This window comes from Oryza glaberrima, chromosome 7 (assembly GCF_000147395.1).
Source record: "Oryza glaberrima chromosome 7, OglaRS2, whole genome shotgun sequence".
Lineage (NCBI taxonomy): Eukaryota > Viridiplantae > Streptophyta > Magnoliopsida > Poales > Poaceae > Oryza > Oryza glaberrima.
Genome location: NC_068332.1, coordinates 12,381,180 through 12,452,093, shown reverse-complemented (window position 1 = coordinate 12,452,093; position 70,914 = coordinate 12,381,180). Strand labels below are relative to the sequence as shown.

Below are 70,914 nucleotides of genomic sequence, written 5' to 3'. Positions count from 1 at the left end.
CTGTGATTGTAGAGTGAGGAGACACGTACTGATTTCACGCTCGTCCTGCGACATTTCACGTTCTCCTAACACTCAGCATTTCAGCGTTCTGGGGGCTCTTAAAAGGCTAAAATTGGGTTTCTCAACAGCACTAGCCATGTAGTTGCGCTCTGCGCGACTTTTGATCCCGTCTAAGAACTTTTGCATGTGGTATATTAGTTTATAGATGGTTTTAGTCTGAGTTAATTAATTTAAAAAGTATCAATTGGTCTAGTTAACTACAGATTTAGCTAAGTTGTACTAGTCCATCCGTTTCACAATGTAAGTCATTGTAGTATTTTTCACATTTACATTGATGTTAATGAATCTAGACAGTCTAGATTTATTAACATCAATATAAATGCGGGAAATACTAGAATGACTTACATTGTGAAACGGAGGAAGTATTTGAGAAATCGCTAGAAGCCTCCTGGTTTTTTATTTCTTTATTATCTTTGTCCCTTCTCTTGGCACTAGAAGCATCCGGAAATTACTATTCATTTATCCTTGTTTTTTTATTGTGTGTATACCTTTGATTCAACAAGGAAGGAAGCTCGCGCTGATGCGTGGGTATTTTATGTTTTGATGATTAAAAAAACACTAAAAAAGAAGTATTATCTCACCATATTCATCTTAGATATTCACTGTAGGAGATGGTAAATTATCATATAATGATAACTAAAAAAGAAGAAAAAAATACTTATACCGTGAAAGTGAAATAGATGATAGACTTTGATACACTAAATGATAATAATGTGTTTCAAATTTCAAACAATAATCACTTAGTACTGCTTACATATAAACTCACCTATCACACCTATCACCACTACAGATTATTATTGTCTTAAAAGTTGGGTCTCTTTTAATAAATGGAATTGTTTTAGTACCATAAAAAGAGCCTAACACATTAGTAATACAATAAAAAAATCACGAATACTTATGACATATATAGTTCTCCATGTCTTATGTCCAAATCTATCATAGATAACCATCAGTACCAATTAATAGGGTAATACGATTAGAATTAAATGTAAATGTCTCCCTAACATGTGAAGTCGGCTGACACTACCGAGTACCATGTGGAAAAATATTTGCTCGAGTAACAATCTCTCACTAACATAGGAGTTAGTGGGTTTTGATATATCTTTTTTTATTATAGATCCGAACTTTTGTTTATTTTTCTTTATTTTTTCCCCGTGCAATAGTACATTCCTAGGTAGCATCCATATATGTTTTTTTCAGCGAATAGCTTGTACTAAGTATGTAAGCTTAGGCGGACAGATCATAAGCATACAAACATAACAACTTTTAATCTGAGCATCGAGAGGGGATCATTATTTTTTTTCCTGATCTTGCATAGGTAGGTATTATGTATGTTTTTTTTTTTGGCTTTTATCTAGCAAACATTTTGTACGTATTTTTCTTGTCATCGCACAGATACTACTTCAATCTGCTAATGACATTGACAATGGGCACAGCACTACAATTCTGTACTGTGATTATGGATGGATACTTTTCGATAGGTGTACAAATTAATGCACAGATTATGCGTCGTGCTAAGTTGTTATATGTATAAGATATTCATAAGGCAGATTTGTTCATCTTGCCGAGACCAAATTCTACAAAACTTCTTGTGCATAAGACTTGTTCAAAACGAAAAATTCACACACAAATAATTGTGTCATACGTGCACGTGCAGTAGATTAGTAGGGAGGTTCTTTTTCTACACCCTATTACGTACACGGAAGAAGATTAGGAGTGGTGGAATTTAAAAAGATCTAATCTAACGGTCTAAATAACGGGTCCATTGACTTAAATGAAAATAGAGGGTTTGGATTTTTCCTGCCACGTGACGATCTAGGAGCCTTTATAGGATGTCCATGTGGCGGTTTGAGAGCGTTTGTAGAAAGATTAATAGACTTTTAGTATATAATAGATAGATGGTCATTATTTATCTAAACTCTTTATCCGACGGTTAATATGGTTTTGATGATGTGGCGCATCCTCGTATAAAAAAGCTTGCTGCTTTCACTGTGTAAGATATCTACTCCTATTCTGTGCAAAAGATGGGTGATTCCTATTCTGAGCGCTTGCGCTGGAACGGTAAGGAGCGGCAGGCGTCGGCTCTCTGCTAAGCGCTAGCGCTAATTCTGTAGCGCTTAGTGTTAATCCCATCATTTAGTGTTTTATAATAAAAATTGTAAAAGTGTTTTATAATAAAAATTGTAAAAAAAAAAGTCGCTTAGTGCAAATCCCATCATTTAGTGTTTTATAATAAAAATTGTAAAAGTGTTTTATAATAAAAATTGTAAAAAAAAAAGTTGAGTTGAAAGTTATAAAATTTGAGTTGGAAATTTTGAATTTCGGCTTGAAGGTTTTAAGTTGAAATATTTAAATTTGTATTGAAAGTTTCAAAAAAATGAGTTGAAAGTTTCAGAATTTAAGTTGAAAAGTTTCAAATGTCAAGTTGAAAGTTTTTGAAGTTTGAGTTGAAGGTTTCAAAAATTGATTTGAAAGTTTTAGAATTTGAGTTGAAAGTTTTGGATTTCAAGTTGAAAGTTTTTGAAATTTTAGACGAAAGTTTTGAAATTAGAGTTGAAGGTTTCAAAAATTGATTTGAAAGTTTTAGAATTTGAGATGAAAGCTTCAGAATTTGAAGTTTCAATTTTTTAGCAAAAGCCGTCAACACCAGTTTAACAAAAAAAATGACATGAAAGGTTACCTTTTAATGCAAATCAGATCAGGTAATTATTGCTAATCAAGATTTTTATTGCTGATGTTTTTCAACGATGGTCAACCAGGCCCAACCCCAACCCACATTGCAGATGACGATCGCACCCCCAAAGCCCGCATGCAGATGTCCTGGCAGCGACGCGCGTGACTGCTAAGTTATTCTCACTGCTATAAAAATAAATTTTATAAATAAGATAATCTTATTTACTCTCACTGCTATAAGTTGCACTTGCCAGATTGCTTCTAATTTTTATCCGTATAGTTGCACTACCAGACTTCGATCAAGAAAAAAACATTTTACCATAAAAATAATTATTTACGTGGGTGGGCCGATAAAAAAAGACCATAGAAAAGTTTAGTTTTTTTAGGGTTTCCTCATAGAAAAATAATTTCTATCGGCTATTTATATTGGTGGTGCACAACAAGACTCCACAATGTGGTTGCTAGTAACCTGCACATTTCTCGGAATTCGCATATATTGAACTAGTATAGGTGCCACTAGCTGCCTCCAGTGCCACGTCTCGTGCTTCTCAATCGATTGGCCGTGTCAATCACCATAGTGATCCTCTTGGCCTCTATATATTGAATCATCTTAGGGTGTGTTTAGTTCACGTCAAAATTGGATGTTTGGTTGAAATTGGAATGATATGACGGAAAAGTTAGAAGTTTGTGAGTGTAGGAAAGTTTTGATGTGATGAAAAAGTTAGAAGTTTGAAGAAAAATTTTGGAACTAAACTCGGCCTTGGCAGTAAAGTCATATAGACGTTGTGCTGGACAACTCGGCGTCGCTCTAGGAGCAGTGGGGAGTTCAACGGTTTGCGAAAAAAGGTGGTGGCGCAGCAGAGCAGCTTTGGAGCGTAATATAGGCGTGCAATTCAACTGCAGCATAAGGAGTTTTGGATGGTACGGCGGATAGCAAACAAAGTAGTTGGTAGAAAATGGTGGTTGTGATCCACGCATGAGACTGAGATGGTGTTACGATGGGTAGCAGAGGGTAGTTCCGATTCTTCCCTTCCACCCTCTCTGCTGCGACGGAAAGAATCTGTTGTCAATAAAGGTTGAAGCTAAGCCTTCTAGTTTTTTTTCGTGTATTCCTCCACATGAGGTGTGGAGTCTAAGTACTCGTATATGTTTTGGCGCTGTATATATTCTCCGTGGATATAGAAGCCGGATTAATGAAAAATCCATTATCTAAAAAAAAATACTCCTATGCTCACTGCTTCTTCTTTTGCTACCGTATGCTTCTTATTTATCGCAATTTTTTTAGATAATGGAAGCTTTATTAACACTCAGTTAAATACATCAAGATGATACATTTTGACTGAGTCCACCCCAGCCTTTGCATAGAATGCACACAGTAAAAAAAACTGGACCTAATAAAACTTCCCCATCACAAAACACAGAAACTAGTGACTATCAATCCGTAGACCAGATCGCCACCCATGCTCCTGGGTAAAAAACTCCTGTGTCACCTGGTCCAAACATTGCGACATTATCGCCATAATGTCTGTCTATTGCATAAAGGATATTATGAACTTCTCTCATCTCTTTTACGCCATGGACTTTCCATATCTTCTAGAGTACATATCATATAAACCTTATAGTTTTTTGGTACAAGTTTTGCCCCTGGTACTGTTTTACTATACTACTATTCAGCCAACAACTAGCCAGCGTGGTCTACGTCGTCTGATCTGCCACGCGTCAACGATCCATCCCCTCTTCCGCTTCTGCCCTCCCATGAGGTCGCAATTGGTTTCTCCTCCGGTTTTCCCATCGATCCCCTTCCGCGCTACCTATTCCTCTTTGCCGCCGCCTGCTAGGGTTCCTGCTTCGTCGCGACCAACGCCGCTGCCGTCCACCGCCATGCTTGACCGCCGCCGCTGGTCGGGTGAGCTTCTTCCACGCCCGCTGGCGACCATCTCGCGTCGCTCCTCCGGCCATCTCTTCACCTCCTCCACTCCCCTCGACCTCGCGGGGCTGGATCCGGAGTCGCCGCCTTCTTCTCAGGCTTTCAGGGCCAGCCGTCGTTGTCTCCGTGCAGGGCCAGTGATCACCATCGTTGCTTCCCATCATGCCAAGTGCGGATGCCGCTGCCTTCTTGTGGGTCACAGTGTTAACTGTAGCCGCTATTTTATCTCCTCCCCGCATCCCTCGCAGGCTTGGTTCTGCAAGATTTATGGTGCATCGACCGCCCATAAGAACGTGATAACCAAAAGGTGAAGATTCACGTGGGTGGCAGCTGCTAGATCTCCTGCTGATTGGAGTCCTCAAATTGATTGGTCAGTTCTCCTTGCAATCCTTTTTCTCACTTCTCTTTTTCATATCAACTTTGCATGACTAGCGGCAGCCTGTACTTTATTTTTCTATAGTGTTGGTAAATAAAGTCTAAAGATATGATGTTACAGATGTTTTACCTACAATATGCTTATGAACTTTCAATGTTAGAAGAGCATATTCTGTTGATAGAGCTTTTTTTTAAAAATGTACAGGCCTGCAGTTATTTTTTTTAAGCACAAACGCTAAGATCACATATGTATGTTATGTTTGTTGATTACCTTTTCCTCAGATACACATGCACCAGTTGGAATGTGCATAGCCATCATGTCTTTCTTTACATGTTAATTAATTAACTGATTTAGTGAATGTTTAATGCAGTGATTGGTCCGTATCGCAAAGTACAATGGACAAGTGTGACTGAAGGTAATTCACTAGACTTTTATGTATATGTATAGTTGTAAAAATGTCTGCAGTGCGCATCAAAGCAAAGAGTATATATGGGCGGCGATGGCACATTCCTAGTGAAGGGATTTATGAGTCCAATGTCAAAATCCTCTCTATCAGTCCATATAATAGCAATTGCCTACCATTTATATGTATGTCACCCCATCAGATTTATATTCACGTCTTCCTATATTCTAAATCCATATGTTGTTGAGATGTGTTCTTCAATCGATCTCCATGCAGAGTGTCCTATCATAACATTAACAATGTTAGACCATATTTTGGCCCTTTTCATAGAAACCTACCAAAATAGCACTTAGACTGACTTGGCAACAAAGAAGTTACTTGGTCAGATATATTTTTATGTTTGAGCTTACATCCATAGTTTCCATCTATGCAGCGCTCAAATTTATTCACCTGTGTTGCCATTCGCTTAATAAACCCGATTGTTTTGTCCTACAAACTTTCCCCACATTAGATGTCTACCTTGGCTGCCACGCCGTTGCCTGATTTCGCATCGTCGTAGTTGCTCCTAGGGTTTAGGTTGAGTTTGTACCATCCTTTATGCCTTTATTTTTCACAGTGATTTAATTTGTGTTTATTTTCTATCACTTAATCTCTGCTAAATGTGATCTGCAAGTATTGATTGGCTGGTGAGTTTGCAGTGCAAGACTCGTGGCTTTGTTTTGGTTGACGATGGTAGTTTGATCTAACTATAACTTTTAGCTTTACTTTATTTTGCTTCTATCCATACAGTCTCGTAGCCTCATGCTTTCAACTTTCTGATGCTATAGTACAGGTGCTACATTCAGCTGTGCTCTTATGAATTGATAAATAGGTTTATTCCGCTGAAGAAACACTTCTTGTAGATATGTTGTGCTGCTGGCCCTTTTAATAGGAACATGCCAAAACAGCACTTAGATTGGATTGACAGGAAAAAATGCTTGCTCAGATGTCCTTATATTTTGTGCTTACTTTTATGGTTCCCATCTATGCGGTCTTAAAATTTATTCAGCTATGTTGCCAGTGCTTTCTACCTATAGGATTGAAATTCTTTGGTTTACTACAATTTTTTGGTTTACCTCCAAGGTAAGTACTATCTACATATAAAAGTAAAAAAAATAGTTATAGATTCAGTATGTAGACATTTTTGTTCTCCACAACATTCTTATGCACAGAAAGCAAGTCCATCTGTTTGCATGGGTCTAGCAAATGGTGTGGGATTGCTATTTCAGTTTCTTTTTGATTAATAGGGGCAACAACATCAAATTAAGAAAACATGTGCATCTTCCTCCTTTATGCAGCTGAAGTGATGCTTCTTATACCCGGGTTATGTTCAGAACACAGCCATATGTGCAGTTTAGTCGACTTGCTTTCCACCTCTCTATATGGAAACATGCATATCTATGTGTTAGGATTAATTCCACTGCTTGTGCAATCCAGTTCAAACACTGAAGGTTTATTTTACTTATCTTTTGCACCTTAGATGATTCATTTCACTCATGAGCAAACTGTCTTGGTCTCTGCAGCTGCATGGGAGGTGAAACGCAGGAATTCGGCAAGAATGACATGCTGCAATTTCGTGGTCTCTTCTAGCACGTGTACTAATTATCCTTATATTCTGTTGCTAAACTACTGATATCTTCATACTAGAAATATGAAATTATTTTGTTTGTCACATCAAGGCTTCGTAGCAGCCAACTGCATGTATTTGAACTAAAATAGAGTGATAGAAGCCCAATCAGGTACTACTTAACTGCTAGCAGCATCTATCTTATTCTCCTTATAGCTCAAAATGTATTGCATAGTTATCAGTTCAATGAAACATGACTCCACTATCTAACTTATTATTCTATTTCTACCAGATTATGTAGTTCTGCAACATTCAGCGACTGTAATGGCATATATTTTTGTTGTATGGCATCTCAGATTTATGTCCCGGGTTTTTCTGTGCATAATATTTTTCCCTTTTTGGTAATTTACATAACTATAATCTTTAGGTGTAAATTAGAACATATCATAGATACTAATATAATTTAGGTGTGAATTACTGATATTATAACATATATACTAATCTATAGGTATAAAGAGAAAAACTAAAATAGATACTAATCTTTACATATGAATTAACACTTGAACTGCTTTCAGAGGACCCAGCAAAGTGGCATGACATGGCTTGCATGTAACATAGCTGTACCTTGCAATATTCTTAGGTATTTTCTTTGGCTCTGTGTTGACTGGAAGTGAAACTGTAATGTTTGACACCATCAAGCACTGCTTTGAGGAACTATAGGAGAGATCAATACTTTCTTTGCTCCAATACCCACCATTATGAGTTTATTTTTGTTTCTTTCTTAAACTGCAGCGGTTCAGAAAGGAAATTTTAATGGTTAGGGCACCAACAATTGAAGCTGTAATTCCCTGTTCCAAGTTAATTCATGATTCTGGAGACCTTAAGTATCATGGAATGTTAGAGTTTTATCTTTGATTCTTTTCCATGTTACCTCTGTACTTGATATTAGGCACTTTGATGCCCATTAAAAAATTATATCCTTTCATATATATCTTGCCTTTTTGTCATGTAAAATGAGTTCCCTTCATATCATCTATGGGACTTGTGAAGTCAGTTATACATATAAAATAAATTAATCAAGTTTAACATGTTTGCCCATCTATGTGATGTTTGCACATTTGATTGGATAAGTGGTTGCAAATAAAATTGAATATAACATCTATGTCCATATATGGCTATGTCCGCACCCGCGGCAACGCGCGGGGTACCGTCTAGTTTTATATGCTCTTTGAGACTAAACCACACAAATGTAAAAGTGTGTATTCCCCAATTTCTTCTCTAACATTTGTCACAGAAATGTCAGGCTTCTGCTCCGCTCATTACCAAGAGTTATCAGAGTGAACATGACAGCAACTTTAGAGACAAGAGTGTTACATGGGTAATCTGGGGGATGCCATGAATGCTTGAGGTTTAGGAGTGATCAGAACTCAGATTTCGGAGACCGTCTTCAAGGATTGATGAAAGGAATCCGAAGAATTCAAAGATTGAAATGTTCTATGTAGGTTCTTCAATCTGTCATGTTATTTATCTCAGGTATCTTCTAATAAATTGTAAATGACATACGAAGGTCAAGTTGGTCAACTATAAAATTATACGACAAAATTCTATGCATACATGAAATTTTCTCTAGAACTTGTCATAAACTTGCAGAAAAGCTATTTCTAATAACAGTGTCACAACAGCAGCCAGTACATGAAGATTGCAATCACATCATGGCCATATTCATTCACAATGACAATAACTAAAATAGTGATACACCTTTACTGTGGCATTACTCGGTTCAGTTTACATTTATTGGGTAAAATAGTTCAGGAAACAAGTCCCTTGATAGTCATCCTCCAATATGCACATAGCTTTATTTCTGCTCCATGTGCATTCAGGATTTAGTTTATTTTTCTCACCTCATAATGGTGGCAAATTCTTAACGGTTTGTCCTTAGAAACTGATCTTTGCTCCGACCACAGTTCCATGTTCAAATGATCAGTTCCCCAATGCAACTTACATATACTAACCTGACTGAGATTGAAGCAATTTACCAGGCTCAGATTCGTACGTTTGTCAACTAGCATCCATTCCCCTGGGAAATTTCAAAATAATTATAAACAACAGAAGTTACAACAATTCGACAAATGATGGTTAAGGTCAATTTCCTACTAAATACTGAAGAATATTGCATACCATTGGGACGGAGATCTCCCTCAAATGTCAATTCTCTAGAATCTGGGAGTATTTCTCGCTTTATACCGTTGCTTGCTGTAAACACAACGGAAACCTCTGTAGGGTACTGAAGAATGAAACTAGGACGAACCCTCAAACATGCCAACCTTCAAAGGAAATGCACATTTCCTGGTGTCAGTACAATGCCGTGACCTAAAAACCATTTGTGTTTACCAGATTTCTTCTGGGATCCCATTACAGTCAAGCAGACATGGTTAACAAATAGTAAGACCGCAAAAAAAACAAATAGTAAGACCGCATATTCGCACATGTTATCTCCATGCATCATGATTCATATGCTAGAGATTTTTAAAAAACAATGGAAAAGGTGCATTATTGTTTCTGGTTACCAGTTTACTATGGATAAATTAAATGATGCTTAGACGCTCACCCTGAAAACCCACCAGAATGATCAGCTCCCTGTTTTGCTCGAATACTGGAGTCGATCTTAACAATCTTTGGGTTTTCCTTACAAATGGATATTTGGCGCTGAAGAACCAAACCACCCCCAATATCTCCTTCCAAACAAATAGATTCCTCTTTTCCTGATTGCTCGCGATACCTCCTATGCATTTTTAGAAAATAGGTCAAAACATGAATTAAGAAATAACACTCGTACACTACCATTTGATGGATAAGTCTTTGTGGTCCTTGTTTGTGATTCTTTCTTTTGCTTTTGGGTAGTTTCACCTTTTCAGGACAGCATCTACTCCTTTAGCATATTTTCAGTTGCTAGGACAGCTGCGGTTAGCATCTCCTTTATGCCCCCCCCCCCCCTTTATGCTTTATTCAGTTGGGATGCCCTCTAGGACAGCATCCCTTTCAAATTTCGAATTTTTAGACTAGAAGAGTGCAGCAATAGGCTTGCAGCCAGCTATGGCTATATATATGTATCCAACCTTCCTCGGGAAGGTATGGCTTTGTGTTTGTGAATGAGAGAAAACCAGAAAATTGCCCCATCTCTTGTGCCATCCTCTTCTCAATGAGAGTAACCATTGAGGTTCTAACATTTGGTATCAGAGCCACACTTTCCTGTAGGCTAAACATCTCCTGTTCCACCCCTTCCCAAGCCCGGTTGAGCTCTCAGCCAACAGCAGCAGCAGCAGCACCGGCTGCTCCTTCCCCTCTCCCTTCCCCCTCTCCACGCAGCAGCCTCCCGGAGGCACGCCATGTCCGACGTTCGGTCTCGGCGTTCGGTCGCCTCGAGCACTCGGCGTCAGCAGGACGCCGAGCTCGCCGCAGCAGAAGAGCGCAGGCGAGCAACGGCTCAGACCGCTGCAGCAGCAGCGAGGGCGGCCAGACTGGCGGCAGCGGAGTTGGCAGCAGCCAGGGCGGAGGCGGAAGCGGAGGCGGAAGCAGAGGCGGCGGAAGATGCGGCACGTGCGGCGGAGGTAGAGGTTGAGACCTTGCGCAGCAACATCAACGGCTCCATCGCCGGCGACATCACCGCCGACAGGGAGCTTGAGGAGCTGGCAAGAGGAAGGGCGCGGGAGCGGGCAGAGCGGTGGGCAGCAGCCCACCCCCACGGCGGCGGCGGCGGTCCAAGGGACCTCGCACCCGCCGACGGGAACCTAGACGGGCGCTGGCGTGCCGGCGGCAGCCCGGAGCCCGCGCGCGGCCCTCGTAGGCAGCGCGGCTCTCCCTCCCCTGACCGGCGGCATGGTCACCACGGCGTCCAGACGGTGGTCAGGGACTTTGGTCCCGGCGGTGGGTGGCCTACCCTCACCAAAACCAACTACATCGAGTGGGCCGCGGTGATGAGGGTGAGGCTCCAGGTGCGGCACATGTGGGAGGCAGTCCGGTACGGCGACGTCGACTACGATGAGGATCGGCGGGCACTGGATGCCCTCATCGCTGCAGTCCCGCCCGAGATAAAGTTCTTGCTTTCCCAGAAGCGGACTGCCAAGGAGGCCTGGGACGCCATCGCTGCGGCACGCATCGGCAGCGACCGCGCCCGCAAGTCCACACTGCAGGCACTCCGCAAGGAGTGGGAGAACCTGGCCTTCAAGCCGGGTGAGGATGTTGATGACTTTGCCCTCCGTCTCAACACTCTTTTGCAGAAGATGGTGCAGTACGGCGACGACACCTACGACGAGGAGAGAGCTGTCGAGAAGCTCTTTCGCTGCGTCCTAGAGAAGTACAGGCAGATCGCTCGCTCGATCGAGTCTCTGCTGGACCTCTCCACGATGTCGATAGAGGAGGCGTTAGGTCGCCTCAAGGTCGTCGATGGTGATGAGCCACAGCCTCTCTCGGGGCCTATCACTATCGGCGGGAAGCTCCATCTCACTCGAGAACAGTGGGAGGCCTCTCAGAGCGACGGGAGGAAGGGGGAGTCTTCTCCCTCGACAGGCGGCCGCAAGCCGCGCAAGGGGCGCGGAGGTGTCCAGTTGCGGTAGGCGCGAAGACGCGCCGAGGGTGGTGCTCGCAGAGGCGCCCAAGGCAGCGCCGCCGGCAACCACAAGAAGGCACGAGACGACGCCTGCCGCAACTGTGGCAAGCTTGGCCATTGGGCCAAAGACTGTCGCCAGGCACGACGCGGCCAGGCCCACGTTGCACGGGTAGAGGAGGAAGAACCGGCTCTGCTCCTGGCTCACGCAAGCATCGAGCTACCTCCAGCGGCACCGGCCGCAACGGCTTTTCTCCACCTTGATGAGCCGAAGGTACTCGTCTCCCTCTGCAACGGCTCTAGCAACGACAAGGCTGATGGGTGGTACCTCGACACCGGCGCCACCCATCACATGACCGGCCGACGGGAGTTCTTCACCGAGTTCGACTCCAGCGTCCGAGGCTCTGTCAAGTTTGGGGACGCCTCCGGCGTGGAGATCAAGGGCGTTGGCTCCGTCACCTTCACCGCCAAGTCCGGTGAGCACAGGCTACTCACCGGAGTCTACTACATCCCCGCGTTGAGGAATTCTATCATCAGCGTGGGACAGCTGGATGAGAACGGCTCACGCGTGTTGGTCGAGGACGGACTCATGAGGATTTGGGATCGCCGTCGTCGCCTTCTTGCCAAGGTAACCAGAGGCACTAATCGACTCTACATCCTCAGCGCGCAGGTCGCACAACCAGTTTGCCTCGCTGCTCGTCGGGACGACGAGGCGTGGCAGTGGCACGAGCGCTTCGGGCACCTCCACTTCGAGGCCCTGAAGCAGCTCAGTGCCAAGGAGATGGTGCGAGGCATGCCGTGCCTTGACCACGTGGAGCAGCTCTGCGACGTCTGCGTGGTGACGAAGCAGCGGCGGCTCCCCTTTCCCCAGCAGACGAGCTTCCGAGCCAAGGAGCGGCTCGAGCTCGTACACGGGGACTTGTGTGGCCCAGTGACACCGGCCACACCAGGAGGACGACGTTACTTCCTGCTGCTCGTCGACGACCTCTCCCGCTACATGTGGGTGATGGTCCTCGGCAGCAAGGGAGAGGCTGCGGACGCCATCAGGCACGCGCAGGCTGCTGCAGAGGCGGAGTGTGGCCGCAAGCTGCGCGTGCTGCGCACCGACAACGGCGGCGAATTCACGGCGGCTGAATTCGCGTCGTAATGCGCTGATGAGGGCATTCAGCGCCACTACATCGCGCCGTACAGCCCGCAGCAGAACGGCGTCGTCGAGCGGCGCAACCAGACGGTTGTGGGGATGGCTCGGGCTCTCCTCAAGCAGAGGGGGATGCCGGCCATCTTCTGGGGAGAGGCGGTGGTGACGGCCGTCTACATCCTCAACCGCTCACCTACCAAGGCCCTCAATGGCAGGACACCGTACGAGGCTTGGCATGGGCGCAAGCCGGCGGTCTCCCACCTGCGGGCCTTCGGCTGCCTCGCGTTCGCCAAGGAGCTTGGACACATCGGCAAGCTCGATGACAGGAGCACCCCAGGGGTGTTCATCGGCTACGCGGAGGGCTCGAAGGCCTACCGCATTCTCGACCCGGAGACACAGCGTGTGCGCACGGCGCGCGACGTAGTGTTCGACGAAGGGCGAGGGTGGGTATGGGACAAGGCGGTGGACGATGGTTCGACTCCGACGTACGACGACTTCACCATCGAGTACGTCCACTTCGAGGGAGCTGGGGGAGTAGGCAGCTCTTCTTCACCGAGCGTGTCTACCCCAGTCCCCGAGCCTCCACCGACTTCGACACCAACACATCCTCGGACCACGACTTCGACTACGACGAGCTCTTCGCCGACACCGCCCTAGCCGGTGACCCCACGCGCTCCAGCACCAACAGCCACTCCGGGCACGTCTACTCCGACGCCAGCTCGTGTTGAGCACAGCCCGGTGGAGTTCGCTACTCCGCTCTCCCACGACGGGGAGCGCATCGACGCGTACCACGACGGCGAGCAGCTACGGTACCATATGATGGAGGATCTTCTCGGCGACCAGCCGGTGCCGGGACAGGTGCCTCGCGACCTGGAGGCGCAGTTGCACCTTGCGTGCGACGACGGTGAGCCTCGGTCTTTCGCAGAGGCCGAGAAACACGCGGCATGGCGTGCCGCGATGCAGTCGGAGATGGACGCGGTTCAGGAGAACCGCACCTGGGAGCTTGCTGACCTCCCTCGTGGTCACCGCGCGATTACCCTTAAGTGGGTGTTCAAGCTGAAGAGGGATGAAGCCGGAGCCATCGTCAAGCACAAGGCTCGCTTGGTGGCACGCGGTTTCATGCAGCAGGAGGGGATCGACTACGACGATGCCTTCGCTCCCGTGGCACGGATGGAGTCTGTGCGACTCCTCCTTGCGCTGGCTGCTCAGGAAGGCTGGGGTGTCCATCACATGGATGTCAAGTCGGCGTTTCTGAACGGCGACTTGAAGGAGGAGGTCTACGTGCACCAGCCTCTGGGATTCGTGCTCCCCGGCAAGGAGGGCAAGGTGCTACGCCTGCACAAGGCCCTCTACGGCTTGCGGCAGGCACCGAGGGCGTGGAATGCCAAGTTGGATTCCACGCTCAAGGGGATGGGCTTCGAGCAAAGCCCGCACGAGGCGGCCATCTACCGGCGGGGCAATGGAGGAAATGCCTTGCTGGTGGGTGTCTACGTCGACGACTTGGTGATCACCGGCACCAAGGATGCGGAGGTGGCGGCGTTCAAGGAGGAGATGAAGGCCACCTTCCAGATGAGTGATCTGGGGCCTCTCTCCTTCTACCTGGGGATCGAAGTGCACCAGGACGACTACGGGATCACGCTTCGACAGACCGCCTACGCCAAGCGCGTCGTTGAGCTAGCTGGGCTCACCGATTGCAACCCAGCTCTCACTCCGATGGAGGAGAGACTGAAGCTGAGCCGCGATAGCACGACGGAGGAGGTGGATGCTACACAGTACCGGCGTCTTGTGGGGAGTCTTCACTACCTCACCCACACACGGCCGGACTTGGCCTTCTCCGTCGGCTACGTCAGTCGGTTCATGCAGCGACCGACGACGGAGCACCAGCAGGCTGTGAAGAGGATCATCCGCTACGTTGCAGGGACTCTCGACCACGGTCTCTACTACCCGAGGTGTCCTGGCAAGGCACACTTCGTCGGGTACAGCGACAGCGACCACGCCGGCGACATCGACACCAGCAAGAGCACGAGCGGGATTCTCTTCTTCCTCGGCGAGTGCCTCGTTAGCTGGCAGTCGATCAAGCAGCAGGTGGTGGCCCTGTCCAGCTGCGAGGCCGAGTACATGGCGGCATCCGCCGCTTCGACCCAGGCGCTCTGGCTTGCTCGACTGCTTGGTGATCTCCTCGGCAGAGACATTGGAGCGGTAGAGCTCAGGGTGGACAGCAAGTCCGCTCTGGCCCTGGCAAAGAACCCCGTTTTTCACAAACGGAGCAAGCACATCCGGGTGAGGTACCACTTCATCCGAAGCTACTTGGAGGAAGGGAGCATCAAGGCGAGCTACATCAACACCAAGGACCAGCTTGCGGACTTGCTCACCAAGCCTCTTGGGAGGATCAAGTTCCTCGAGCTCTGCTCCAGGATTGGGATGGCCCAACTTCCCCACAAGACGACGCACAAGACTTAGGGGGAGAATGATGGATAAGTCTTTGTGGTCCTTGTTTGTGATTCTTTCTTTTGCTTCTGGGTAGTTTCACCTTTTCAGGACAGCATCTACTCCTTTAGCATATTTTCAGTTGCTAGGACAGCTGCGGTTAGCATCTCCTTTATGCCCCCCCCCCCCCCCCCCCTTTATGCTTTATTCAGTTGGGATGCCCTCTAGGACAGCATCCCTTTCAAATTTCGAATTTTTAGACTAGAAGAGTGCAGCAATAGGCTTGCAGCCAGCTATGGCTATATATATGTATCCAACCTTCCTCGGGAAGGTATGGCTTTGTGTTTGTGAATGAGAGAAAACCAGAAAATTGCCCCATCTCTTGTGCCATCCTCTTCTCAATGAGAGTAACCATTGAGGTTCTAACACCATTCGCATATTCTTCGACATATCAGTGCCAAAAGTGCCGGCAACCAGGTTACAGTGAACACTGATTTAAGTAATGAAGTACTCTGCATTTCTCCTACCTAATGACTTTGTACTCTTCTGTGCAACCAGCAGTATCTTCAGCCGCATTATATTCCTCATACCCATTGATCCTATTTGTGCTGTGTAGCCATTGAGAATCTGCAGAGATCAAGTATAAACTATATATACATTTCCAATCTATGTAATCATTTACATGGATATGATAATTAACTAAAGCTGGAAAAGTTTAACTGACACATCCTCAAAAGACTTTTATTTTCGACCAGATGCATTCTATCTCTAATCACATCGAATGAGGCATAACCAACGGAAAGTAATATAAATCAATAAGAGCAATACCAGATGGAAGATGTGTCATTGAGATAATACGACCACCGATCTGGGGTACAACTTTAACCAACCAGTCCTCGCTGTTCAAATCAATAGGTATTTCAGAAAGTTCAGCCACTTCCTTCCCTAATGGCTTATCTATGTCTGGAATAGGTTGAATCATCTCTGTATAATGAATGGTAGGAAGATACTAAAGTAAGCCGACAAATAAAATATTTCAGAATAAATAAATGGAAAAACTGGAGATGTAAGCATTCCCTGTTCTAAAACATTTTGAGCACTGTGCAAGTGTGTAGGACAATACCAAAACGTTTTTTGAGCTCAAGTTCACTTGTTGCCACTAGACTTGACACTTCAGATTCAGTAGGCATTGTTAGATGTATATCTTCCCCATCAATGCCGTGCGTACTTACCTGTAATTGAAAAACTTATAATTTAATATTCATCTGTGCACATTTGACAAAAACAAAAAGGAACTAATATAATGGACCTACCATAGCACCTCCTCCAAGCAATATATTTATTTTTAAGTTGCGATTTGGTCTCTTCCATGATCCTTCAGTTCGGGCAACTTTAACAGTAACCACTGATGAGTGGAGTTCTGCAACATAGTATGTCAAAAGATAGTTCCCTTGAAGGAACTCATATCCATCCCCATCATCTTCAAAGAGGACACCTTCAGCTTTTCCTGTAAAACAGATCTTCTAATTTCCAAACATTGTTTCGACATAAGGCAATGATTGGACAAAGAATATAGCTAACAGCAGTGCAGAACGATAGAAGCGCACTTTTCCTCATGGTAGTGACACTAATTTTTGAAACGATATCTACTTATGAAAAATTATCTTCAAAATCTACCCATGAAATTGTTGAAAGCCGCATCAGTTATTTTGGCATAACAAAATCTCCCTTGCACATGACAGTTCAATGCATGAGTTAAACTACGCTATTAACTGAGTACATACCATTTTCATCTAATGCAATAATCAATGACAAATCATCATCCAATTTTGCTTCACCAACATGCTTGAGAGGAAGGCCTATGGGAAGTACTGCTCCACCTCGTAAATACATCATCGGCAGATCCTGAATAATCAAGTACTTATAAACAAAAAGACTTTTGAAACAGCGCTCAATGTATGTCAGCACAACAAATATTCACTAATCAACATACAGGGTGTGTCCCTGCAAAAAAAAAAAAACATACAGGGTGTGAATCTCCAAAATCAAAAGGCAACCAAATTCCCTTTGGCAGCTTCTGTGCAGATTCATGAGCTCCTTTATCAGGACAAGTGCTGCCAAAGTCCCAGAAATTAGTGTTATGGTGAATATATAGCCCCATAATATGCAAACATATAAAAATATTCCATGATTGGGTGTCTCCTCTCAGAAAATGTAAACTGTGACAAATTAACCATGGTTTTAAATAGGAAGGTGTAAATTCAGCTATCTTATATTCATGTGCACACAAACAAACTAATCTGAAAACCTTATATTCATGTGCACAAAAACAAACTAATCTTAAAACCTTACCTTGCACAAACTAGAAGTGATCCCAAGAGAAATGAGGTCTCAATTTTCCTTAACTCTAAATCTTGTGGATCTACAAAATAAAAAGGATTGTCTTATTAATATAATAAGTAATTGGTATCTATACTTTCTAAAAAGTTATAGCCCACTAAATCTAAAACTCAACATGCAACCATGCTACATCACCACCCACTAGCAATAATTACATATTTAATCTCATGCAAGCATACAACATCATCTACAACTTATTTAATTCTACAAATCAACATATAAAGCATATCCAATCATCATCCCTCACATAATTTGCACACTATTTTAACAAATTTATCTATCATTTTTATAATATTTAATGTATACTTATCAATATGTTTCACATTAAGGCGCGGGTATTATTTGATTATTTCATGATAAGTTCTGATAAACCCTGATGTTTCTTTTTTTTTCCTTTTTACTCCTAGCTTGATTGAGAATTGTTTAGTAATTTGCGCAGCAAAGCGCAGGGAATCACCTAGATTTCAGGCTCCTGAAAATTTGTAAATTTTGTCAACTCAAATTGCACATATATTATCTATGTCTAGTTATAGAACTTATAATTCATCACAAGTGATCATCATTTGTTTTCCATAATAGTGTGACTGTCCATTTTTGTTCTACACATAACCACAGAAAAAATGAACATGGGAAAATATGTTGGATTAGCACATGCCAACTATCAACTATCCTTACGTAGGGTAGGAGTGCAAATCACTGGAGAATTACATGGATTTCATCAGTTTTGAAATGTTATAGAAACAGAATAGAATTATTACCTGCGAAGTAAACTGGAGCAGTAACAGGAGTTCCATTCGTATGAGAAAGGTAAAATAGAGTATAAATGTGTGGTAATAGCCGGTATCGTCTTAGTAAAGCAAGGCGACAAACCTCCTCACACTGAAAATTTCACAAAAACTCTTACGACAAATCAGCAATCCATAAGACTTACATAAAACTAACCAAAGGTGAAAGTGCTACAATAACTCCACAAAGGAGAAAAGGAATAACAGACTGCATGCAAATTATAGTCATGTATTTATATGATGAAATGGATAAATGCCGAGGACGTATGGCATTACATTGAGTTTACATTTTAAGTCAATGATTACAAATGATAAACAAACAGAAAAATATTTTACAACAAGAAATTCAGTAGCAGTTCCCTGTTCTCCTGTACAATGGAGCTAGTAACTTTTGGTTATGCAAATTATTTGTCTTACGGCAGATAAAAAATAATTAAGCAAAATGTGAATTCGCATAATCTTCGAAAGGCAACAAGTTGTTTTAGATTTTTCAGGTTTGCACTGTACCTCTTCCCCAAAGGACCACGGCTCATGGTCCAAGCTTCCTTTATCAGAATGGCCACGAGAAAATGGAAACAATGCACCCACTCCCATCCATCTTCCAAAAAGTTTTGGAGTAGCATTTCCAGCAAACCCACCAATATCTGGGCCTGCAAATGGTTGACCACTAAGACCCTGACCGAACAACCACATCATTAGATATTTTGATCATATAAGTTTTCTACTAATAAGTGAGGGAGTCTTACTATTCTGCACCGAACAACCAAATCAACAATATTTTTCTCAAAGTAATGCATAAACAATAATAACAGAATCACAGTGAAAAATAACTATACAAAAAAGAAAAATTTGCGTTTAACACAGGCTGAAGTGATGGTCCCTCAACAAGAATAGTGTTCTGCCCATAATTCTTACCTAGAATTATGGTCTAAAACTCACAGTAAAATTGAATTTCATAGTTCAAGATATTATATTTGGTCCTAAATTTTTATAGGCATGTACATATGTTTTTGTGAAATAATTTTTGGTTGTCTGCATCCTAGCCATGCAAGGCCGGAAGTGGCAATACCAGCACCAGTCTCATGAACCACAGTTCACAATGCTGACAAGCCAACGATCCTCCTCTGTGTAGCATGGAGCCTATGCACCATCAGTTCTTCTCTGTTAACACCATTATTCCTCTCAGCTGGCCACCTCTCTCACACGACGAGGACCAGGGATTTCTTCTTAGGCCTTGTTTGCATATAGCAAAATCCTGACCCATCCACATGTGAGCTGGGAGTTTAGCTCAAAATCCTGACCCATACATGTGGATAGGCTGAAATTGAGGCCCATCTAAACAAGACCTTAGGATTGCCAGTAGAGCAGGCCCTATGTTCACACTGCAAATGAGCTCAGAGACATGTCCCGACCTCTTTGGTGGACTTCAGAATGCACAGACTGTTCCACTATGTTCCTCCCCAATGACCACTCTCCTCAGCTCACTTTGCACAGAGACTGGTCAGTAGGGATAATTGCTCCTTTTTCACTCGTTTTGGCATTCCAACCATAATGTACATTTACTATTCAATGGTCTTCAAAACTACTTGTTCATCAATTGAAAAATGCTTTCTACAAATTTTGTTGCTTAATCGTTATTGTAAAATATAGCTCTCTTAATATAAAAATTCAGAACTCGTGCATAGCGTTATCCTTGTTAAACCTTGCATATTGCTGACTATACCATTCGATGCATTAAAGTCTTGCTATGTAGAAAAATATTCACTCTTGCTTGTTATCATTTGTTTCCACAGGTATTTATCTATCCTATGGATGGGCCGTGGCAGGCTTACTGGATTTTGATGCCTCTTTGTTATTTATTTCTGCTGCTATTTATCTATCATTTTTTTAGACTATTTAGCATGCCTCGTTGTGATTTAGACTATTTTGATGTCAATATTGAACATGTGTGTGCTAGCAATAAATCGTGGAAGTAGAATAGTATACACAGAATTCGAAGCCAAAACAAGGTTCAACATACATAATCTTTAGTGTCAGCATCCACATATAATTTTCCCTAGTTCTTAGGGAAATGTAAATATATATTTATAAGAAAATGAATGACGGCAAATCCTAACGTTCTCCATTTTTTGTGAAAAGGTGACATTTTGTAAACTTGCATAAATATATCACTTACCAACTGAAGAACCATGGCTATACTCATGTGGAGATGTTCCCAGTTTGATACATTATCACCAGTCCACATAGCAGCATAGCGTTGTTGTCCTATAAAACCAGCTCGAGTAAGAACAAATGGCCGTTTAGCTGAATTGGCCAGTTTCATTCCCTCATAAGTAGATTTTGCCATGAGCATTCCATAGACCTGACAGTTATACAACAAAAGGTTAGAAGTCAGACTAGATTTTGTAGGTGAGCTTACCAAGGGTTAAAAATGTTACGTTATGGTAGTACGGATGATTCTGGTGACCACCAATATTAGCATCTCCTCTATGGATATTGCTTTCAGGCATTGTTTTGGTGGCAGTCTGGATGTGACAAACACTTCCAATGTAAGAGAAGAGCAAGATGAAACCAGTTGAAATAAAAAAAATGATTTATGGCAGATCATGTACATTAAAAACAGCAGGTTCATTCATATCATTCCATAATCCATCAACGCCATTAGAGACGAACTGCCTTACTAAGCCGGACCACCAGGAGCGGGCTCTTTCACAAGTAAAATCAGGGAAAACACAATAACCAGGCCATACTTCTCCTACACAATATGAGTAAAAGAGACCCATTAATTAGTGATATGTTCATCACGGTAATGAAGGAGTTCATTCATTCGAGGAAATATACCAACGAATGGCTGCTTGTCTTCCTTTTGAACCCAAACATCACTTTCTGAACCACTGTCAAACACAAAGTAACCGCTCTCATTCTTGATTCCTGGGTCAAGCATCCATATTGCTTTGCAGCCAATCGAATGGAGATCATTAACCATACATTTTGGATCAGGGAAACGATGCTGTAAAAATCATATCTCAAATGAATTCAATGGGTAAGTTTCAGCTAAAACAAACATTTTATCAGACAATAGGTAAATATTTGAGATCTAAAAGTGAAATCTATACGTCGTATGGAAGAGTAGGGCAAAATAGCAGCCTGGAGACAACAGTTACAAAGCAATCACAAAACAGGGCAAACAGAGCAAGCTGGGGACATAAGTTCAAAAAGCAGTCACCGAAACTTTGAATTTAACTTGCAGCCAACAGAATTACAGCAATAGTAGAGGAATAGTCAACTTATATAGACTTAGGCTGTGAACTGTGGTGCTTTTGAAGCAGTATACTACTGCTTCACATGCACAAGCAGAAACATCATGTAGATTTCAGCAATACCACTTTACTGCAGTTTTTGCATCAAACGAGATGAAACATAATCAACTGACAAAGGGCAGAAATGTTCTTACACTAAATGTGAAGCACCTAAAACCATCCATGTAATCAATATCCATCCATACAACATCACAAGGAATGCCTCTCTCTCTAAATGTTTTAACAACCTGCAACAGAAAAAAAAATATCAGCATTAAAACATCATCGCTGGTCACGCCCTTTTCAAAATAAGTGTGTTTGATCCCTCATGCAATTTTCCCAACTCAACTCTGGAGTATGGCCTCAATGAAGCCCAAATTATCGATCAAATAACATTATAATTTTAAGACAATTCAATTAAAAGTTTTCATGAGTTATCTGAAAACTTCAATGAGATTAGTGAACATCGAATGTCTTACTGATACCGCTAATGATCACATGATCCAATGGCAATTTTGAGTGAGCTGAATTCTAGTAATATCCCTAATTACCAATGAAGTAGGAGAAATTTTACAGTGCTTGAGAGATACCAAGAGGTACTAAAATTTTTTGTGCAAATTTGGTACCTCCTAGTACCAGAGAGACCAAATTTTACACTAGAAAATATGGTACCTCCTGGTACCTTCTCAAGGACTGTAAAATTACTCATTAAGTAGAGTTTAGATATGCCTTAACACATAAAAGTATAAGGTATCCACAGTGCTCAAATTCATGGACACACAATGACACCATTCTGCAGGTTGATGTTCAGGGGCATATATTACAATTGAATCTGTAAACATCCAATGAGAAGAAAATACCTGTAGTACTTTCTCAGAAGAGTCGTAGCTATAACGACATTGATGGTATCCGAGTGACCATTTCGGTGGCATGGACACAGTTCCTACAAAATAGAATTTCCTTTCCGATTATCTGTAGGTGGAACCAAGTAAAATAAATCCAAATTTCAGGTCTGCACACAGAATGAACCAATTAAATAGAGAACAAAATAAAATATGTTAGGTCCTTTTTCCAATAATCTGCAGGGCATCCAGTAACAGGAACATTCAGTTGTTCTAGTGCTATGTCGAGAACACTAGTTATACCACCCATTCAATGTCTTGAAAGGTGCAACTAATACTATCAGATATATTGAGTAACAACTAAATATAATTCCAACAATGCTATGGTATTTGCTACATTACTTGCATTAAATGAAACTACATTCCTAGCATGAAAACTATTTCCATACAAGTCCACATTTATAACTACAAAGTTTTATATCCAGGTATGAAAATTTTGAGTCTGCAAAACATTTGTCACATAATAAATCCCAAGTGTTTAAACTTTTAAATGAAAAGAGAATGATCAGGACATATACCAATTGCGTGAGACAAGGATGTGGTAACTTCAGATGGTGTATTAAAAGGTCCAAATACTATGACAGGGTAAGTGCATGAAGCAGAAAATTTCATAGTAGATTCTTGCCGTAAGTCAATCTGTCATGTTAGTATATGCTCATTAGTGAGATAGCTGAAAAGTGAATTATGGACAAAGTAAGCTATAGAAATGCAGCACGTATACCTCACAGCGGCAAGTAGTGTCAGCAAGGACTCCCAATGCCTTCCCGTCAGGAAGAACAGCCAGTACCCAAGGGTGTGACTGATATAGTGATGTGGTTCCTGGACCATAATCCCATGCATCCGTGTTCCAAGCAATAACCTAACCGATGTTTCATAGATCAAATTTATGGAAACAGAAGGTTAATGACTAATTTCTCAAAAATATGACATACCAGCTTTCCAGTTCTCTCAAGTGGCCCACTTGATTCTCCAGTACCATAGAAAGATGTCCCAGAAGGAAGCTATTTATTTAATGTAAGACTAGTAAGCCCATATGTATCAAGTTCTGAAGGAAACAGTATCAGAGATATATGGACATCTCTCTCAAAAAAACAGAGACATGTACACATCATGACTAAACACAATAAATGGACCATCGATTTTGGACTACATCGCACGGTAAAAAATTAACCACTAACCATTAACCATCAATTTAGGACTTCATACATAGTTATGCCTGTCAGGTTTGCCAAAGAAGCATGCAAATTTTATACGGGATTGATTGAGGCATTGAGCCAGAATCTGTTCGGAGTACACAATGCATCCTTGGAACTTTACGCAAAAAAGTAGCATATGCGCATGTACCATGATTCAAATGAATCGCATTTGTACTAATTACTTACATGCCAGTAGAACATTAGAATATTAGTAGAATAACAATTAGCAGCTTAACATTGATCTTACAGCATATAAATGGTGAATGTAATAAAAGCGCAACCGCTCTCTGTTTTGGGAGTTTTTTTCCCCACAGGGAAAGGACTTTTTAGCTCTTTATTCTTTACCTACTGTCCTACTCCGAGGTTCCAAGATATAGAACTACTATTCATCATCTCAGATCAGGAAAGCATATGAGTGATGTTTGACTTGATGCATTATTACAAAACTATGTTCCCAGGAATGCGAGGCAAACATAACAGTCGCATTAGCACTTAATGTATGATCGATGCAACAAAACATTTGTGGAAATTGAACATGTTTATCCCTAAGAAGAATGTAGGCATCTGAATACAAAACAGAGAAAAATTAATATATCAACATCTGATGAGCATGTGTATTACTCAGAAAAATCTCTCAAGGAAAATAAGCTGGCATTGCACACAAAGTTACAACTTCTACCAACTACCGTTTTGCATACGCAAGTAATTGTGAAGCTACATGAAAGCATCTTCCCCAACCTAGACAAATGAATTTTATGCACTTCGGGGCATTTGCACTATTAGGATTTTAAGAAAGAGTATTGATTTTTGACAAAGAGAGTTTTATTGATCTTAGACAATTACATCAAGAGAATACAATCACTCTAAGACCACCCTCGGCCTCTGCATAGCTAGGATGCACACAGGCTATCATTATTATATAAGAAAAGAAAAAAGAGCGACACAACTACTATAGTCATGCCGCGGTGAACTACAACCACAAGAAAGAGTATTGGTCAAGTTTGCGTTTTTTTATAATGTGTATACATAAACTATTCGGTACACATGAGCATTTATGCATATGTGTTGTATATTCATGAACTGTTTGCTGTATTCACAAGAGTAAATGAAGCTAGCTGAACTGTGCATGCATCTATATTTTCTAGGAAATATCCAAATACAAATTCGAATATACATCAAGCGTATTATAGCAGCATAGTAGATAACAAATACTCCCTCTATTAAATCACTTCGACTTTTTTCCTAGTCAAGTTTGACCAACTTTATAGAAAAATATAGCGATATTTTCAACCTAAAATAAACATATTATCAAAATATATTAGATATAGATTTTAATAAAACTAATTTGATATTGTAGATGCTGCTAAATTTTTCTATAAACTTAGTCCAATTTAGAAAAGTTTAACAAAAAAAAGTCAAAACGACTTATAATATGAAACGGAGGGAGTTGCTTAGATAGATGAATTCCAGCAGTGTAGTCATTGATAATAACTCCAATATTAAAAATAAACATGTGTACATGCTAGCTTACATGTCTTAGTTATACTAACCAGTTTTGGTCCTGAATTTCTGTTCATTTTAAACCTGATCACACCGAAGTTACTCTCACCTAGCATCAGGATTCTTTTTTTCTCGTCTTCCTTCAAAATATTAGGGGTGCTAGAGTAACCAGTATCTAGATATGTACCGCAAAATCTCTTGCTAAAAGAGTTTCAAATTATAAACAAATTTTAACTGAAATTCAACCAGTTTGAACATAACTCAACCAAATTTAAATAATGTTGAATACAAACAAAACTTTCCAAGATGGGGAGGTCACACCAATAAAGTAATTCATGCCTAGCATTATGCATCAAGCCAATAAGAAAAATAATTTTAAAAAACTAAAAGTTCAATAGAAAATTTTTAAATTAAAATTACAGTTCTTTTGTACTGTGCAAGTTTAGTTATGCGATGTGTAAATTGCTCATTTTTGCTATAAACAAGAAAAAAGTTATAAATAGCAAAACTATTATTATACTCCCTCCTCCATTTCATCAGATTATAAGACACAAACTGTTTCAAATTTGACTAAGATTATAGATAAATATAGTAATAGTTATAATACTAAATTAGTTTCATCAAATCAATAATTGAATATATTTTCATAATAAATTTGTCTTGGGTTGAAAATGTTACTACTTTTTTCTATAAACTTGGTCAAATTTAAAGCAATTTGACTTTGAACAAAATCAAAACGTCTTGCGACATGAAACTGAAACTGATGGAGTGCTTGCTTAGATGTGTTATCACCGGTTTATTTTCACTTGAATTTGTGTTCATCCTAATCCTGAACACAGGTTCAATAGGTCACAGGCTCAATGCTGCTCCCGCGAGCATCAGAAAAATCCTGACGCTCAGAACCCCGGCACGAACAACTGAACCGCGCGTGAGCCTCGGCCTCGCCGCAAATTAAACCCGCCCTAATTAATTTGCCATACGGCCATACCTCAACCACGACGCGCTGGACATCTCCCACCACCTCGCACACCGGCACGATCGCCGGGCGGTCCCCTCCGGCGCGCGGCTCCTCGCGCCGCCGCGGCACGGCGAACGAGAGGCTGGGCCCCGCCGCCGCCCGCGCGGCCTCCGACGCGTCGAACCGGAACACCCCCTCCTCCAGTATCCGCACCCACACCATCGCTTCCTTCTCCGAAGCCGCCATCCTCGTCGTCGCGCCGCCTGCGTGTCGCCGCCGTCTCCCGGAAGCGGAAGTGGAAGCGGAGGCGGCGCCATCGGTCGCTGCTTGCTGTCGTATACAAAATATAGGAGCTGAGTCGGTTGCGTGCGCGGTGGGCTGCTTGCGTGGAATCGGATTGTTTAATGGCAAGAGGGGTGGGAGTGGAGCAGCAGGTAGAGACCACGGTGACGACATCCATGGCGGACGGCGGAATGCGAGTGCGCGCGTGCGTGGGTTTTCCTATGGTTTGCGGGGAAACTACAGGCCTGTGGGAGTGTGGGGATGAAAAGGTCAAGTCAGAGCTATTTTTAAATCAGAATAGCTAACCTAGTTAATGGCTTTTCTAGAGCTTTTAACTACTAAATTTTACTATAGGAGCTAGATTTGGAGTAGAGTTGTAGAGTTGCCTAAACCCAGTTTCATCTCTCTAGCTCATTTTGTGGGAAAGCTCCACCTAATTCCACTCCCATTTTAAATAGAGCTTAAACTGTTTGGCTGAGCTCCAGCTTAGAGGTGAAGCTGGAGTTAGTGACAAACAGGCCCTAAGATTTTGGTCAGCCACATGACTTTGTGATTCGTGCTCTAAATCCTCCAGCTCGAACGACATCCTCTTCTCCTATACTCCCTCCGTCCCATAAAAAACCAACATAGTATCGGATGTAACACATTCTAGTACTACAAATCTGGACATACATATGTCCAGATTCATCGTATTAGAATATGTCACATCCGGTCCTAGATTCGTTTTTTTAGGGACGGAGAGATACTCCACAACACAGGCACACACACGTGTGCACAACCAGATCCTAACACATGCTAGGATTGAGATTGAAGTTAGTAGGTCTAAGTACACCGGAAACGTGCACTACCACTGAATATGTACCCGTGTGTATTCTATTACCTAGCTAGGACCAACCGAAATTGATCCTGAGGAAACATAAAAAAGACCCCTAGCGAGACACGTGAGTTGCGATCCTAGGAATCGAACTACCGTGGGCTGCTCGCTCACCTAGCGAGGCTAGACACCCAAACAAAGCTCGGCTTTCTCCTCTTCTCCAATACTAATGACACCCGAAACTCCAACAAACCTATGGATTAGGACCTCTTCCCTTATCCTCCTCCTCTCTTTGCTTATCCTCTCCCTTTCCTCTCTCTTTTCATTTGCCTTATCCTCTCAAGCAAGTGAGCAGGCGAGTGCGCGAGGGAGCTGGCGAGGCGCGGTGGCAAAGGGAGGCGCGGTGGGCGAGGGCCTATGGCCTGCCCGCCAGCCGGCACGGAGGGCCATACAGTAGGCGACGGCCTACGGGGCGGCGGCCGGCGGCCTGCATCTCTGCTGGATCTGAGATTTTTTTTTAGAATTTATGATTCATGTAGGTTTGATTTGTGATTCATCTGTGATGTATTTGATTTTTGTACAATTCGAATATGTGATGTATTTGTTATGATTTTTGTAGAATTTGTGATGTAATTTTGTTTAGAATTTGTGATGTATTTGGAGATGATCGATTTGAGTATTTGAAGATGATCCTTTTTTTCTGTGATTTGTGAGGATCGATTAGGATTTCACGATTTGGGGATGGAGCAAAATCAATATTCAATGTTAAAAACAATGGAAAAAAGAAAAAAAACTAGCAACCGGACTTGGCCTAGCTCTATTTTTAGTCCCGATTGGTAACACTAATCGGGACTAAAAATAGATTTTTAATCTGATTATTTCACCCTGGACTAAATATGCCCATCCCCAAATTTCCGCAAAACTTGCCGAACGAAAAGAACTATTCATCCTAAGCACTGGAAGTCTGGGAACATCGAAGTAAAGCCTCAAATATGGCGAACAGAGAACATATTCGGTGTGTTGTTTGGTGATGTGAGAAGGAAAGGTCTGTTCGACCGGACGAGACGCCAGCATATGGCGATCGGTTTGCTAAATGACAGCATAGCCTCAGGTTTAGCTCATTTCAGTTTGTATCCCTTCTAATTACTACTAGTTTGGTTTGTTTCAAGTATTAGATCAATGTACGCAAGCCGGCGTCCTATACAACGATGGGGTATTTCATATTGCCATCAATCAAGAATCAAGTTATCTCCTCTGTTTCCCATGTTCAATGATCTCCAATTCTCCACCAACACGACTTTCCCATCGAGCACATCTATGCAGTAAGTAGTCTTAGTCTGCCACCAAGCCACAAGAAGGTGCATTTATACATCTTACAATGAAGGTGTTGTGTCGGTAATGTCGTTCTTCTTCATTTTTGTGGTGTGTGTGGATGGGGGAATGGATAATGTGTACCTGAGTGCCACTTCTCTAACTCACTATTTGTGTTCGGCACCACATGTTCCCAACTCCTCTCCCTCGTATTCCACGCGCACGCTTTTCAAACTGTTAAACGGTGTGTTCTTTGTAAAAAGTTTTTATACGAAAGTTATTTAAAAAAATATATTGATACATTTTTTAAAAAAATTAGCTAATTAATACTTAATTAATCACGCGCTAATGGATTGTTCCTTTTTCGTGCCCTGGAGATTGGTTCCCATCTCCTTGATACGAATGCAGAGCGAAGTGTCTTTGAGGCTTCAGCTATTTCTGGTTTTTTGAACTGAAACTATTGGATTGATTTGAATTGGAAATTTCAAGTCTGGGTGTTGTGATGTGCAAGAATACGCAGGATAGGGGGGCAAATTGACTCAGCTCTAACGTGCAAAAGGCAAGTCATGTGTTGCATCACTTTTAACCCACTTCTCTTGTCGAGAATGCATCTCTTTGACGAGAAATATAAACATCGCCAACGTCTCTAGCTTCACCATTTTCAGTTCTAGTTCTACAAATACACTCACCGTTTTCTTACCATTCCAGTTCTACAAATTATAGTTCTAGTAGTATAGGTCACCACTAACATGTAAGATTGATATAGGTGTACGAGTGGGACCAAATGTGGTCACACCACTTAAAAGAATAATCCTTCCATCTTAACTATAGGTTAACTTATTTTAAAACAACGGGGTACCTGTTTAGACTCAGGTGTAGCCCTTGCATGCACGGATACACTGGATGAGACCATGGTTCACCAAACTATTTTAGGTGGGATTACTGCCACCTCAGGTTTAGAGGTTAACTTTAAAACCGTGCAGTTACCGCGAGGTATACCGTGATTTTAAAAACTGACAAGGTTACCACACGATTTTGTAAACTTGGATGGGGCTTTGGAGTTTTTTTTTTTAAGATGCGAATATGTACGAATCCTGAAACATATAATAAATTACGCGCACATCGATCCATCCATCCTCAATCGTTCATTGCTTGCTACTCCAGATATATAGTAACAGAGCGAAAGGTGATTTTAATCCTGGTATGGAACCACTGAAAAATTGCATATAGTTCCAGAAGGCAAACACTTTCATGGGTGCCAAATAAAGAGGAACGGAGGGAGTATCTAATTATTCCTTATACCTATCCCTTAATTTCATCCTAGTTCATGACAAAAGAGTGCACACTTAATGACACAAGATTCAAAATCACATTGACTGAAAATAATACTAGACTCAAAGTCTCGAGCCCCTAATAGTGCCAATAAAGTTGCCAACAATTTCACCAGCTGCAACTTATCCTCCGTTCAATATCACTGGTCTCAAAATTTGTACCCTTGAAAAAACAAGAACTCTACTCCCCTAATAGTGCCAATAAAGTTGCCAACAATTTCACCAGCTGCAACTTATCCTCCGTTCAATATCACTGGTCTCAAAATTTGTACCCTTGAAAAAACAAGAACTCTACTCCCCTAATAGTGCCAATAAAGTTGCCAACAATTTCACCAGCTGCAACTTATCCTCCGTTCAATATCACTGGTCTCAAAATTTGTCCCCTTGAAAAAACAAGAACTCTACTGCTATTGATCTAAAAGCATCGCCAAAACTGACATGGCGAGGACGCAAGCAGTGAGATGGCTGGTTAAGAAAATAAACACTACCTAAATGCCATCGAACCAAACCATAGTACTTCACCCGTTTCACAATGTAAGTCATTCTAGCATTACCCACATTCATATAGATGTTAAAAAATCTAGGCACACATATATGTCTAGATTCATTAACATCAATATGAATGTGGGAAATGCTAGAATGATTTACATTGTGAAACGGAGGGAGTATTATTTAAGGGCCCTTGGAATCGTAACATGGAAAAAAACAGAAATATGACAAACATATGATTCTGATAAGAATAGAACTGTAGAACAGATAAATACAAAACAGAAGAAAACACAGGAAGAACCGTTTGATTGGACAATAAGAAAAAGTATGAATCGGATAAGAGAGATAGACAAAAAAAAAATTCAAGAGTTTTGAGCTCTTGCTAAGTTATCTCCAAAATCTACATATACAATGAGTCATTTCATATATAGGATTTGGAAAGCTCCAATCATTTGTATCAAAGGGCCAAATAGAAAAGTTTCTGGTAGAAGAAACAATGACCAAGACTAATAAAGACACATTTTTTATATCATTAAAATTGAATATATAAGAGTCAAATGGTTTCCTTCATGATAATGTGTTAGACACAATAATCACATGGAAATAAGAGCATTAATACCCAATCATATAAAAACAGTAATAAAAACATGCAGCCACTAAAAAGGCTCATCATAAACCTCGTTTAATTGAAATGTTGTCACCGTGGTGGTGGTGAAAGCGGTACAGGCAGGTAGCTATGGATGTGGCAGGTTCATCTCTGACAGTGACAAGTATGCTCCAGGCAGCTCCCTCTCCTCCTAAAATTTTCGAGGCAAACATATTGACCATTGTTTTGAATTGTTATTACAGAACTATCACAAGTTTCAAATGATATTTTTACTCTAGCCAATAGAATTAGTGAGGAGGTTCCGAGGCGACCCAACAAGAGTAGGTGGTGGTGCTGTCCAGATCCATGCTCTCCTCGGCCGGATCCGGCGAGGAACAGCGACGCAGTTTGGATCAGCATTAGAGAGCGGCGCAGATGGATGAGACGCACCATCTCTGGCATGGGAGAGGCAGGGCATAGCACAGCAACCCGATGAGGATGTAGTGGTGAACCCCAGCGAGAAGCTACGGATCTTGTGCTGCCACGACCGGATCAGGACCTCCCAAGAGTGGATCCGTCGCCTCTGCGCCCAAGCTGGCCATGGCAGCGGGAATTGGTGCCAGTGACGACAATGGAAGGCCAATACGGTGGGAAGCTAGCGCGGTCGGTGGAAGGGAGGCCAGTGAGGCTGGCGTGGGCAACGGCAAGGCCGTCGCGGCCTGCAACCGCAGGAGGATGACACATGTGACGACAGGGAGGCCAATGCGCCTGGTGGCGGCGGAGGCTGTCATGGTCAACGACAATAGGCGGTCATCGCGTCGACGGCATGAGACTATGAGAGGTAGCTAGTGGTGGCCTACTGCACTGTCTATGAAGGAGTTGGCAGGTTGCAGGAGGAATCATGGTCGTGTGTGGCTAGTGGTGGGGCGCTAGTGCAACGGAGGATCGAGTTGGTAGACGTTGTACAGGTGGCAAAGCTCTGGATGTGGTAACGACAAGTGTGGGTGAAGGTGTTTCAGGTGAGAGCCTAGCTCGGGGCTTCCTGAGTTGGCAATGATGTGAGGAGCAGCTCGTGGTGGCGTCGTGTTTGTTTTTGTTTTTTTTTTCGAATTACGACCTTACACAGTTATAATCTCGTAATTTTTTCTTAGTACATCAATATAAACTTCGCACTATCTTATATGAGTCATTAATTTTTTTATAAAATATAAAAATCCAGCGACGAATTCACTGAATTTTTTACATTTTAGTCCTTTTGAAAAAATTATTTTACAAATATACCCTTAAAAAAACTTATTCTACAAATAGTCCTTTTTGGGGCGTCAGAGTGACTGGTGCCATGGTACAACGGGACGGCGCCAGCAATCCTAGCGCCGCCACCCATCTAAACAGTGCCAACACGCGCGGCGTGCTCATTCTGAATTCGTGATGGATATCAACCTGCTGTTTGCGTGTAAAGTTGGACTACTACTACTAACCTGACACAATTTGGATGGACCGATGGAGAACTTGCCATGTCCCGTTCAGAATGAGCACGCCGCCCGTGTTGGCGCTGTGTAGATGGGTGGCGGCTCCAGGATTGCTGGCACCCTCCTATGCCACGTCAACCGTGCGATGCCACGGTGGTAGGGGAACGGCGCCGTCCCGTTGTACCACGGCGCTAGTCACTCTGGCGATAATAAGTTTTTTTAGGGGCCTATTTATAAATTAAGTTTTTTAAAAGGACTAAAATGTAAAAAATTCAGGCGAATTCATAGGACGGAGCACGAACATGTGTATTGTAGGCTTGTAGCCTTATAGGAGTAGTTGTGAAACCGACCTTGCCACTGGTCAGCTTCGAACCCAGGCAAGTACAAGAATGGGTAATTTGGAACTATGCCATTATAATTTTTCAAAGTTTAAGATATGCCATCGGTATCTCAATGATATGTAGAACCGACATAAGTCAATGATATGTGGGTTAGGATGGCATATCTCAAATTTTACAAAATTATAATGGCATGGTTACAATTTTCCTGGAAGAATCCCCTAAATTCCCCTTGTCGGCCTATCCCCACCCAAAACCCTCGCGTCCACCCGCCCCCGCCGCCGACGACCTCGCCGGAGGAGCTCATGGACGACGCCATCGCCGCGCTCCCGCCGGAGCTCGTCTCCGAGATCCTCCTCCGCCTCCGGCCGGACGAGCCCGAGCACCTCTTCCGCGCCTCCCTCGTCTGCAAGGCATGGCTCCGCGCCATCTGCGACCCCGTCTTCCTCCGCCGCTACCGCGCCTTCCACGGATCCCCGCCGCTGCTCGGCGTCCTCCACAGGCTCCGGGTCATAGACGGGGACCCCGCCCCGCGCATCGCCCGCACCACGGCGGCGCCCCTCTCCCCCGACCCGGCCTTCCTCCGGGCCCTCGACTGCCGCCATGGCCGCGTCCTCCTCCACGCGTCGAACCACGGCCTCATCGTCTGGGACCCCGTCACGGGCGAGCAGCACCGCCTGCCGGAAGCTGGCATCCCGTGGCTGATCTACACCGCCGCAGTGTTCTGCGCCGTCGGCGGCTGTGACCACCTCGACTGCCACGGCGGCCCCTTCCGAGTGGTCTTCGTGGCCACAGATGACGACGACGAACTCGTCAAGGGGAGTGTGTATTCATCAGAGACCGGTGTGTGGAGCACGCCAGCAACTCTTGATGATGGCTATCAATCCTGGGAAGAGCGTTGGCAGGCGGCCCGCAGTAGAGGCGAATACTACCGCACACCTTATGTCCATCCTAAGCGATGTGCCCTTGTCGGAGATGAAATCTACTTCACACTTCGGAACGGCAATACAATCATCGAGTACAACTGGGGAAAGAACCGCTTATCTATGTTTGACCCGCCGACATCGGACATGTACTACATTGCCCTCACGGTGATGGAGAATGGTTTACTGGGGTTTGCCGGCATTGAGGGATCCAGCCTTTATGTGTGGTCGAGGAAGGTGAATCCACAAGGGGCTGCAGAATGGGTAATATGCAGGGTCATCGAGCTGGAGAAAACGATACCCGTCACTGATCTCAGTGATGGAGCATGTGTGGTTGGCTCTGCAGAGGGTCTGGGTGTCATCTTCGTGAGCTCAGGTGCTGGCTTATTCACGATCGAGCTCAAGTCAAAGCGGGTCAAGAAGGTTGAAGAGCCTGGTGTCTACTTCAGCGTCTTACCCTACATGAGCTTCTACACTCCTGGTAGTGTACTGAACCTTGCTTGTCTGTTGTCCTGCATTTTCTTTACAGCTTCTATATATTTGCTTAGTCATAATGTAACTGCTATATCTGTTATATTGATTGACAAAGTCAGTTTTGTGTATATGAGAGAATGATATATGGCATTGGAAATCAGAAGAGCCTGAAAGTTGATATGGTATTATATGTTAACTACTAGAAAAAAAATCTGTTATTTCTGGCATAGATGAGGCTAACTTCCCAGGCTCCGTTATTTCGTGGAATTGCTGATGTAGTTGATGAAGCATGAAATGGCTATTAGTCTAAAATGGGTATTACTAAATATTTAAAGAACGTTGTTGATATAGTACTGTCCTTTTGCCTTGCTTCAGATTTTCTTTACAAATTACTATGTTACATTCTGACATAGCTGAAGCTCACATCCCATACCCAATCTGGTAACTTTGGAATTACTTCTAAGTACATAGCTTTTCAAATTGTAAATTTTGAGCTGGACAGTTGGTTTTGAGTTGTGTCATGTGTGCTTACCTACTTGGTGTCTTTTCAGATCATGGCACATTGTTATCACTAGCAAGGACTGACTGATCTTTGATCTCATGCTCAAGAGTAACATGTTGCAAAATGGACAAATCCATCGTCTTGGATCTGCTGCGATTGACATCTTCCAGAGATACTACTATGAAGTTGTTTATTTTCTGTTGGGCAATGTAGGTATGAGCAATTCAAGTCATCATGTTCGAATATGGTCATCGTATCAAATTCATCAACCATGAACAGTATTCGGTTTAACATGTCTGGCATATTTCAGTTACTTTTTGGTTTATGTTGGGCTAAGGTACATGAAATAAAAATTATATTGACTTGTGTTGCTTCTGTTCAGAGATCAGCAAGTCATGCTAAGCTGAATAGCTGGCTCCCTATTCTTTACTGTTCGTTTTGAGAATGTTGTTTCTGTGATCCATGATGGTCATGTTTGCTTTGGTTCCAGCCTTACAGGAATGGGCTAACTGTCCCGTCCAATGTCATGTTTACTAATGATCATCTGCATGCATAATTGATAGGCGTCAGCTATCAGAATTTCTCGCTCTGGATTTTATTTTATCAATGTGTCCTCTGAACTTTATTAGTGATCTCGCCCTTAGGCCCTTGTGTGCTATTTACCCCTGACTTGGTTTCTTCGTTTTGGTTGGCTGGCTTTGTGCGGCCCGTGCTGCTACTGGGATTGCTACTTGTAGGAATAGGGCTGTGTTTGCTTTTTAAGTCAGTGAACTTGCTTGGATTACTTCGACCTGTAACCTGTGTAGTAATAAAGTTTTTAGTCACTCTTGTGTTTCGCTGTTAGCCTGTTACACCTGGATGAAATATACTGATTGCATCTAAATTCAAAATAAGCAGCTGCAGTACTTACTAAAATCCGCTTCCGCTGACGGTGCAATTTTGTGGCTGATCATTCCAGGCTCAGTATACGCATAACATATCGGTTTGCGTCTGTAGGTAGTTTCTGGCTGTGAGAACTGCCAAGACGTTCTGTCAGAATTAGTGCGAGAAACAGCTCTTTCGAATTTTTTTCCTTTGCCTCTTCTTCAGTTATTTCATCTCTTTGGTTGTTTGGAAGGAAAGTACCTTTTAATCCTTGCTAGTTTTGGGGCAATAAGGGAACGACTCTGGTTTCGACAAACGTTCAAGTCATGTATTAGTATTGCGGTATTATCTTTTCGCTTATGCTTATACTTATCAGCCAAAATTTAAATTTTTAACCTTAAAATTAAAGTTGATTTTAGAGGTTTTTCATCGAAGTTTATTTTTTAGCCTTGCTTTTAGATCACTAAGAATATGTATATAAAAGTTCTATTCACAAATTTTTTTTCGTTTCGTTTGGGGCCGTTGGTTCTGACCGATCGACTGGAGCCCGGCTTGGCTCGCTGCACTTGGTCAGTCGACCTGGCAGGCTGCTCATTTTATTTTGGGGCAATTGCAAATTTACTACTATTTTAAATCGTTATTGCAAAATTGTTACTAGAAATTGCAAAAATACCGCTAGAACTGTCATTCGAGTGGCATCCTTGCAATATTGAAAAAACCGGTGGCAAATTTACAAATGCCCCTTTTATTTTTGTTAGGTTTTCCTTTTCTTACCGGTTTCTTTTGATGAAATTTGCTCTCTTTCTAACTCTAAATTTCTCATCCTGACCCTTTCTCTATTGCATGGATCCTTCTTTTATACTTTAAGAGGAGTCCACAATGTTCATACATGCATACAGAAGTGGGACCCAACTCAAAAGAGTTGGTAAGCTGGGTCTTTGTTGCTGTCCCTCCAAGCGGAGCGGCCGAATATGATAGACTCACTTACTGGTTGACACGTGGAGTAAGGTAGATAAAGTACGTCCTAGTTGTTGATGGGGCCCACCGGTCAGCCTCCAAAGCCAATAAACGGCGGGAGAGGGGGGGAGGCATTGGGTGTGTATGGAGTGCGCACCGCGTGGCCCACCTTTTTCTTTGGGGCGATGTGGGCAAGCAAGAGAAGGCATGCACAGCCACACCCCCGCGTCACCTGTGATTTGTCCATAGAAATTGAAATACACCGCAATTAATGTGGATTGACAGGCTAAGGTTGCGCAAAAGACCGGGTCAAATATCCTTAATGAAGTATATTCGCTCCAAAAGACCTCGGGCCGCTAACCTAGTTGCGGCGACTGTCGTGTCCCCGAGCTAAAGCTAGCTCGATCCCGAACTGATACTGATGTCGGGTCATCTTCTCTGGCTTGGGATAGCACTCAAGTCCCTTCATCAGTCCGCGCTTTGACTATCGTGGTCCCCAAAATATCCAAGTAGCTGATGGAGTAGGATCCTTGTTCTATTTCTCTGACAATGTTGCTATTGTAAATCAACCCTATTTATCTGTCGTCTTCTCCCCGATGGCTATATGCAATCTTTCTCAAAAAGCATGCATCGACGCCACCGCTGACATCGCCTCCCCACCCCAACACACCATCCCCTGAACTTGCCAACGTTGGCGAGTCCCACCACATCCCCCTCCCTGCCTCTCCTCAATCTGGGTGACAGCAAGGTGCCCCCACCCCCATCGTCTTCTCCGCGTCAGGCTCCCTCCTCATCTGTAAACGCCACCACTACCTGTGCCTCCTAACCCCTCTTGTTTCCATCTCTCTCATCCCCACCTCTGATGCCTCGCCATTGCCTTCCTACATCCCTATTGCTCGATGGCGCCATTGTAGTCTCACCATCCGCCCATGTCCATCACCCCACTTGTCAGCCCTCCACCACTATGGCCATCCTTCTAAGCTCGAGGAAACCCGTCTTGCCCCCTTCTACCTCAACCCCAACCCTGAACCTTGACTTGTGAGGTGTTGTCGGAGTGAAGGTAGCTAAAGTTGCCGTGTCTAAGTCCTAGCTTGGTTGATCATCCGAAAAAGGTAGGAGAAACTCAGCGGAGCAGAATTTTGCAAACTTTGGCCTCCATTTTTCTTTCAAATATGGTTTAGCAATTCCGACTCATGCATATGTTATGTATCGACTCAATTGAAAGTACAATGTGAAAAATGATATTGGAATGATGTCCAGACGGAAAAAGACGTAACAAAAATTACTAACTTGTGAACGAAGATCCAACCTTAGAACCTACTCTCTCCGTCTTATAAAAAACCAATCTATAACGCTGGATGTGACACATCCGTACTATAAATCTGGATATATCTCTGTCTAGATTTGTTGTACTAGACTGTGTCACATCTAGTCCTAAATTCGCTTTTTTTTTTTTTTTTGGGACGGAGGGAGTAACATGCTAGCTATAGATTAATTAAGATGTAACCATAGAACCAAACAAGCTATCTGATCATGCGCCAATATCCGGTTCATCATCATATTGTACCGGGAGGCTATCATCATATTGTACCGGCTTCTTCAAATTTGTCTTCTCCCAAGCCGGCAAGAAATACCACAGTGGGCTCGACACACCTCCGGCCACCGGCAGCCGCCGCGCGGAGCCCCTCGACGCCACGTTGAACACGAAGGCCTCGTAGCCTCCCTCCGGCGCCGCCGTGTTGTCCCAGTAGTAGAGACAGTCGCCCACCAACTCCGACGAGTCCACGACGACGCGTACCGCCGCGTCGTTTGCCCCGAGGAACACCGCGTGGCCTCCGAGGTCCTTCACCTCCACCCAAAGCGGCCCGCGCGCCCCCGGGTCGTACCTCAGGACGAACACCTCGCTCTCCGAGACGCGGAGCAGACGCTGGTCCAGCATCCCCGCCGGCGCGACGGCGGAGCCCGCGCCGCCCGGCCGTCTCCACACCTGGTACAGCGCGCCGCCGCAGAGCGCCACGCTCTTGGCGTCCGTGTGCCGGGCGATGGTGTCGTACGGCGTCGAGAACGCGCCGGCCGCGAGTGGCTCCACCTCCACGGCCCGCAGCCTGCCGCGGCGGCGGCGGCGGCGGTCGAGGTGGAGCACGTGCACGGCGCCGTGCGTCGTCAGGCAGTAGACCACCTTGGCCTTGCCCTCCTCGCTGTACGCGATGTCGGCCACGACGGCGCCGTCCATGAGCGCCTCGATGTCGACGACGAGGCTCGAGGAGTAGCCCTCGGTTGCCCTCTGAACGGCGAGCCTGTTGGGCCGGCACATGCTCACGGCGGCGAAGTCGCGCGCCGTCGGGCTCGGCGAGAACACGACCTTGGGCGCCCGCTCGCACTCGGGGTCGTACAGCGAGGCGTGCAGCGGGATCTCCGCGCCGGTGAGCGGGTTGAACAGCAACACGGCGCCGCTCGCCGGCTTCCCCGCCGCTGCTCCGACGAGGGCGAGCCAGCCGTCGCGCGTGCCGCCGACGCAGCAGCAGGTTTCGGCGTCGAGCCCCGATGGCTGGTGGAGGCCGACGAGCCGGCTCCAGCGCCGCGCGTTCTGGGAGCAGACGCCGAGCGACACGGCGACGCCGGCGTCGGCGGCGGCGACGGGGGCGAGCGGCCGTGAGGCCAGCGACGGGAGCGCGGAGCGCCATGCGCGGCAGACGGCGCGGCAGGAGGCGTAGTCCTTGACCGGGCAACAGTCGGCGACGCGTGACACGAGGTCGGGGGTGAGGTCGTCGGACCACCGCCGGAAGGTAGTAGCCATGTCGTCGAGCTCATCCATGAGGGGACGAGATGGCGTACGCGGACGTACGTAACAGCGATCTCTCGTCGATATAGGGTTCCATTGTCCAAGAATGCCAGATTTATATTATTCAGGAAAATCTTTTCGCAGAGATCGTATCATCATCAAAGTTCAAAGATGTAATTATCAGCACCTAAAATTTAATCTGTTAGACAGAATATAAATTAATTAAGGTAGTTTTGAGCTATATAACTTTTGATAATTTCTTTTTTCAAATATAGTTATATGTTAATTGCATTGTAACTATAACATTTGGGTAGCATATATACTCCCTCCGTCCAAAAAAAAAAACTCAACTTCGAGTTTGAATTTTGTCCCACAATAAACCAACTTCTACCCCCTATCTACTCTCAGCACGTAAAACGAGAAGTTTTATTCCTTCAATACCCTTTACCAACCTATTACTATTACTACTTTTTTTTTCAATGATTAAGGGCATTTTAGTTATTTTTTATCTCCACTAATTCCACCTTGAAATGCTATGAATAGATTTTTTTGGGACGGATTGAGTATATATTGGACACAGCTTCAACTTCACCTGGGGTAACTAATTAGCGCGTACGCGCCGTTCCCGGAAAAATCCCGCGCGCAGATTGGATTAGGAAGAAAGCGGTAGGTCCACTTATCTGTTACGTGTTTCTTGTTCCGCATAAATAAACGGTTTTGCTAAATTTATGTCGACATATGTTTGCCCTGGTTACAGTCGATTTTCGAGCCGCTTGATTCTCTGTGAGATCCGTATAGGAGCAACGCAAATACGAACCGATTCTGCTGGAACACTGGCAATTAAAACCAACGACGCTAGCCAAAGTCACCTGTGTTTTTCTGTTTGCAATTATATATTTATTCAAATTTACACAGTGCTTATACACCACTTACATATGTAATTGGTATGTAAGTTTAGAATTTACATATGTAACTTTAAGACTTACATATGTAATTTTAAGACTTATATTGTAGATACACTAAAATTACATATGTAATTTAGAGACTTTTAATGTAAATACATGCCGACTATTTTTTGGTGAAAAATATAACGCCATAAATATAGCTTCTCCCTAAATAAAAAGGTACTGTCTATGTAACAAGCAGCTGAAAATTTTGGGTTTGTCAGCCGTTTTTTTGGCTGACCGTGCGATCCGCGCATAGATGAGCGATGCGCGTGAAAAAAAAAAGTAGCGTAACTCGTGACTGTGTTTCTGTTTTTTTGTTGGGCCATAGCCCACCTCTTTTTGTGAAGAAACAAAAGGCCCATCACAACTTGTACACAAAAATACAACAAAAAGTCCACTAAGTTCACATGGCCCATAGCCCGCAACACACCACATGAGAAAGGAAGTCCACTGGTTCGCGTGTCCAGAGCCCACATCCCATCACGGGAATAAAAAAGCCCAAATACAAAAAAATCATGTGCAGCACGCAATGTCACCTCACAAATCCTGCGTGCCTGCCAAAAATAGAAAAAATCGATCAACATCATCAGCACAAAGAATTGGTAGTGTGTAAAAAAAGATTAAAATATAACAGTGAACTAAAATGGAGAAGGTAACATTGAACCAGTGTGTGGCATACATGTTCAATCCTATGTAACAAGAACTTGCCAAGTCAATGAGCTTAGCTGAACTTGACAAAAAATTTCTAACAAAAGAAACACAAAACATGTACTACTAGTTGGAATTTGGAATTGTCGTTTCTCAAAGTATTTTAAAGCCGAATACACAGTTACACTTGCCTTTTGGTTGCATTGTCGGCCATGGCCCCTATGCTCCTCTTGCTCTGAACTCATACTAAGAAAAACAAATCAGAAACTTGAGCGAGAAAGCGGCACAAATTGGCGAATGGTTCCGAAAAAGGAGACACAGCAGCAGGAAGTTTGAGGCGTACCTGGCCGAGGTGGTGGAGGAGGCCCTTGAGGAGGACGGAAGCGACTACAATGAGGACACAGACGACCGCCATGACAGGGATAAAAAACTGTAGATCTTTAGATTAAAATTTGAGGAAAATTTGATTTTATAGTTGCTATCATTTAGATAGCACACCAGCTTGATTAATATGTAGGAAAATTTTAAAATCTGACAAAGACAAAGACAAAATACAAACACAAATATGACAAAATTTTAAAATTGTGAGATGCTGACAAAATATAAAAAAAATGACAAAATGCTTAAAAATCCGTTCGCCGCCATCGATAGCATCATGGCCACGTCGACGCTAGTTACTATTATGAAGATTGAGCATTAATTTGATTAATATGTACGAAAATTATAAAAGTTGACAAAGACAAATATGATAGACAAAAACAAAATAACAAAGGAAAAACCTACAAAATTGCATATATATATATATATGAATGTGGGCAATGATAGAAAGTCTTATAATTTGTAACGGAGGAAGTAGCTAACAAAATTGACAGAATTAGGTACTGTTAGTAGCATAATTAGTTTTATTGCTGGTAAAACTAAATAATGTAAGTATATGACAAAAAAAACTTAGAAAATTTACTACTGAATCAAATTTTAATTCAAAACTATTTTAGTAGAAATTGTACTTAATTGAACCAGAGTAAATAATCTTTCGTAAAATGTCAATTAATTGCAAATCTAAGGACTTAATTGAACTACTCATGACAAAAACTAAATGATTGAAATTTACTTTAAAAAACTACTGAGAACAAAACAATTTCTCTAATAGTTTCCCCCACATCTGCCAAAGAGTAATTACTAGAAGAAGGAGGCCAAAAATACACACACACTAGTATACAAACTCGCACGCTCAATAGTTGAGAGTCAGAATTTCTCCAAGGATAATGAAAAAAGAAGACAATTTTCCTCATGTCAATAAGGAGAAGCTGGAGCACATGATTGTACCAGCTAAACACTACACTGCTCAGTGAGCCATCTCCTCCCTGGCATATGGTGGGCACCCCCTGACACTACTTTTGCCTGAAGAAAAGCAAAGCTTTGCAAATCAAAGAGTACTTCCTAGCTAGAGAGTCTCCTCTCCTCTCCTCCTCGACCATAAAAAAGTAGGTACTCAGGATCACATATCTATGTAATAACAAAACAAAATGCAGTTAAATAGTAGTATCAGACTAGTTGCTCTTACAGTAGCATGCTAAGAAAACTTGCTACTCAGATATGGAGTCACTAAGCTCTCCTTGTGAAAAAACATAATGTATTACAAAACTTCAAAAGTTCTGAAGATTTATGTAGGTTTGCGAAGTTCTCTTAACAGAAAGCATATATAGATCAATACGTGTCCATCAAAATTTATAAGAAAAATCCACAATTATTCCTTAAATCTAATCCAAAATAAAACAAACAAGCCACCATCAATTCCAGCTGCATAATCATGCACTGCCTCCACCACCAATTCCCGACTCCAACTTCTGCTTTTCATCTACAACTACTGCTATTCACTGAAAACATAATTCTACCCCCCTAGACATAAGACCTTTTAGCTTTGGATAACTAAATTGATAACAATGCAAGAAATATGGATCTACATGACCACAAAATTTTTAGAAATGCAAAATATTATTCACATATTGAACCAGATCAGGGCACCAAAAAACCAGCTATCTGAAAAGGCACACATATCATAAAAACTTTCTACTCCTCCGTCGGTCCATCTACTACCAAAACGGAAATGCTAACGATCTGTCGACAGAAAATCTACCTCCAAATCTTGCAGATTTTGGTCCACCGGATGAACTTTGCGATTCGTGCTCTAGGGCCTTCTCCTCCAACTCTGGCGACCTCCTCTTCTTCTCCAGCCGGCGACACCTAGACTCCGGCAGAGGACCCTACGGGTTAGGGTCCCGGGTTGGGATGGGGGTGGGAATGGTGGGAGGGGGAGGGGGAAGAGGGAGGAGTTCCGGTTTTAGAGAGATGGCCATGGGAGGCGGCAGCCCGGAGGTGGGCGGTGGATCTGGTGGGCGGCGAGGCGGCGGCGGGCGCCGCCGAAGCCACGGGGTCGGAAGCTGGCGGTGGGCCGGTGTAGGCGGCGGGGGCAAAGCAGAAGGGTGTATTAGGAGGAGGCGGCTGGTGGTGGTGCCCTGCCGCCGGAGACGGGGAAGACGGCGGCACGGGGACAGTGCGCCGCCATCCGCTTGAGGAAAGAAGAGGAGAGGGAAGGGAAGGGGCCGGCCGGGGGGCCTCGCCGGCGCCGTTGACGCCCTTCGGCCAGCCGGCGAGGCGGGCGGCGGCGCGGCGGGGCGGTGGCGGCGGGGGATCGGGCGGTGGCGGTGGAATGCGTGATGGGAGGGAGTGGCGGCGGCGACATGAGCGAGGGGAGGGGAACGAGAGGAGTGTTAGGTTAATACCTCTGCACGAATCTCGAAGTGTATCCGACGGTTCAAAATTTGAAAGATAGGAAGTGGGATTTTCTGTCAACAGATATATTGACATCCAAACAAAACGTGCAACATATTCAAAATACGGAACAAATACAAAAATCATATAGCATCGTGCTAAAGGTAAGCTCACCGTGTGGAGCTGTGTGGCCTTCGAGTTGCTCGCTGGTTGAGCCTTTGCAGGATCCCATGCCGAGATCCAACAGATTGGTCCTATTCGGCTCTCCTAGTGACACAGGAAGCGTTGAGGCTCCATCGCCATTCCCGACAAAAAGCTTTGTAGAAACACGCTGACGACCATCGGAGCTGTCGAGATTGCCTCCCCTACCGCCATCCCTGCCTCGCAGATAAGCGCAACCGCAGGCGGCGCGTCCGCTGGAGCCGACACCAAGCTCTAGAGCTCCACCCGCCGGAGGAGACGACGATAGCATCACACCCACGATGCGGCGTCGCCGCCGGTGAGAACCCCCGCGTTATCCAATCCCCACTCCCCCCCCCCCCCCCCCCCCCCTCTCCCTCTCTCTCTTTTCTTCTTGCGTGAGTGAATGAGGAAAAAAATCGAGTCTGAGTTTTGCATGGGGTCCACGGTGAAGGCACGCAACGAGCCAGTGAGAGCGACGGGTCCAGCGCCCGGATGAATGTGTGGGCCTAAAACTCCTAGCACGAATCTTGGAAACAAATCCAACGCCCTCATATTCAGCTGATAGAACAAAAATTTTCAGCAGGCAGTTGTCTAGCAATTCCCAAATAAAAAATCTTCCCAGTGTGTTTCTCATTGTTATCTCCGGAAAAATTCCTCCCGCTTTTTTTTTACTGAAACAAACTTTTAACTCGGAAAATTTTCAAATCAAAATTTGAAATGTTTTCAACTTAGATTCGAAAACTTTCACATCCAGATTTGAAAGTTTAAACTTATATTTAAAAATTTTCAAGTTATATTTTGAAATTTTTTAGTTAAGGTTTGAAAACTTTCAACTCAGATTTAAAACCTTTTCAACCCATACTTGAAAACTTTCAAGTCCATATTTGAAACTTTAAACTTAATTTGAAAACTTTCAGCTCGGATTTGAAAATTTTCAAATCAAAATTTGAAATATTCAACTCAGATTCAAAAACTGTCAACTCAAATTTGAAAACATTCAACTTAATTTTTTTAAAAAAAATTCAAACTCAAATTTTAAAACTTTTAACTAAAAATTTTAAGAACTTTTTGACTCACATTCGCACGTGATTAAAAAAATTCACGAAAAATAAAATAAATCGCCAAAATAAAATCATGCGCACGAAAAAAAAATTATGTGAGACCCGCGTAGGACATTCGCTGGTAGGCACGCGCATGCTAATTATCTTTTATGCTGGAACACAACCAAACGATTTCAGCTCCACTCAAAAGGGGAGTGGAGTAGGCTAGAGTGCTCGCACACATTGAATTAGATCGGTGGAGCTATATTTAGGCTGCTTCACAACTACACTCCAGGCCCAACCCTTGAAATTAAATTTAGGAGTTGAAACCCTTACAAACAGACCATATACTGTGCACACAAGCTTTGTATGCACACTCCGTATTCACCAACTAACAAATATCAGCAATAAATCTAGGAAAGATTGTGCATATAATTTCAATAGTACTACACTTCCATGTAAAATTTTAACCTAAAATTCATTATATTTTAGTTATAAAAAATAAAAAATCTGTTAGTTTTAAGACTATAAGTTTGTGAGAATCTTGTCTTTTGTTTCTCTATATATGATGAATTTGAAAATTAAACCTTACATGCAGATATAATACTTTTGAAGATACATGTAATTTTTTCTAGAATTTTTAGTGATATTTGTTAATTGGTGTGTACAGTATTTGCACAGAAAGACTTGTGTGCATATGAAACGTTTGGTTACAATAGAACTTTGACTATAATAGTACACAAAAGTGGGCTTGCTCTGTTTTTCGCTCTACAACTTACAGGGGAGGGAAAATTTTTCTACACCTACAAACCGAATGGCATTGATATGTATTAATTCTTACGAACTTAAACCCTTTATTTTTCCTTTTAACCACACCAGCCCTAATTTTTTTGCCAATCTTCCTCGCACTAATCTTGATAGGAATCTACTAGAAAATGGGCGCGCCTTTGGAGCACCAAGTAAAAATGACCTGTGAATGTTTATATTTTTCGTTTAGGATATATAATATTGCAGAGTTATTTAGAATTAGTTTAATTTCTTAGATATATATGATATGGAATACAAAATGAACCAAGCAACCATAATACAATTCTGAAAATATTTAATTCCCAACAAACATGTTACACTTATATAAACGGAAACTTGCAAAATATTTAAGCTCAAAATAACATCTCAAAATACGGAAACTGGTAAAAGTTTCACATGCAACACTATTTATGAAGTTTTCGATATCAATTCTTCGATTAGGCACGAGCTGGCTCAAAATAATATCTTAAAAGAGACGCAACTTTAATACGTAATGGGCCAACAAGTAGAAAATATTAATGTGCTAGTATGTAGAATGTTTTGATGGGGGTAATTAAATAAATGTTTCCAAATAACAACTCTTTTAGGTTTAAAATTTATTCTAGAATCTAATTAGTATTAGCTTAGGTTGGTGCCGTTTTGGGCAGCACGATTGATCTACCTAGGCGGCAGGTCAATTGATGTAATTGTTCGGAAGACCCTTTTTTTTTAACAATTACCTAAATGAAATTGCATTTTAGCCTTCTTTTTTTCCGGCCCATGTAACGTTGGGTAACCAATATATTTGCTGAAAATCTTGTCAAAAAGATCTAGCTCGAAACAAATTACACCTAGTACTGCTATATCCAGCCCAGATCAATCTGTAGCTCACTTTGGGCTCATATAGCCCAAATCACCAGGGCGATGCAGCTGGGCCGTGTTTGAGAGGGATATGGACTTAAAAAAAGAAAAGAAAAAACGCAGTCCATCCATATATTACTACCAACGGAGGAAAGAAAAGGCAAAGTCAACTATTCCCTTTCAATCCTTATCCATTCGATTCCCACGACGACGCGAGCGCGGTGGGCACAGGGCCCAGCGGGAGCGGCATCCGGCGGCGCAGGTATCAAGGCATCGGAGTCAGGGGCGGAGGGGAGCCCGACCTTGGGTGAGCGTGGCTGTGACTGCGGCGACGATGGTCGACCGACTACATCGATGGCGCGAGCTTTTATAGGGGGCCACTGGCTCCGCCGGAATCTGCGATGCGATGGAGAACGGAAATCATGTCGCCGTCGCCGACGCGCCGCAGGAGCTCCTGCACTGCTGCGACCACCGCCTCTCGCGTCCCCCGGCGGCGCTTGTCCAGGCGGAGTAGGCCGCGTAGAACGAGCCACCATCACCCCCTCCTCATCATCACCCGAAGCAGAGGTGCCGGCGACGCAGATCGTGGCAGGGCCGTGGCACGGTGAGTAGGAGATAGGAATCCATTGCTTTTCTTGCGATTTTTTCGTATTTTTCTCCAATACTCCAGACTCTTCCTGATGAGAACACACGTTTTTGTAAAATCCCTCTTTCAAAACTTGCAATTTTATATTTAGGTCGTCCGGACGTTTTTTTTTTACCGTTGATATGCCATCTAACGGCTATGCGATGGGTGCGAATACGTGGCACGTTCTCAAGCCGAGAATGCGGATGGAGCACAAACGTGGTGCCACGTGGCCCAATGAGAAATCCGGGATTGGACCTTAAAATCATATATAAAGATTGGTCCACAAAATAATCGACAGTTTTCCAAACAAACATGTCAACATTTTTTTTTTGGCAAATCTGTTTTCCAAAAGTAGAAAGTATCCATTCGGTGCAGTTTTTTTTTTATTCCCATTGAAGTTTCAAACAACCTGGCATAGAGTTCATAATTTCAGTATCCATTTACAAGTTGAAAGTCCAGTGGGTTTTAGAACACTGAGTAGAAAGTTTCATATTTTTTGTGGCATTCACGAGTTTTTGCGGTTGTCCAAAGAGTTGAGGTATTTTGTCCTACTTATGTTGATCGTTATTAACTTATTATTATGTAGGAATGTTGTGGTTTTAGACAACAGAAAGATTTTTTTTTCTCCTTTGCAGGTTATATCTTTGATTACTTATTGGCTCCTACAAACTGGGTTTCCTGGCTATCCTTCAGAAGCCAGGTTTACAGGATATTATTGTTGTGGCATATCAGAGATTGGAGTGGGTGGCTAGGGAGTTTTTTACATAGGAGCGCGAGTAGCGATCTATAATTTTCGGATTGATGGCCCTTAATTCTCCATGTGATTTATGTTTTCTCTCGTTTAAGTACAGTTGTATCACCTCAAATGTAATTGGTTAAGTTCAATAGAGTTTCGACTTTCTTAAAAGGATTTGCTAGTTGAAAGTTTAGAGGGTTTAAAGTACCTTTTTATAATATAAATGTTATTGTATCAATCAAAATTGAGATAAAACTTTGTAAATTTTCAGTCATCTAAAATTGCATATCGCTAAGTCTACTATTATAGTGCTACATAGTGTACAATTTATTGCTGTATGTGGATTTACTTTATTTTTATCCAAATTTAAATATATTTTGCTTGTAACTTCATAAACTTTTATGAACGGTAATTTGTTGTTTCGTGTTTATGTTAAGAGTAATTTATACATCCAAACTTCTATTAATTAAATAAGGTACTTTTTTAAATAAGTAATAGAGGAAAAATATTAACCATTGAATTGTTATCCAATAGATGAGAAAATGATTCCAGGCACGGGAACTAAACACTCTCAAGTTTTATAGTTGAGCAGAGGAGTTATTCAACTATTAGTGAAAATGTCCGGTTGAAGATGACTCTTGTCAAGAGTACTCATTGGTTACACGGGACAGCTCGTGAGTGGTTATTGACACGAAAAATAACACGAAGGCCTGGGAGATCTGCTTAGCTCCAATGCAGATCCTAAACTTTGATGAGATGTAGGTATGCCAGTCAGTTTGATCATGCAACTAACAAGCCGATGTTGATAGAGTTTTGAATAATCGGCTATATGTCTAATGTATATCCTGACACTTAGATAAACAATGAAAGAACTTGAATAAACAATCCAATCAGCCGATGATAATATAATGAAGTAAAGAACGAATCGGCTTTGCTGCAATCGGTTAAAATCAACTTATATATAATCCTTATAAACTGATGCAACATATAGATAACTTATCGACTGAAACCCCGGTGCTACCTTTATCGGCAACTAAAGAGCAAATTAGTAGGTCAAACCCAATTGATCATGCAGCACTAAGTATGAAAGGAAGTATAAGGTCTAAACAGTCGAGCCTTTGATTGTTTTCAGGGTGATCATGTATTAAATTTAACCAAGACAGTAAAACCATCAAAGAGAAATTTAACACATCAGATAAGATATCGGCTAACACTCTGATGAAACATTAGCATGAATCTATCATCTTAACAAGACTTAGATTTTCAACGACAATCTAGTAGGTCATACTTAACCGATGCAGCACAAGATTGTATATAATAATCCAATACTCAATGAGCCGATAAATCTATCTAATGTGATGGATATAACGAATCTACCTAAAACAACATTCTGATTATAGAAATATATTGACTAAGTCAGAAGATCAGACCTAACCGAGATAGTCCCAACTAAACCGATGTGTCTCTAAACACATTGCAATTAAAGATAAAATCGAGATATCAGGTAGGTAAAGATACAGACTGAACCAGAGCAATCTAAGAGGTCAAAGCGATGAAGCGTTAAACAACGCCAATGTAGCCGATACAATTGCCATGGCAGGCGGAACATAGGGCTTACCCCTTCACCGAAGATCGAAGCCGATGTAGCCCCGCGTCAGGTGCCAAGTTCCACCGGTGATAAGTAAAAACCTCGAAAAAGAGGGTGGCGATGTGCCGAGGTTAGTTGTATCGATATGTCAAATAGATTACAGGGACCCTAGGTGTACATATTTATACTCATGGGCAGATACTAGTACATATCGAACACGACATACGTGTTCTAAAGACAAAAGGAAAAACACAAGTCCTGATCGGACACTAGAAAAACTTTCTAAAGATAAAGGAAAATTATTAAACCCTGCCTAGTTAATAGATAGAATTAAACTACCATGTCGTGGTCTTCGTGACTCCTTCTCAAACTCGGTCTCTTCTGGATAAGCTTTCCATCGGCTAATTGTGATCTTTCCTTAACCGAATCCACTAAAGAATCTTACCATGTAGCACAATGCACCTACATGACGAGCGCCCTTCTTAGTCCACGTAGCACACATCTTACCATTGAAGAGATAGGGAATGTGGTGAGTGCCTTCACTAGGCCCCATGTGGCTTTTGCACGACAACGTTGCCTCAACTAGAAGCAACCAACGGGATGTCTCCTCGCACAAGCAACACATGTTGTCCCTTTCTAAACATATGAGAGGGGATCCAAGGAACGTACCAGAAGTCTCGATCCACATTGTCTTGGAGCTCGCCGCCTAGATCTACATAACTGGAGAGCTCATCAGCAGCTGCCCCGATCTGCTCATGTCCCTCTTAAGCATCTACGGCATGCTATTAATTTTGATAATTAATGATAAGTACTAACTATGGACTAACTATTTTATTTGAAATGTAATTTCACTTAGATCCACATGCCAAGATTGGATGCCACAGATTAAAATTTGATGGTCCAAGGCGAAGGTTGAAAAACAGTAAATCTAGTCCCTTTGTCGATTGAGGTGTTGGGCAATCGAAATTTTGTAATAGGTTTATGTCCTAGTTTGCCAGATTATCAAGAGGTGTGGTAACTTGGTAATGATGAGGTGATCAATAGGCCACACTAGAGCATTGCATTGTGACTTTGAGATTGCACTTGTAAGCTCTTATCTTTGTTTTTCAGTAGAGGTCGGATGAACTGGTCAGTCTAGGTGTTGGCCAACCCTTTTGGATAAGGCCGAACGAACCGGGCCCTTGGGATGGTTGGCCCATGAATGTCCGGTAGGTTACACTAATGGACCAAGCCAATCGGTCCAGACCCCATGCTTGTCGATCTGGCAGTACATTAAATGCACACCAACAAATAATTTTTAAATTGTTTGTGTAAGGGGTCGGTCCATCAGACACAGCTCTATACTGGTCATTCAACTACCCCTCCTCCCCTCCCCACCGCCAAAACATACACCCACTTGTAGCAAGGGAGTCTTTTGTCACTAGATTCATTTCATTTGACCCCTTGCATCCGCTCTCACACCACTTGAATACTCCAAGTCAAGTGCATTGCATTATTGTTTGAGGTAGTACGACACTTGTCATATGGAGTCGAGTTGCTGCATGTTACTCTTGGAGGTTGCCGCCTCCCAGATAGTTTGGAGGAGTTGTCTGGTGACCTCTTCGAGAAGATTGTGGAGGAGGACCAGTCTTGATTGTGAGTAGTTCGGAGTTCACCACCTTCCGAGTGAAGGAAGAATTACCCCTTGTGATTGAGGCTTGTATATACCACTTCGTGATCGGCTCCCGCCATGCCCATCCCTTGACGATGGGGTTTAGTGAAGTTGGGCTCACCGGTGAAGTTGGGCTCACCTCAAGGTCGGGTAAAGGCTGACCAAGCCAATGATGCTTAGCTGGTCTTTTCGGATGATCAGCCACACTAGGACTTAGACACTGCCCAAACTCCCACGAGGGGCAGCAGTGGGGAGTCTTGGACAATGGGCGAAAGCCCGATCCAGCAATATCGCGTGAGTGAATAAGGGCAATGCCACTTGTAAAGCTCTTTCTTCGAGTGTGCGATCATGACATGACTCGAGGAAGAAGCCACGGCTACCGTGCTAGCATGTTTGGATCCACGAAGGCAATTGCTCGAATCTTCCCCTAACCTAACCCGGAAACGGACTGGAGGGAACTACAGCATGAGGAATGTTTGGGGCACAAGGGTCCTGGTACTACCCAGGTGCAAAGAACCACGGAGGTGCATGACTACAATGAGCAAAATTATCAGGTGGCGTACTTAGAATTGCAAAACTTAATCTAGGTTGCCTAGCATAGCAACTAAGGTTAGTTTTGATTACATGTTATTTATTTTAAAATTGCATATTCAAACACCCTCCACCCTTTTATTTTAGTCGATATCTTAGATCCTACACCCTCCTGCGTAGCCTTGCGGCGTGGCTTCTACAGAACCCGTCCACGTCCTCGGTGACTAATCTGCATTGCTGGCCCACTGAGGTAGCAGCGTCACTTGGAGAGAGCCGCCCCGTCAAGCCATTGATTCCCTCCTACCCCTACACACCAAGACGAGGTCCACATGCACCACCCATGAGAAAGGGGATGCGAGGGAGCACACATGGAGTCTTGATCTGCACCACCTAGGGACTCACTGCCCCAAATGGCTCGTATTTGCATAACTGAAGAGCTCATTGCCCATCGGCATGCCGCACCGATATGCTCCGGTCCCTCCTTCCTAGCCTTGCGGTGGCATGGCTGCCATCAAGCTCGTTCACATCCTTGGTGTCTAATCCGCACACGCTAGCCCACTGAGATATCCACGTCGTCGTAAAGGAGAGAAGCAGCGGCGGTGGCCAAATAGGAGGACAGGCACTCGTCAAGACATTGATTTGCACTCCGATGTGCACCACCCCATCGAGACCCTCCAATACTGAGGCCCCGTTTAGTTCCCACATAAAAATTGTACACCATGTCACATCGAACGTTTAAATATCTGCATTAAGTATTAAATATAGGCTAAAAAATAACTAATTGCATAGATTGCGACTAATTTACGAGACGAAAATTTTGAGCCTAATTGCTCCATGATTTGACAATATAGTGCTACAGTAAATATTTGCTAATGACGGATTAATCAGGCTTAATAAATTCGTCTCGCGGTTTGCTTACGAATTCTGTAATTAGTTTTTTTATTAGTACCCACTACCCAAACACCTTATATAATACCTAACATGACACGAACTTTACAGGGCATTACCGAAGAAGGGAGACCCATGCGTCGTGGGAAGCCGGCGACGATGGGCGACGCAAGGACCAGCGGCAAAGAGCTAAGGAGGGAACCACTTTCAGTTCTGGGGTGAGGCATTGATTTGAGCTAGGATATGATTTCGTACATGTTTTTTTTATTTAGCGTCTACTGTAAAATTTTGGATTTCTATCTAAATTAAAACAATATGATGGCAATATTAGAAAACTTCATGGACCAAAATTTAATATTTAAGCCACCATCATTTCATGCTAAAAACACCACTTGAGCAGACATTGGTTGGCCTAATAATTTATGTGTAAAATTCTTAGCAATTTAAAAACCAAATGCTAAAAAATAAACTATGATAAAAAAAATCTTGAAATCATCTTTAAAATTAAACTCTAAAATTTCAATTTTATAAATTTTAGTAGCTGTGTATAAGCCGTAGGGAAAATAAGAGCCTTACATTAGGGGAGAATCCGTTTTGACGTATAGCCGTAGCCGCTTTCTCACCAACTTTCTCGCTTTGCAATACTCCGTACTGTTTTGTACTCACACGCCAAAATATCATATGACAACCACATAGAGAGCTTCAGCCTTCAATTACTCGATGCGTTTTATTACATTGTTTCTATTACTCGGTGTGGCTGTTCGCTGGTCAGTCAAGACGCCCTTTTCAGGAACGGAATTGGCAGTGTATAATCACAGGGAACTTTAACGAAGACAGAATCAAGTGCAACATTCGTCTTTATTCCTTTTTGCAAAGACTAGCTCGAACTATAGCAGTTATTATTAGTTCATTATCGCATAGCATGCAACCGAGCAACGAGCGCGAGTTCCTACCAATGCAACCTTAATAGCAATGCCCACAAGTTTTAGCAGCACCACACTCTTAGAGCCAAGGACGTGGCGAACACCTCCAAATTATGGTTTAGATGACCCGCTCCGATGCAGCACATTTATTCAGTCTAGTTTGTTTGTCTCACCTCGTACTGGTGGCATATTCTCAACGGAGTCTCCTTGGAAACTGGTCTTTCCTCCGACCAAAGCTCCATGTTCACATCACCGGTTCCCCAGTGCACCAAACATTTGCTAACCTGACTGGGATCAAAACGATTTACCAAGCTCAGTCCTGCGCAGTTGTCCACTAGCATCCACTCCCCTGCGAGTTTGCAAAATGATGGAAAATGGAGTTAACAAATATCAATGGAAATGTACATGAGCACGGAAAATTATCAACATCACATGAAACAATTTACCGTCGGGCCTCATGTCTCCCTCTAATACTACTTCTCCAGATTCTGGGGAGATCTCTTGCTTTGAACCATTGATAGCCGTAAAAGCCACAACCACTTCTGTTGGGTGTAGAAGTGTGAAAGTTGGATGAACTCGCAAACATACCAACCTTCAGAAGGAAAACATACTTCAACGTGTCAAGATATTCTTGCACTTCAAAGAGAATACTGTGGCCAACAGTTGAAAATTAGCTGAAATATAATATCAGCTGTGTAGCTAGAATTTTGTAATAATAGGTGTAAGCATACTCAGGCGCAAGATCTGAAATGGACAAGACATTTAGATCTTAAACATCTCCAAATCAATAGTGCATAGGACCATTCAAGTGCCGCTATGTTTTCAAACATGGGTTGCACAGTGGTGACTGAATAAGATTATAGAAGTGATTTCTTAATGAAACTAAGCACTTACCTTGAAAACCCACCAGAACCAGCTCCAACATTTCTTGCTTGAATGCTTGAGTCAATCTGGAAAATCTTCGGGTTATCTTTCAAGATGGATATGTGACGCTGGAGAAGTAGGCCACCACCAATATCTCCTTCCAAACAAACAGATTCCTCCTCCCCTGATTGCTCAAGATACCTCCTGAACAAGAATATATAGGCAATGGACCAGCTCAAGTTAACTATATCAGCAACTTTTCTCGTGGTAGTTAATAATGGCCAACATTGGAGCTAAGCAAAAAACTATTGATCATCATACCAAACATGACAAAAGTCAGTCTACAATACTTACCTCATGACATTGTATTCTTCAGTGCATCCAGCGGACCTATATTCAGTCCCACTGTATTCTTCATAACCATTGATTTCAATCCTGCTATGAAGCCACTGGGAATCTGCATAATCCAACAAAAAGAGAAACTGTGACCTTTTGAAAGCAATTTTTAATTAATATACTTGAGCTAGTAAGTCATAACTTTTGGTTCTTTCAGAATTAAATTATATGAAGTAAATATTGAATCATTTAGAATTAACAAGGATATAAGCACACCAAATCAATACTGCATCATGTTAGTCAAAATTTATGATATCTAAGGACAACTGTAATTTTACCCTTTTTTGCAAATCAATAAAATAAAAGGCAGTGTCTTATCTTTTATGCACCATAGTACAATGAGAACACAAAAGTAATTTAGAATACTTTAACCATAGATGAAGCATACCAGAAGGGAGATGTGTCATCGAGATAATACGACCACCAATCCATGGTACAACCTTAAGCATCCAGTCCCCACTCTTCATATCAACAGGTGTTTTTGAAAGCTCAGCCCCTTCTTGTCCAGCTGGCTCATCCATATCAGGTATAGGCTTAATCATCTCTGCACAACCATCACAAAATACTAATGTAAGAGCAACCCAGATAATTAAAACCACAGCAACAGTAGTTATTTCCAGGTTTGAGTCATAGACTCGTATTTCTAGGACAGGTACCCAAACGTTTCTTTTGCTCAAGTTCACTTGTCGCAACCAAGCTGGATACTTCAGAATCAGAAGGCATTGTCAGATGTACTTCTTCACCATCAATACCACGCGAACTTATCTAAGTTCACAAAAATAATAATTATAAACCTAACAATTAAGATCAATTTATGTCTGGATGTGACAACAGAACCCAAAGCAGCACACATACCATAGCACCTCCACCAAGTAATATACTTATGTTTAAGTTCCGTTTAGGTCTCCTCCAAGATCCTTCAGTTTTCAAGACCTTCACAGAAACCACTGACGAGTGGAACTCAGCAACATAATATGTCAACAGATAGTTCCCCTGTGTGAACCCATATCCATCCCCAGCATCTTCGAAGAGAACACCTTCAGCTTTACCTGTAAAACAAGGTATGACTATGAGTATGATATTCCATGGTTTCAACATTTTTAGGCTTACTAATGCACAAAGCCATGGGAAATATAGGTTAAGGGTGTGTTTGAGTGGAGGAAAAAAGAGAAGGTGGAGATACGCAAAACAAGATGAGCCATTAGTATATAATTAATTGAGAATCAATTATTTTAAACTTGATAAGTGGATAAATATGATTTTTTAAAGCAACTTTCCTATAGAATTTTTTTGCAAAAAAAGCGCACCGTTTAGTAGTTCGAGAAGCGTGTGGAAAACGAGGAAAATTTTCTCTTTCTCACTAAGTCGAATGCAGCCTAATCTGTTATGGTGTGAATTCTGTTGCCTTATCCATTATAAACAAATAATAACCATTTTACTTTACATATTACTAACAGTTATTAGATGTGAACTTCATAAAGGAAGAAGGTATGGTTTTAGATAGCTTTAATTAAGCATGTAACCAATGATATAATTAGTGAAAAACAAAAGAAAAAAAATACAAAGGCAATGTTAAAAAAAATAATTAGAATGTGTAGGCATACCATTTTCATCCAACGATATAATTAGTGATAAATCATCCTCCAAACTTGCTTCACCAACATGCTTAATAGGACGGCCTATAGGAAGTATTGCTCCACCTTGTAAAAACAGGACCGGCAGATCCTATATAACAATTCATTAATTAGTAAAATTTAGTCTCAAAATAAAATTTAAGATAGCATAGCATGAGTTAACTGATGAACTTACAGGGTGTGAATCTCCGAAATCAAAAGGCAACCAATTGCCCTTTGGCAACTTATGTGAACATTCATGAGCTCCTTTATCAGGTACAGTGCTGCCAAAAGATCAGGGCGGTTAGGACAGAACTTTATATTCCTGGTCCAGCATGCAAAATCAACACATATAGAAACTTCATGCACAATCCTACTGACATGCACACATATCTTGGCTTTCAAAAACAAAGAAAAAACTGGATATTGTGAGGGCATTATTTTCAAACTATTACCTTGCACAGACTAAAAGTGGTCCCAACAGAAAGGAAGTCTCGATTTTCCTTAATTCTGGATCTTGTGGATCTGCAAAGAAAAACGGAAAATGAAAATGATACTTTGTACCCAATACTTTGTTGGACAATTTATAGGTTCCCAGTAGGAATCGCGCTAATTATTGAGAATTTACAAACAGGACCTTATTTTGGCAGCGCAAATAATACATGAACTTATAATGCTACATTCTTCTACAATCCATTATTGAGAATTTACAAACAGGACCTTATTTTAGCAGCGCAAATAATACATGAACTTATAATGCTACATTCTTCTACAATCCATGAACATATCAGACAACTTAGACAACAATAGAAGTTAGAAAGATTATTACCAGCAAAGAAAACTGGAGCGGCAACTGGAGTACCCTTCATATGTGAAAGGTAAAACAAAGTGTAGATATGAGGCAGTAGACGATACCGTCTAAGTAATGCAAGACGGCAAACTTCCTCGCACTGCAATATTCATCAACTGTTAGAAACTACAATATCGTATGTGAGAGGAAGGTAAACTGGTAGCGCAGCAATAACACCTTTAAGAGAGCTCATACTCCATTCTTTTTTGCTTGTCATTTAGGACATGGACACAATCTCCAATTCACAGGTTTGGTTATTACTTTCTTTAATCATACATTGGAAAAGATTGCAAAATATATAACTACTACCCCCGTTCTCTTCTATTTGATGTTTTGGACATCAACACAGTTTCCAACTTTCCAATGCACATCTTATCATTACTCTTTCTAATTAATTATTTATATATTTATAAAAACTATTAAAAATCTAACTATATGAAAGTTTTTGTATGATAAATCTACAATTGTCATTTTCAAATGTTAAATCCTAATATTTTTTTCATCTATTAATGATTTAATAATTCAAGGTTTGACTGCAATCTGCCTGCATTCTAGTCTAGGACGTTATACTTTTGAGGTAGTGTATGAGTTTTTTTCATGATGAACCTACTAATGTAACTGTCACATGTCAAATCTTCAAACTTTTGTCCATTGCGTGCATTCTAGGAAATCTATTTGTGAACAGAGTAGAAAATATTGAACAAATTGTAATTCATGATGTGTGGCAAAATCACTAGCATAGTGTAATTGAGGAAGTATTCGAAAAGAAACTACAGTGATATCAAGAACATGTAGGCTCACCAATGTTTTTGTTACACTATACTAAACAAAAAGATATTGATTTACTACCAAACTTTTATCAGCTTTTCATACCATAAGGAAAGGTAAAATGTAGAAAAGCAGAAACAAGCAAAGAGGATAAAGCTTCTTGGAGGGAAATATGATTCTCATGCATGCATGCCCACATATGCCCACGTGTGGTGGAGTATTAAGCAATACCTCTTCACCGAAGGACCATGGCTCATGGTCAATGCTTCCAGTTTCAGTATGACCACGTGAAAATGGAAATAAAGCACCCAAACCCATCCATCTTCCGAAAAGTTTTGGAGTGGCATTTCCAGCAAACCCACCAATATCAGGACCTGATAATGGTTGACCACTGAGACCCTGAATAAACACTCATGTTATTAGGCTGCAGTAGAGTGAAACACTAGTAGAGGTGCACTCTTGAGTATATTCAGATCACAAAATATATCTATATTTACTTTCTACATATAATAAGAGTGACTTGTGTAAAAGTAACCAGAATTTGGAATGACAATCTTTAATAGAGGCTACACTAAATAAACTATGTATCATGTAACTAATCCATGAAAAGATGGCCCTCAACAGTATTTGCTTACAGGTAATACATAAACAAGAAAAATAGAATTGTTATTAAAGTGCAGCTAGTATTCTTAAGTAACTACAAAAGGCAACTGTCCTCAATAATGATAAAATTGACATAATGTTGCTTTGACCACAAGTTGCATTCGGTATGATTACATCCCAGTATCAAAAGCTAAACTAGTTGACACCAAACATATAAGAATTAAGAAGTGCAGTGTTCATGAAAACGATTGTAAGGTTTCTATTATTTTAGATCAACAGGGGAGAAATTAGTGAATATGGAAAAAGACTAGGCAAATGGTACAACTTTGAGAAGAAACAATTATGTACACTGGGATTAATATCACTTACCAACTGAAGAACCATTGGTACACTCATGTGCAAATGCTCCCAATTTGACAGATTATCACCGGTCCATGTTGCAGCATAGCGCTGGCTTCCTATAAAACCAGCTCTTGTAAGAACAAATGGTCGTTTCTCAGTATTGGCCTTTGCCATTCCTTCATAAGTTGATCTTGCCATTAGCATTCCGTATACCTGAATATTATAAGTATTAAAGCACAAAATGCACATCAAGCATAAGTGATATCCTTTTATTGACAAATAGTGCAAAAAATTACATTGTGATAGTACGAGTGATTCTGGACACCACCAATGTCATCATCTCCTCTATGGATATTGCTTACAGGCATTGTTTTCGTAGTAGACTGTAAGTTGACAGCATTAGTTACAGTAACTAAGGGAAATGGAACTGCATGACATACAAATAAGTGACTCATGATAGATCATATACTTTGAAAACAGCAGGCTCGTTCATATCATTCCATATTCCATCAACACCATTGGAGATGAAATCCTTTACCAAACTAGCCCACCAGGTGCGAGTTCTTTTACAGGTAAAATCAGGGAAAACACAATCACCAGGCCATACCTCCCCTGCATATAATATATGAGGTATCTCATACTGATAAGTTCATGAAGATTACAAATGAACTTATTAAATCAGTATATACCTATGAATGGGCTACCATCCGCCTTTTGAATCCAAACCTCATTTTCTGAACCAGTTTCATACACAAAGTAGCCCTCCTCTTTCTTGATCCCAGGGTCAAGCATCCAGATTGCTTTGCAACCGATGGAATGGAGATCATCAACCATAGATTTTGGATCAGGAAAACGACTCTGTAACATAACAGATGCCAAACTACTAAATAACAGTGCAAATAAATCTATAAAAATGCACTTTCCATAACACTACCTGGCACTATTTGGGATTTTTAAGATATTTACATATAGTCTTTTGGACACAGATAAATCTTATGCAGGTACTTACACTATCAAATGTGAAGCATCTAAAACCATCCATATAGTCAATATCCATCCAGACCACATCACAAGGAATACCTTTCTCTCGAAATGTTCTAACAACCTGTGAAGCAAAAAATAACTATGTATCAGCATGAACATATCATCAGTAAAACATTATCAAGCCTCAAAATGCATTCTGACAAAGCAATGAGGATTGAACTGATATTTATGTAAGCTAGCGGCAAATAGATCAATCACATGAGTAGTTTGCTATACAGCAGAGAAAAAAAATTGCAACATTGTGGTCCATAAATAGAATTTTGTCCATTTTGGTAACTTGCAAACATTATCATAATGTTTCAGAAATACACCTTGCTTTGATAAAATCATAAAACAAATATATCAGGGACAAAATAACAGTACATAACAATCATTTTACCTACATGCTTGTGTAGGTGATAAAAGTAGTATAATTAGTGAGAATAGAAGGATGTCAACAGTAAGGACTAATGAGCATGTCCCAAATGACAATCAGGTCGTCAAATGTATTTATTGAAACATTATGCACATTCCACCAAGCTTCAGCACTGAACCTCTCCATGTTTCAATCTCCACGGTGGCACAAGTTTTCTCAGTGAGATGACTTCTCCATCAAGCTCCTCCAGCGACAAATGAAGTAATCCAAAAAAGTTCAGCTATGGCGACTTCACCTCAACATGCAACATCATGATACCTACTGAGGATGCACATTGAAAGAAGGAACAAATACTACAGGAGGAGGCCCAATAAACAAACCCACTCAAATCAAGTGTACTGCTTCTAAGCAAAACTGGCTCACTTAACCCATTTTAATCTCTTGGTAAAAAACACCTTAACCATCAATTATCTGTCCTAATCCTTCCTAAACTAGCCAAATCCACCTGAACTAACGTACATGAAGGTTGGGCCAAGAAGCTCAAAACCTAGCCCAACTCACCAAAAACAACCTTTGCAAAGTCATGAACTGAGCGTTAACACTGCTAACTATACACTTGATTCATCATAATTAAATAGTAGGAATTGCTGCCACTGGCATTTCCATCAGAAAAATGTACATGTAGAAAATCAAACCTACTCTTGCAAGACAATACCTTGAGTACTTTCTCAGAAGAATCATAGCTCCAGCGGCATTGCTGATAGCCAAGCGACCACTTTGGTGGCATCGACACAGTTCCTACATTGGAATATTTTTATTTGAACTTTTAGTGGGAAAAAAATAAAATAACCTATTAACATTTAACTTGGGGACACATCGAGGACATAAGGCTCAAACAGGATCCAGACCTTGTACCCTACATCAGCCACTGAAATCTTCCAGTGGGTCAAGTGATCAAAAGTTCAAACTCTACAGGATGTCTTGAACGTTGCCAACTAATAGTGCCAGAACAGTTGACTAAAGAATTACAGTAATTTTTTTTCAGAAAAAACTATACAACATTAGCATTATTAACAATTTAGTCAAAATGGAATTGCGTGATTCACATCAGAAAATCTGCTTTGTACTAGAGCAAGGATATATGACTTGACTTCACAATTTTACATTATGGAAACAAGAAAGCATTTCTCACATAAAGCAGAGATATAAACAGATTGTTGATTTATAGCATTTCAAGTATATAGTTCATTACTGCATGAGGAAATTGGTTATGAGAAGTACCTATTGCATGGGACAAGGATGTCATAACTTCTGATGGTGTATTGAATGGCCCAAAAGTAATTATAGGATAAGCAGATGGAGCAGAAAACTTTATAGTAGATACTTCTCGCAAGTCAATCTGTGATAACATAAGATTACTGAGCTAAAAGACGCATCTAAGTTAATTTATCACCATCAGAATCTACAAAGAAATACACTCAGCATACTTCACAACGCTGTGTAGTGTCAGCAAGGACACCTAGTGCCTTTCCATCAGGGAGGACAGCCAAAACCCAAGGGTGTGACTGATATAATGAAGTGGTTCCTGGCCCAAAACCCCATGCATCTGTGTTCCAAGTAAAAACCTAGTGGAAAACATAACACGAGATCAAATGTTTGTAAACAGCTAAGAACTAGAATTTACAAGAAATGACAAACAATTTCTTCAAGCAGATAACGTACTCTTTTCCCAGTCCTCTCGAGCGGGCCGCTTGCTTCTCCTGTGCCATAGAAAGACGTCCCAGCAGGAAGCTGTTGGATCAAGTGAACAGCCAAGTAAGCCAAAACATGGCAAATTTGTCCGGTATCTTACTAATGGACAATTTGTGTAGTTTTCAAGGAGAAGGTTTGTGCAAATGTAGTATAAAGTAGACAGAAGTCATGTTTTACTAGTAACCACTATAGGATTTTGCTCTCTTTGACAGACATTGGGGTGTCAACTTAGTGCTATGGATTGCTTAATATTAAATGTTTCCAACATTTTGGTGAGCATAAAAAAGCAATGGAACATTAAATTAAACATCTGGATTCTGGACCATTTTATCCTTCATCGAGAAGACCATCTAGCATGAATGTACATCAAAAGGAGTAAATGTCAAAGTTTCAACTTATATCAGGCAGATTAGGGACTTAATATATTGCGTTTATATGTGGTTTCATGATGCGTACGGATGGTGTTCTTTTCTCCTGAAGATGGAGATGAAGATGAAGATTAATTATTACAAACTTGAAAAGTAGATTAATATTATATTTTAGAGCAACTTTCATATAGAAAGTTTTTGCACGAAACGCATTGTTTAGCAGTTTGAAAAACGTGACATGAAAATCTTAATCTTCAACCAACTCTCTCTTGTTGGAGAAAAGAACGGGACAATGACATCAGAAGACTAATTTTAACTGCTAAACATACAAATTCATCCCATACCATAAATGGATGCATTTAATCCTATGAATGTGATGATCACATTGTATTATATCATTTCAATAAGATTCTGCAAACAAAAGATGTATTACCCCAAAACAGCTACGAGAAAACGTGTTGTATTTTATACGATTGTCACCCCAGGTCCCCAGCTGCACGTGAATTACAATGCGACTGCATCGTCGCAACAATGCCGTTGGCTCGTTCCCCTCTTCCAGAACAATAAAGCGAAAAATCGCCACCCCCACGCGGATCAGCTCCTCATGCAGATGCAGGAGAGGAAAATCCAAAAAAAAAAATCACCTCGCCTCGCCGCCTCATTCCCACGCCACACAGACACAGTACAGTAGCGACACACAAGTTCACAAACCCCACGCGCGTTGCCCCCCAAGCGAATAAACCCGTACCTTAATCAGAACCTTCTGGGCGTCCCCGACCACGTGGCACGCCGGCACGACGGCGGGGGCATCCGCGCCCTCCCGCGCAGCCTCCCTCCGACGCGGCTCCGCGAACGAGAAGCTGGGCGCGGCCGCCGCCCGCGCGGCCCCCGACGCGTCGAACCGGAACACCCCCTCCTCCAGCACCCGCACCCACTCCATCTCCGCCGCCGGCGCCGCGGCGGATGATGCCGTCCTCCCCGCCGCCGACACCCCCACCACCCTCCCGCCGCCGCCTGCGCGAGGATCGGCTCGGCCGGGATCGCGGATGAGACGGAGGCGCGATCGTGGGCTGCCTCGGAAGAGGTGGGGGTGGGAGGAGGCGAGTCGGAAGTGGGAGTGGGAGGAGGCGAGGAGTGGTGGTGGTGGTGGTGGTGGTGATGACGATGCGGGGTTGTGGGGGGCGTGGGTGGGCGTCGCGAGCATCCCTTCGGCTGCTGCTTGCGTGGATTCTGGTTTGTTAAATGGGGGTAGATGGGAGTGGCAGGGGCACGGGGGGGTCTACACAGGCAGACAGGCTAGGGAGTATAGGGACTTTTTCACTTCTGGAGAGTGGAGTGGAGTGGGAGAGAGTCAGAGAGACAGAGGGCGATAGTTTGGGTGGATGTGATTGGCTCTGGCTGGCTCCATGGGCCACCTGTCATTGGACGAGACCGCGAGAAAGTGGAGGGAGGAGTAACGACAAAATGTTCAGAAAAAAAAAAAGGAGTAACGACAAGAATAGAGTGTTGAGCACTTGACCCTGCCACCGTTAGTCCAGTGACACTTGTTTGGTGTGGGCCAAATCCCAACCATTTTCCATTGATGGGCCAGGAATTTAGTTGAAAATTTCGGTCCATTTTAACAAAGGAATAAGTTCACTGGAGGTCCCTCAACTTAACAGCGAGATTTTTTGAGGTCCCTTAACCACAAAACCAGAAATGTCTACCCCTAAACTTACTCAAACCGTTCACCGGAGGTCCCTCGGCAGTATTTTTGCCCGGTTTTGCTGACGTGGCATCCTAGTCAGCAAAAAAATTAAAAAAGTACGTGGGCCCCACATGTCAGCTGCACATATTTTTTCTTCTCTTTTCTTCTCCTTCTCTTCTCTTTTCTCTTCTCTCCTCTCTCTCCTCCTTCAGGCTGGCGGCGGGCGCAGCCATGATGGCCGAGCGCGGATGCGGGCGGACGGCGAGCGCAGCAGCAGAGCGGTGGCGGGCTGTGGGTGGAGCGGACAGCGGGCGAGCCCGGCGGCGGAGCAGAGGCTACGGGCGGAGCAGCCGCGCGTCGTGGCCGCCGTCGTCGTCGGCTCTCCACCATCGTCGTCGCCGTGGGCGAGGCTACACGGCGCGGCCGTTTGGCGGCATCGGCCAGGCGTCGCAGTGGCCGTGCATAGGTGGCTCGAAGTGCTAGCTGACGATGCACCCCAGTCGCTCGCGCGTTCCTCCTGTGCCGCGGCAGTGGCAGTGGTGGCGGCAGCAGCATCGTCGGCCTGATCCCATGGTCCTCCCGGACGCCCAGCTCGCGCAGCTGCAGAAGGAGCGTGTCCACGCTCGGCGTGCCATCTGCGTCGTGGACGGTGGTCGGCGTGGGCGCGGTGACCCTCGTCATCTTCGCCGACGTCGCGGTAGCACTTGACGTCGTAGCTCATACGCATATACGCCGGGTACAGACAGCCGCATGTACATACGTCTTCGTACGAGCATATATATGCATGCATGGAGACGACCAGCTATAGGCCAGCCTAGCTAGCTTCTTGTTGGTTTGCCGCCCGATAACATGCAGACGTATATATTAGCCAAGCATGTGTATATGGCTGAGCACACTCACATCTATATATGCCATTACGTGCAGCGGAGGAGCGCTGATGCGGGGGGTGCAGCGGAAGGCGAGCGCGGCGGAGGAGCGGCGGTGGGCAAAGCAGCGGAGGGCGAGCTAGGCGAAGCGGAAGACAGTGCATGGGATGAGGAGCTCCCCCGTGCTCGGCCGCCACCACCGCCGTGCCCCCGCGGGTGGCCGACGATGCTAGGAGAGGCACCACCGGCGGGAGAAGGGGAAGAGGCAGAGGAAGAGATTGTTTCTTGGTCGCCGGCCGCCTCCCCCTCCCTCCAAAACTCGCTGGCCGCCGCGCTCGCAGCTCTGCTACTCTGTCAGCGGCCTGCTTGCGCTCCACTGCTCGGCCCGCCGCCGCGCTCACCCTCCGCTGCGCCGCCCACATCTGTGCTCGCCGCTCCGCCGCCGGACGACCGCACAGCGTAGCCTCGCCCACGGCGACGACGACGGTGGAGAGCCACCGACGACGGCGGCCACGGCGCGCGGCTGCTCCGCCCGCAGCCTGAAGGAGAAGAGAAGAGAGAGAAAAGAAAAGAGAAGAGGAGAGAAGGAGAAGAAAAGAGGAGAAAAAAGATGTGAAGCTGACATGTGGGCCCCACGTGTTTTTTTTTCTGACTAGGATGCCACGTCAGCAAAACCGGGCAAAAATACTGCCTAGGGACCTCCGGTGAACGGTTTGAGTGAGTTTAGGGGTACACATTTCTGGTTTTGTGGTTAAGGGACCTCAAAAAATCTCGCTGTTAAGTTGAGGGACCTCCGGTGAACTTATTCCTTTAACAAATGTTCGGGATTTGGCCAATGCCACTCATATGTACAAGACTATTGTAAACCAACGTATCTATTAGCGGATCATCGGATCTGTTTTCTTCTATGTCCCTCTTCGTAGCAGTAGAGGCATGAGAACGTGTAGAACATTCGTGTCCTTTTCTTTGCCCTTAAGAATATTGCAAAAGTAAACAATTGTTAAAGATGTAGGTTTGAGCTTTCTCTTTATTATATATATGATCTCGAGTACAAGCCAACCTTAGAGCGGGTACAATAATCAGCTACAAATCTGCCATGTCAGTTTTAACAATGAGCTGGAGGTGAGAGACGAGGAGTGATAAGACTGGCCGGCAACTAAGCGGGTGATTGGATGGGGCTAAAAAAAATTTTTAGTATCACATCAGATGTTTGGACCCTAATTAGAAGTATTAAACGTAGACTAATGACAAAACCCATTCCATAACCCTGGACTAATTCACGAGACGAATCTATTAAGCCTAATTAATCCATGATTAGCCTATGTGATGCTACAATATAAATTCTCTAATTATGGATTAATTAGGCTTAAAAAAATTGTGTCACGAATTAGCTCTCATTTATTTATGTAATTAGTTTTGTAAGTAGTCTATGTTTAATATTTCAAATTACTGTCCAAACATCCGACGTGACAGGGACTAAAGTTTAGTCCCTGATCCAAACACCACCTAAATAAGCAGCAGCGCTACACACAAACCAAGACGGGCTGAGCAATCCACTGTCAGCCACATCAAGGTGAGAGGGTGCTATGAGGAGGAAATTAGTATTTTAAGGCTATTCACAGTGCATTACCAAGTTTTGGTGTTCTTCACATGCCACGTAGACCAAAAATGGTATTAGCCAAATGTTCCACAGTGCAAACTCCACAAGACCACATACAAGTAGCTTGTAGTGGGTTCCACTAATACCACTTTTACACTTTTCTCTTTTTACTTTTCCCCTCTCTTCTCTCTCTCCCCTCTCTTCCTTTCCTCACCGGCCACCGCAGAGAGCCGAGCGGAGACGGAGGTCGCGGAGGTCGGGCGGAGCGGCGGTTCAAGCAGAGGTCGCCGGGGCGAGCGGCGACGGCGGTGGGGCCTGGTGCCGTGCCTCCCCTCCTCCTCCTCCGGCGGCGGTGAATCGAGCGGCGCCCCTCGAGCGGAAGACTGCGGCACTGTCGAGCGGCGCGGCAGAAGACGGCGGCGGTGTCGAGCAGCGCAGCCCGTCCGGTCTCCTCCATCGGCGGCGGTCGAGGAGCTCCTTTCCCTCCCCCGCCCTCTCACGCCCTCTCTAGCGATGCGATGCTCTACACTGTCAGAGGCGGGTCGAGCGGCGGAGGCGCCGGAGGCGGGTCGAGCAGCGCCATCGTCTTCTCTTCTCCTTCGCCTAGCAGCGGCAGGCGGCGGGGCGGCCAGATCTGGCCTCCTCCGGTTGCCGCAGCGAAGAATCGGGCGGCGCGGTCCGGCGTCGAGCTTCTCCGGCTCCGACGACCAGCAGCACCCCTCCCCTGACCGGTCTCTCTCCTCCCTTTCCTTGGCACGGAGCTCGAGTATGGGTCCCACCTGCTGCAAACTGATGAGGAACTCGGAGCCAACTTTGGCTACACGGTCTTAGGCCATTCACAATGCGGTTCGCTTGCATTCAGCCCGAGCAGTCCACGTAGGTGAGCAGCCCAAATTCGCTGCCACGTTACACAACGGGCCCACAAAAATCAGGCGCGCGTGACCCAAGTTGGGCACCCGTTCTTCGGCCGAATCGAGACGGGTTGGCGTGGGGATATGCCGCGCGGGCGCATTGTGGAGCTGTGGCTTCGCCGCCCCGTTCTTCCCGCAGCGATTTCTCTCCCTCTATCCCCAAATCGCCCTCGCGCGCGCGTGATTCTCCTCTTCCCGCGCTTTGCCTCTTCTCGCCTGCAGTGGCACCGGGCCACCGGGGGAACGACGCTGGAAACAGCAGCAGGCACAGCCGCGGCCGCGCCGTCGCCCGTGGACCGACGCCGGGAGCAGGAGCAGGCACAGCCGCGGCCGTCGCCGTCGCTGTGGACCGAGGTAGGTTGATGTCAAATCCTAAACCCAGAAATCATGTGTCCAAGAATCAGGGATATATACCATGTTCTCACACTGAGCTGAAAAAGAATCAGACTTCACACTGAACTGTCCAAGAATCATAGAAACTCTGAACCATCAAACATCAGAGGAACATCATTATTTAACTTTCAATATATAAATATACTAGTATTTGAAATTATAAATCTGAATATAAAAAGTCAAGGCTGAAGTTGGAGTACCCTGCATTCTGTACAGCGAATTGATTTTCAGAGAACTGAAACTATACTGCCAAGCCATCATCCTCCACGCTAAAAAACACATACATTCTAATGAACAGAGCAAGACATGATAAGACTCCTCAGAATTCATTGGCACATCAAAGATTCACAATATTGCCAACCATCTCAGAAATCAACAGCTAGATTCACCAAGAACTTGCAGCCAAAACTAGCACTATTATTCACTAAGAACCCACCTCAGTCGCCCTTGCTGCAGCTGCCAGTGGAGGCGCTACCGCTGCCAGTGTTGCTGCACGCCGGCGGAGGCGCTGGAGCAGCCGGCCGTGGATCCGCCAGTACTGCTGCTGCTGGCGGAGGCGCTGGAGCAGCTGGCGCTGGCTCCGCCAGTAGAGCTGCTGCCGGCGACAGCGCTGCCGCCGCCCGTGGTCCTGCTGCCGGCGGGGTTGCTGGAGCCGGCGGTGGAGCCGAATCTGGCACCACGACCACCTCCTGCGCCTCCATTGGGAGGATTGGAGAAGACGATCCGTCCAGAAGGGGCATCATGCGGGGGTATGACGGGAATTTCATGCCTCTGCACAAATTTGGGCTACGAGGCCATAGATTCGCCTGGGTCACGCACTGTGGGCCGAAAAGTCTCAAGTTGTGTCTTCCATTTTATAAACTTAGGTTTTTAGGCTCTATTGCATTGTGGAATATGTGTCCTAAGTCTACATGGCACCTGAGGTTCAGCATTTTTTGTGACGCATTGCTAATGCCCTTAGGGAGGCTGTGCAGATGGGTGAAGTGGCAGCGAATATTCCCATTTTGGTGGCAAGGCTGAATGCCAATTGGACCCACTATGAATGGCCTAAAGAACCCATGCATGTACCATGTACTAGTTTACTATTATGATCTCACTGACATGGTATTTTTGGAGTAAACTGTCACCGGTACTATTAGAGTTTCTCTTAGATGTCTCACACTATCACTGTATATATAGGGGTCTTAGAAGGAGATAAATCTTTTCTCTACTCCGGTTCGGACTGGCTCACAAGAAATCTATCTGCTAGAGATTTGTTTCACAACACTCCCCCTTGTGCCTATCCGCGACTAACCTATGCCTCATCAAAACTCTTACCAAATCCTAGTGGAAAAAAAAAAGCTAGGAGAAAGAGTAAATAGTTATCGCTCATGCTTTGCACGTTGTTGTCTCGTTAAAATAATCTTATGTAAGGAACAACAGATGCACTTAGGCCCTGTTTCTTTCAGCTTGAGATTATTATAATCTAGATTATTGAGTTAGATTACTATAAGCTAGATTGTTATAATCTGTAGTAGAATAAGCAGTTAGTTGTTTCTTTCCTATATTATTAGAGCCTAGATTATTGGGTTTGTAAGTCTAAAGAGGGAGTGGGGTGGTATGGTGGGTAATTTTTCACCCAATAATCTGAAAAAAGCTCACCTAAATGAGCTTATCAGATTATAATAAGCTGGGCTCTAGATTATAATAAGCTACTTCAATAAGTTGTATGTTTCTTTCAGCTTACTCGCAATAATCTGGATTATAATAATCCCAAGCTGAAAGAAACAGGGCCTTACTCAAGGGAAAAAGAGTACAACACTATGGACTAAACAATCCATGTGATCCTGTTTTCTAGGATGCTCTCTCCTTGAACCAGGCAAACCTCAGGAGAGACTAGGTGATCAATACTCTAGATTATCACTCAACTTAAATTTCTACTCACCTCACCTCACCTCTAGAGTCGGTGAGGTAGCCCACATGTATTTGTGGTGTCAGTCAATAAAGACATATATGATAGGACCTTAGGAACAGGTATAAGTGATCATCACCGAGCTAATACCCTTGGTATACTCTAAGACACTCCAATGTCTCCCAAATGACAATCAACACACAATACATACTCCCCCAGACAACAACATTTGTCACGGACCATATTTCCATAGCATTAAACATCTCTCATATGTATTCGTAGGCAAGAATCCATAAGATACTCAAACCATTAGTGTCACAGACTTATCTCATTTCACCACTGAAATGTCACTGTCATGTACCGCAATTGTGTAACTGTCATGTACCGTAATTGTGTAACGCAAACTATTTCTTCCTTCCAAAGGATTATGGAGATAAACAAGTCGCAATGGCATGTATCTTTTGGGCGTGCCATTTTGTTCGATGAAAACAAAACAACGAACACATGGAAAATAAGGAAATTTGTATTTTATTAATCATGATTCATTAACATGAATGTTTAATAGAAAGGTATGCTGACTAGAGATTGTGTGCAGTCCGCTGATTTCCGGTGCCTAGCAATGAGACTACCGGTTAATTACATCCATAGTACGAGCCTATGGAACGCCTCTAACTAAGCTGCGCTTGTGATCGTCGTCTTCAAAATAATTTGCTCATCGAAGGTTGATGTTGGTGCAGATTTAATATTGAGTACGATAAAACGGGCGGTTTTGCTTCACCAGTCCGGTCACGGTACATTATTATTATGTCAGTGTATAGAACAAGTGTCACAATGAAGGGGATGACTTTTGCCTCGTCGGTGCCCAGTCATGTATTCCAGCCTTCATCGGACATGGATTTGTAGTTGCATTTGCCTCATCGGTCCCAGCAACAGTGAGCATCCGTTCCTGTTGTTTGGACGTATTAATAATGTAACGACCTGGCCTTGCTGGCACTCGGTCGTGATTTTGTCTATTACATATGTGGTGTTCATAGCCTTTTCAGCTTTAGCCGAT

General features: G+C 43.3%; 5 protein-coding genes and 1 long non-coding RNA gene across 8 annotated transcripts; 2 read left to right on the top strand and 4 right to left on the bottom strand.

Moving 5' to 3' along the window:
• Positions 1-8,744: 8,744 nt before the first annotated feature.
• LOC127780677 (uncharacterized) lies at positions 8,745-26,709 on the bottom strand. The gene is made up of 22 exons (XM_052307619.1): positions 26,284-26,709; positions 23,532-23,600; positions 23,321-23,458; positions 23,118-23,235; positions 22,558-22,640; positions 21,853-21,945; positions 21,240-21,408; positions 21,011-21,153; positions 20,837-20,923; positions 20,575-20,760; positions 18,906-19,073; positions 18,372-18,492; positions 17,566-17,635; positions 17,240-17,327; positions 16,998-17,118; positions 16,527-16,720; positions 16,337-16,445; positions 16,042-16,197; positions 15,741-15,840; positions 9,654-9,827; positions 9,224-9,369; positions 8,745-9,122 (listed from the first exon to the last, which is right to left on the bottom strand). Exons 1-22 carry the CDS (start codon positions 26,707-26,709, stop codon positions 8,929-8,931), a joined length of 3,153 nt encoding a protein of 1,050 aa, XP_052163579.1. The 3' UTR covers positions 8,745-8,928.
• A 6,400-nt stretch (positions 26,710-33,109) lies between these two features.
• LOC127778743 (uncharacterized) lies at positions 33,110-36,006 on the top strand. Its single transcript, XM_052305363.1, has 2 exons — positions 33,110-34,277; positions 34,822-36,006. Exons 1-2 carry the CDS (start codon positions 33,179-33,181, stop codon positions 34,857-34,859), a joined length of 1,137 nt encoding a protein of 378 aa, XP_052161323.1. The 5' UTR covers positions 33,110-33,178; the 3' UTR covers positions 34,860-36,006.
• Positions 36,007-38,124: 2,118 nt separating this feature from the next.
• LOC127778640 (uncharacterized) lies at positions 38,125-39,412 on the bottom strand. The gene has a single exon (XM_052305260.1). The coding sequence runs from the start codon at positions 39,406-39,408 to the stop codon at positions 38,125-38,127; it is 1,284 nt and encodes a 427-aa protein (XP_052161220.1). The 5' UTR covers positions 39,409-39,412.
• A 1,246-nt stretch (positions 39,413-40,658) lies between these two features.
• LOC127778451 (uncharacterized) lies at positions 40,659-44,274 on the bottom strand. 3 transcript variants are annotated; one of them, XM_052305057.1, is made up of 4 exons: positions 43,917-44,274; positions 41,314-41,408; positions 41,162-41,205; positions 40,659-40,876 (listed from the first exon to the last, which is right to left on the bottom strand). In XM_052305057.1, the coding sequence occupies exons 1-4, from the start codon at positions 44,212-44,214 to the stop codon at positions 40,855-40,857; spliced, it is 459 nt and encodes a 152-aa protein (XP_052161017.1). In that variant the 5' UTR covers positions 44,215-44,274; the 3' UTR covers positions 40,659-40,854. The 3 variants fall into 3 exon arrangements, 2 of the variants coding, with proteins under 2 accessions (XP_052161017.1, XP_052161018.1); XM_052305058.1 differs by having other exon boundaries at positions 41,314-41,357; XR_008018509.1 differs by lacking the exon at positions 40,659-40,876 and having other exon boundaries at positions 41,157-41,216; positions 41,314-41,357.
• A 2,516-nt stretch (positions 44,275-46,790) lies between these two features.
• Positions 46,791-48,341, top strand: LOC127779884 (uncharacterized). Its single transcript, XR_008018739.1, has 2 exons — positions 46,791-47,216; positions 47,876-48,341. It is a non-coding gene; the product is annotated as an uncharacterized LOC127779884 (long non-coding RNA).
• Positions 48,342-53,473: 5,132 nt separating this feature from the next.
• LOC127779640 (uncharacterized) lies at positions 53,474-63,733 on the bottom strand. The gene is made up of 22 exons (XM_052306475.1): positions 63,261-63,733; positions 62,115-62,183; positions 61,880-62,017; positions 61,674-61,791; positions 61,108-61,190; positions 60,003-60,098; positions 59,683-59,851; positions 59,463-59,605; positions 59,290-59,376; positions 59,021-59,206; positions 58,280-58,447; positions 57,260-57,380; positions 56,886-56,955; positions 56,627-56,714; positions 56,422-56,542; positions 55,673-55,866; positions 55,474-55,582; positions 55,206-55,361; positions 54,776-54,878; positions 54,452-54,625; positions 54,004-54,149; positions 53,474-53,906 (listed from the first exon to the last, which is right to left on the bottom strand). The coding sequence occupies exons 1-22, from the start codon at positions 63,714-63,716 to the stop codon at positions 53,713-53,715; spliced, it is 3,189 nt and encodes a 1,062-aa protein (XP_052162435.1). The 5' UTR covers positions 63,717-63,733; the 3' UTR covers positions 53,474-53,712.
• Positions 63,734-70,914: the final 7,181 nt, after the last annotated feature.

What these genes read in the sequence shown, in the direction of transcription:
- LOC127780677 (XM_052307619.1), bottom strand. Translation starts at nt 26,709, where the DNA reads ATGTCGTCACCGTGGTCTCTACCTGCTGCTCCACTCCCACCCCTCTTG. An exon ending in TTGAGAGAACTGGAAAGCTG is followed by an intron (nt 23,459 to 23,531) that starts GTATGTCATATT and finishes AACATCGGTTAG; the next exon opens with GTTATTGCTTGGAACACGGA. An exon ending in GGGAGATCTCCGTCCCAATG is followed by an intron (nt 9,123 to 9,223) that starts GTATGCAATATT and finishes GAAATTTCCCAG; the next exon opens with GGGAATGGATGCTAGTTGAC.
- LOC127778743 (XM_052305363.1), top strand. Translation starts at nt 33,179, where the DNA reads ATGGACGACGCCATCGCCGCGCTCCCGCCGGAGCTCGTCTCCGAGATC. An exon ending in CATGAGCTTCTACACTCCTG is followed by an intron (nt 34,278 to 34,821) that starts GTAGTGTACTGA and finishes GTGTCTTTTCAG; the next exon opens with ATCATGGCACATTGTTATCA.
- LOC127778640 (XM_052305260.1), bottom strand. Translation starts at nt 39,408, where the DNA reads ATGGATGAGCTCGACGACATGGCTACTACCTTCCGGCGGTGGTCCGAC.
- LOC127778451 (XM_052305057.1), bottom strand. Translation starts at nt 44,214, where the DNA reads ATGCTATCGTCGTCTCCTCCGGCGGGTGGAGCTCTAGAGCTTGGTGTC. An exon ending in TCCTCCACCACCTCGGCCAG is followed by an intron (nt 41,206 to 41,313) that starts GTACGCCTCAAA and finishes GTATGAGTTCAG; the next exon opens with AGCAAGAGGAGCATAGGGGC. An exon ending in GCCGACAATGCAACCAAAAG is followed by an intron (nt 40,877 to 41,161) that starts GCAAGTGTAACT and finishes TATTTTTGGCAG; the next exon opens with GCACGCAGGATTTGTGAGGT.
- LOC127779640 (XM_052306475.1), bottom strand. Translation starts at nt 63,716, where the DNA reads ATGCTCGCGACGCCCACCCACGCCCCCCACAACCCCGCATCGTCATCA. An exon ending in GATGCTTCACATTTGATAGT is followed by an intron (nt 59,852 to 60,002) that starts GTAAGTACCTGC and finishes GTTATGTTACAG; the next exon opens with AGTCGTTTTCCTGATCCAAA. An exon ending in GGTTCTGGTGGGTTTTCAAG is followed by an intron (nt 54,150 to 54,451) that starts GTAAGTGCTTAG and finishes TTCCTTCTGAAG; the next exon opens with GTTGGTATGTTTGCGAGTTC.